Raw genomic sequence first — 66,074 nt, 5'->3', positions numbered from 1 at the left:
GGGTTGCTTCACAAGCGGTGAAGCAGGTCTGCAGGTGTCTTGTCTTTCCCCCTCTCTGTCTTCCTGTCCTATCCAACAACAACGACAGCAATAATAACAATGACGATAAACAAGGGCGACAAAAGGGAAAAAAATGAAGTTAAAAAAAAAGAAAATACTTAAGTTGTAGCCCAAGTTAAGCTCAAAAGTCTTTTCAGTGTTAGCTTGATAGTTACAATAGGGTCTCTTAGGTGTTGAAATACTGCACACAATCTTATCAGCCAGGTACTATAACATTGAAAGGATTGTATCTCAGAAATGTAAGGCTGGATTAATACATGTAAATCACCCAATGTGATCTACCGCATAAATAGAGGCAAGCCTTAAATATGTCTTTAAGATTGGGGCACACCTTATGTGGGAGCTACATACTTCCTGGTGAAAAAGATAAATTAAGAGGAAAAGTCAGACTGTGAAAAGTTCACTTAGAATACACACAAGTTAGGGTGGGGGTAGGTAGCATAATGGTTATGCAAAGAGACTCGTTCCACCGGCAGGCAGGCCACTTTCACTGTGGGCAACTTGCACGTCCGAGGCAACGCAAGGGAGCCCTCTGCTCTCAAATGCCTCGCTGGGCTCCCCCAGGACTCGAGACAGCCCTGTGGGCTTACAGTGACCTTCCCCTCCCCCCCAGTGCTCTGTGCCCTCTCTGCAACTTGCTTCTTGTTCCCTTGTTTGCTCGGTCCCCCCTGGCTCTTTGCCCTCCCTGGACCCCTGGCGCCCCTTCCTGCAGCTCCTGCCCTGGCTTCTTCCTGTCTGGCCAAAAGCTCCCTGCCGTGGCACCATCTCTGCCACCCTGTGGCCCCTGCTGCAACCTGCCTCCCCTGCTCCACGGTGTCGGAGATGGAGATGCAGTTGGCACTGCACAGGGCGGGGGTGGGGAGAGGCCAGAGCTGTGACTGTGCCTTTCGTGACGGGGTCTTCCCACCTCCTGATGGGCACAGGCTGAGGGAACCCTGGCACACGGGGGAGGCATGGCGGGTTGAGATTAAGCACCTAGGAGGCTGTGTATGAGTGACAGGCTGTGCACAAGGGTGTGGGGCTGGTGGCGTCCCTTCCTGGGCTGCTTCCCTGCCTCCCTTAGTGAATTCACCCAAGCTGCGGCTTTCAACAAGTCCAGGTGAACTGCTACCTCCCAAAGCTCCGCCTCCAACGCAGACCTCTTTCTGGAAGTCTCCTGTGGCCAGCTGCCACGAGGACACCTCTGCTTGGCAGCGCCTCTACCCAGTGTTCACGTAGCAGCGAGGCAGCTTGATCGAAGCTACAGGCACCGGAGAAAAACACCTTCAATGTGAGTGTGTTATAGCTTATGCTTTGAGATGCTGCGGGTTCAAATTAAGGATTGTGTCTGAGGACAGTGTGGAACATTAGAGCAAAAGCATGGTTTAAAAAATTTATTGGGGGTCGGGTGGTTGCGCAGAGGGTTAAACGCACATGGCACGAAGCGCAAGGACAAACGTAAGGATCCTGGTTCAAGCTCCCCGGCTCCCCAGCTGCAAGGGAGTCGCCTCACAGGCGGTGAAGCAGGTCTGCAGGTGTCTGTCTTTCTCTCCTCCTCTCTGTCTTCCCCTCCTCTCTCCATTTCTCTCTGTCCTAGCCAACAACAACAACAACAATAATAATAACCACAACAGTGATAAAACAACAAGGACAACAAAAGGGAAAATAAATATTTTTTAAAGATCATTTATTCTTTTGGGTAAGGACAGAGAGGAACTGAGAAAGGGGGATAGAGAGGTAGGGAGAGACACGCCAGCGTCATTGTTTCACTGCTTGTGAAGTATCCCCCCTGCAGGGGAGGACCGGGGGACTTGAACCCAGGCCCTTGTACACTGTAGTATTTGTGCTTAACCAGGTGTGCTACCACCAAGCCCCTCAAAGCATCTTTGTACTGGGGGGCACTGCTCTGTGACACCGTGCCAGTGTCAAGGTCCACACTGCGGCTGTACTTCTGCAAGAGGCCCCCTGTGTCACCACCACTGGTCTCTGCTGTCCAGTCAGTACCATCCGCTCCAGCTGATAGGTTGCCCACTTCAGGCCCCTGTCCTCTATTTATTTATTTCCGTGTGACTATTTTGTAATAATAGAAAGTTGGAAATACTACATGCTAGCAGACAGTATGATACACAATCTTGGCAGGAGGGGAGAGTCAGAGGGAAAGTACGGCTGAGGTCACTGGTTAGACTAAGAGACTTTCAATGGACTGCTGAATAGACTGGACTTGCTGCTTCAGCTGTGAGCCTTCTCTGATGGTGACAGAACAAGCAATGGCAGGCCTGGAGACCCCACAGGCTTGTGCTAGAGCCCGCTTGGAGTGCGCAAATGCATAGGGCGCGTTCTTGTCTTCACACAGCAGGGGGAGGTGCAGGACTATTTCCAGGGGCTCAGCATCTGCAGCCGTCACAATGAACTCAGAGATGCCTCTGTGGAGAGTTTTAGTGGCCTCACTGGCTGTTGTAAATTAATTTAAAAATTGGTTTTGCGGGGGTCGGGGCTGCTGCTTGCGGCGTGTAGAAGGATTCTCAGCAGGGAGCTGGGAACTGGTTTAAACAATACACAGTTTATTAGGGTGAAACAGGTAAAAGGCAAAATAAGCACTTGTCATCAAGGGTTAAGAGTACGCTAGGTCCACAAAGTCTAAATATGGTTATCAAAGTTTAGTCCCATAAGATAAGTATCAGCTCTGGTAAAGGTTGCTCATGGCTGTAGAGGGGTCTAAAAGTGTACCGGCTAGCAGAGTCACACGTGTTCAGTTCCCAGGAGAAGTAGACATGGCAGATGGATGCCTGGAGCACCTCCACCGAGGTGCTTCTGACCAGGAGAAGCCGCAGCCAGAGAGCCCGAGAGTTCCGGCTGCTGTCCTTTAAAGTCTATTCAGCCTACCCACAATGCTTTGCACACCGGCACAGTCTGGATTCACCTACAGTCCACCACGCGCCTGCGCAGATCACTGCACACTCTGTCAGCCTTCTGTCGCCAAGGCTGATGCCACCACCGTGTCGGGGCATAGAGCGTCACCACATGTTAACAGTGTGAAAGGACTAAGGTTCAAGCCCCTGGTCCCCACCTGCAGGGGGAAAGCTTTGTGAGTTGTGAAGCAGTGCTTCAAGTGCCTCTCTTTCTCTCTCCCTATCTCCTTCTACCCTTTGAATTTCTGGCTGCCTTTCTTCGATAAATAAAGATAATAAAAGAAAAAAAAATCCACAGGAACATGGCTTCCAGACAGCAGGGGTACCTTGATCTGGAGTGACAGAAGGAACATGTGCTCCAGGCCGTGAAGGGGAGGTTGCCGAGCCTCTTACCAGGCAGGACAGGTGCCTTGCCACATGCGAGGCCCACATCTGAGCCCCGGCGCCTCATGGAAGGTGCTGTGGTGCTGGAGGAAGTGCCAGTGCTGTGTTATCTCTCCCTGTATCTCTTCTTTCTTTTTCTTTTTTTTCCCCCCAGAGTACAGCTCAGCTCTAGCTCCTGGTGGTGCTGGGGATTGAACCTGGGACTTGGGAGCCTCAAGCATGAAATTCTTTTTGCGAACCATTATGCGGTCTTCCCAGCCCTCTGGGGCTTTGTGCTTGCAGAAACCCATAGCTATTGGTGGACTGTTGAATTTCACATAGGGACAGGGAGGGAGACACCACAGCACCTGCCATTCATGGTGTGCCTGTGTGGTGCTGGGAGCCGCAGCCCAGGTCCTTGCTAGTGAAGCGTGCGCTCTCCAGCATGAGCTGTCACCCACCCCTCTCTTGTCTCTGTCTGTATCTGAATGAAAAAGTAGTGGTGAGAGTGCGCATGTGTGACCCCCCATCCTCGCCCCCACTGCGGAGAAACACTGTGCGTAGCTTTAAGCCAAGAAGCTTGACGGCTTACAGGAGGTAGACAAGTTCCTTGGAAGACAAACTGCTAAAACTTGATACAAAGAGCAGAGGGGCACATCGGGGTCCTTTGTGTGCTTGGCAGAGTGCGAGCTGGCAAGACCTTCCCACAGAGAGGGCCGGCTCAGGCACACACGGGGTGACTTCGCGGCACAGCCCTGACGAGTAGGATGGGGCTGGGAACAGGAAGCTGACAAGGGTGCCGCCATGGAGGCTGCACACCAGTCCCCCTGCGGCGCCAGGACATGCTCCTACGAGGAAGATTTGCAGGTGAAAGCGATCAATGTAGCCACAGGGTAGTGCGCTCTGGGTCAAGTATGGCTCATCTTAGAAGTTCTGGGGGAGTCGGGCTGTAGCGCAGCGGGTTAAGCGCAGGTGGTGCAAAGCACAAGGACTGGCATAAGGATCCCGGTTCGAACCCCGGCTCCCCACCTGCAGGGGAGTCGCTTCACAGGCGGTGAAGCAGGTCTGCAGGTGTCTGTCTTTCTCTCCTCCTCTCTGCCTTCCCCTCCTCTCTCCATTTCTCTCTGTCCTAGCCAACAACAACAACAACAATAATAACTACTACAATAAAACAAGGGCAACAAAAGGGAATAAATAAATATTAAAAAAAATTTAAAAAAAAGTTCTGGGTGGGGTGGGCCATCATCTTCCTCGAATGGCCCACGTGCTTCTCCGGCACATGTCTTCTCATTTTCCTGATTAAAAGTTAAAAAACATCTGGAAAAATAACTATGAGGAATACTTAGATAAAGTGAGGGGGAAAGGGCTTTACCAGTGGAATAGAAGTCACTCATTCGAGTCTTAGAAATACAAAAAATAAAATAAAAGAAGCTACAGAACATATACTCAATGGGGTACTCCTCAGCAACTAAATACAACTACAGTGTGTCCTCTGGGACAGACTGGATGGAACCAGTGGTGGTGATGCTTAGCAAAGGAAGGAAGGAAGTGGAGGACAGGTACCAGGTGATTTCACTCATGTGGAATATAGAAATTGAAACACATAAATTTGAAAAAGATATACATACACAGAGTCAATTCATCTAAGAACTCGCTCGGGAGAATTATGGTGGTCATCGTTGGGGCTGTATGTGTGCTGGAGAACTATATCCCTCTCATCACATAATCTTGTAAATAACTGATAAAATATTTAACAAAGGGAATTCTGGGTGGGTCCCGGTGAGTCATCCATGTGACACCACCATGTCTGGTAAAAGAGATCAAGGAGCTTCCCTGCAGCTGGCAGCGGGGAGGGGGCACTCCTGCCTGCGTGCCAGCCTGGATGACCCCTGCAGAATGACCGGTTCTGCTTTCCGCTGCCACCCTTCCTCATGGTGACCCAGACCAGCACTGAGAGACACTCGAAGTCCTGAGCTTGAGGGGAGCTGCCAGACAGACCGACTCTGCCTCTTCCCACCCAGAATACCAGGTGCGTGGCATGAACTGTGTCATCTGAGGACCCCCAGCTGTTTCAGGGACACCCCAAAGTTTCCAAGCTCCTGCCCACACTCCCCATCCCTGTGCCTTCTAGACAGCAGAAGAACTTCTGGGGCTGGGAGTTAAGTCCACATAGCCGAGCACTCAGCACTCAGTACTCAGCACTCAGCAGGCAAGGCAGGAGGAGGCAGGCTGCAGAGATGGCGCCAGCTCAACGATAGTCTCAGGAGCGGGGTGGGGGCACTGTGGGAAGGGCTCTAGAGAGGCTCTCTTCTGCAGTCAGGGCAAAGGCTGCAGGAAGGGGTGGATTCTCCAGATGCAAACACGGCCAGGCAAGATGTCAGGGAACAAGGGAAGCCAGGAAGTACGAGACCGCCAAAGGACACAGAGCTCCCCAGGACCTGACACCAAAGAAAAGAGCTCTCCAGAGGGGTGAAGTGCTGTCTCCCGGGAGCTCAGGAAGGTTCAGGATGGGGAAGGACATCGACAATGAAGCAGAACCGGTGGTCTTAGCAGAGAGCTCATCTAGGAGAGCACTCCCCAGAGGAAAGAGCAGAGGCAGCCCCCGGGGCAGGAAGAGGGTTTCGTAAGTGGTGGAGTGGTGCTGTGGTATCTCTCCTTTCCCCCTTCTCTGTTCTTCTTGCCCTATCTGTCTTGATCCAAAAAATGAGGAGTCCAGGGGCTGGGTGGTGGTGCCCCTGGTTGAGCCCATATGTTACAATGCTCAAGGACCCGGGTTCAAGCCTCCGGTCCCCACCTGCAGGGAGAAAGCTTTGTGATTGGTGAAGCAGGGCTGCGGGTGTCTCTCTGTCTCTCTCTCTCTATCTCCTCCTTCTCTCTGGATTTCTGTCTCTCTTTATCAAATAAATGAAGGTAATAAAAGAAATTTTAATAAGAAAATGAAGAGCCTGCCAGAAGCAGTGAAGCCCTGCAGGCAGAAAGGGGAGGGGATTAAACAGAATCAGAAAAAAAATACTTGGACAAAAGAGATGTCACAGGGAAATAGACATGATAAAAAGGAGCACATCGGGAGTCGGGAAGTAGCGCAGCGGGTTAAGTGCTGGTGGCTCGAAGCGCAAGGGCCGGTAAGGATCCTGGTTCGAGCCCCCGGCTCCCCACCTGCAGTAAAACAGATCTGCAGGTGTCTCTCTTTCTCTCCCCCTCTCTGTCTTCCATTCCTCTCTCCATTTCTGTCCTGTCCAACAACAACGACATCAATAACAACAATAACTACAATGACACTCAAAAACAAGGGCAATAAAAGGGGAAAGAAAGAAAGAAGCACATCAGTCCTGCAGCTGAAACACACAATGAGTGACATGAACTCAAGGCAGAGTGTCAGCAGTGCTGGGAGACAAGGCGGCTGTGTGAATGTCGGTGCACAATCCCGAGGCCCCAGGTTCAATCCCTACCACCACCACCAGTCGCCGGAGCTGAGTGGTGCTCTGCCCCCTTCTCTCGCACACTCACAATAAGTAAAGACACGTTAAAAAGAGCATCCGCAGCAATTTGAGCAAAGAGAAGTGAATGAATGAAAGTGAGGATGTCCTACACAAAACCTAGGTTAGGGGTCATTAATACCTAGGAGTTGAAGGGGGACAAAGAGCAGGATGCCAGTTCTAGGAAGGAACATTGGAAGACTGCCCTCTGGTCTCCTGGGCTCTGCAGCTTACATCCCTCCCCCCAAGCCCCTGGGCAATGTAGTTTACAGGCTCCCCAATCCAGTAGAGGTTCTCTGAGAGAAACTACAATCAAACTGTCTAAACTGAAAGATAATGAGTGTTTTTAAAGCAGCACATGGGAAAGTTTGTCACATACTGTATAACCCCTGTGGTAATCAGAGGATTCCCCAAGCAAAAGCCCTCCAGGTCAGGAGGGAGCAGGAACCCCCTGTGGTAATCAGTGGATCCCAGAGCAGGAACCTTGAAGGCCAGGAGGGAGCAGCAATCCCCTGTGGTAATCAGTGGATCCCTGAGCAGGAACCCTGCAGCCCTGGAGGGAACAGGAACCCCCTGTGGTAATCAGTGGATCCCAGAGCAGGAACCCTGCGGGCCAGGAGGGAACAGGAACCCCCTGTGGTAATCAGTGGATCCCAGAGCAGGAACCTTGAAGGCCAGGAGGGAGCAGCAATCCCCTGTGGTAATCAGTGGATCCCAGAGCAGGAACCCTGCGGGCCAGGAGGGAGCAGGAACCCCCTGTGGTAATCAGTGGATCCCAGAGCAGGAACCTTGAAGGCCAGGAGGGAGCAGCAATCCCCTGTGGTAATCAGTGGATCCCAGAGCAGGAACCCTGCGGGCCAGGAGGGAGCAGGAACCCCCTGTGGTAATCAGTGGATCCCAGAGCAGGAACCTTGAAGGCCAGGAGGGAGCAGCAATCCCCTGTGGTAATCAGTGGATCCCAGAGCAGGAACCCTGCGGGCCAGGAGGGAGCAGGAACCCCCTGTGGTAATCAGTGGATCCCAGAGCAGGAACCCTGCGGGCCAGGAGGGAGTGGCACAGCATATTTCCATCGATGAAGGGAAGACACTACCAACCAAGATGCCCTGACTGGCAAAGCCGCCTTTCAGAAATGAGGGATGGCAAGAGAATCTCCTAGACAAGCAAAAGCAGAGGGAGCTCAGCACCAGCAAATCCCACAAGAGCCATTCGTGCCAGACTGCTGACCGGCTCTTATGTCAGACAGCCAGAGCACTGCTCAGCTCTGACTGACTCTGACACTGGGGACCGAGCTGCTACCAGCCCTGGTGCTAACCGGAACTCTTTAGCTGAAACACAAATATTTTTTCAAAATTTTATTTATTTATTTGCCTCTAGGGTTACTTCTGGGGCTCAGTGCCTGCACCACGAATCCACTGCTCCTGGAGACTTTTTTTCCCCTTTTGTTGCTCTTGTTGTGTGATCGTTGTTGTTGCTATTGGATAGGCCAGAGAGAAATGGAGAGAGGAGGGGAAGACAGAGAGCAGGAGAGAAAGACAGACACCTGAAGATCTGCTTCACTGCTTGTGAAGCGACCCTCCTATAGGTGGGGAGCCAGGAGCTCGACCCAGGATCCTTACACCATTCTCGGCGCTTGGCACCATGTGTGCTTTGTTGGTATGCATGAGACCCCTTCTGTTTCATTTGGTTTAAATCCCCCCTGCTTAACACTATTCTATTTACATAACCACTTCATTCTATTTATATAACCGCTGTTAACAAGCACCTCCCTCCAGGGCATTGGTTCAATCCCCACTGTTTCATGATATGTTTTTGCTCCACCCCCCCTCCTTGTCACACCCTGATCCTCTCCTTGTCACACTCTGATTGTCACCAGTCACTTTTCTCTCCACCCTCTCTATGTCACACCCTGTTTCCACCCTACTTGGCAAGTATATATAAAGACAGCATTGTGAGTTTTAGAGTACTTTACCTTGAGTTTAGCTTAGCTCGTCTTAGATTGTGCTGCGTCCTGCATGAATAAAGAGATACTGCCTACAGCTCAACTATGAGTCCCTGGTCGTCTGTTACCTGCCCGTGAAGCCAGCCCGGCGAAAACAACCTAACCCGTCGAAAACAACAGTGCTTAACCTGCTGTGCTACTGCCTGACCCCCTAAAGATATTTATTTTTGGATAGAGACAGAGAAAAATTGAGAGGAAGGGGGATATAGAGAGGGAGAGAGTCAGAGAGACACCTGCAGCCCTACTTTACCACTTATAAAGCTTTCCCCCTGCAGGTGGGGACCAGGGGCTTGAACCCGGGTCCTTGTGCACTATAATGTGTGCGCTTAACCAGGTGCGCCATCACCTGGCCCCCAAAGATGTTTTTTAGCACAGTGCAAACATACCAGTAAAGGCCCAACTGGACTACTAAGCTACGAGAATGGGCCAGCCACTTAACTGCAAAGGACACGTTCTGGACAACTCCACACAGCACATTGTGGACAGATAAGCCATCTAAAGAGATGCGCATCACGGCACCAAGATCACTGCATTCTAGGGCGAGTCATCTGAAAGACTGTCCTGCCGTTTGCGGGAAGAGTCTTTTTTGCCCTTTCACTACCTGTTGGACCAGCCACTACAGCAAAACCCCCACTGTGGTCCTGGAGGCGTCTGTGTGAGCAGAGCTGCAGACTGCGGAGACTGCTGGTGGGGTCTGGGGCTTGGAAGTTCCATGTTCCTGGGGTTGCCGGAATAGCCGCAGTCCTCATCAACAAACCCTGTAAGGTTTTGAGTTTCCATCTCGGAGTAGCATTGATCACTGTGGGCATTCTAACTGTCATGCTAACACTGTAGCGACTCGATGAGACTCACAGAGAACCAGGTCAGTAGGACTGAGCGGCGGAAGTTCCCAACACAGCATGGAACCTTCACAGCCTGATGACGCGGCCTTCCGAGACTGGCTAGAAGGGTTTACCCCTATGTCTTCGGGCTGATGACACTTGGTTCTAAGTCTCGTGAGCACTGATTTTTACACACAAATAAGCTCTAGCTTTGTGGTCTGGGAGGTGGCAGATAAATCATTGTACTCTCAAGCATGAGGTCCTGAGTTCAGTCCCTGGCAGAGTGATGTCTAGTTCCTTCTTTCTCTCCTCCCATCTTTTTCATTAATAAATAAAATATTTTTTAAAAACCAAATAAACTCTAGCTTCTAAAAAAGAATCAATTCACTCTGGCATGTGCTATGTTGGGGGTTGAACTTGGGCCTCACAAAGCAAGTCCTGTGCTCTCCCTACTGAGTGTCCCTCCAGCGGCTCAGCTCTTTGCGAACGGTCTGGGAGGCCACGTATAATGGTTTCCCTTGCTGGCCCCTACCAGCTGCTGCCAGGTTCCGACTGTCAGGGACAAAAGAAGAGCAGCATAGTTCCATGGTGACCTGGGACTCTGCCCACCTGCCACTGTGGGGCCTCAGCAGCCTGCGGGCTGGCATGGACTTAGAGTGGGCTGGGGCAGGGCATGTCCGTGCTGCCAGTGAATGGCATTGGCCTCCCAGTGTGACTCGAGACCTGTTGAGGTCCTGGAGCAAGAAAGTAGCCCTGAGCCAAGGGCCAGGGGCTCCAGGCCTCCTCCACAATGGCACAAGACATGTCCTCCTAGGCTACACCTGCTTGATGGCGCTAGGCAGACAGTGATCTCAGGGGTTCACCACTGCAAGTTAAAGAAGGCAGTTGGGCTTAGGGGGCCGTGCAAGGAGCTGAGATCAGGGCGGGGCTCACTTCACCGGAAAGCTGGAGTACAACGTGGTCATCTTTGTTTTCACAGAGGGCACAGGCCTGAGGGGACCCTCCCTTTCCTGTGCAGACATCCCGGCAGGCACCGGTACCCCACCCTGCCACTGCTCGAGTGGAAGTGCTTCTCATCCAGGGTGGTTTCAACTGCCTCCCAAGGGCCTGCAGCCTCTGGCAGCACCCCCCCCCCCATTCTGTTTGGTCAGCATAGAGTCTCTGCCCTCAGCGATGCCTTCACTGGTGCCCGGAACGCTGCCTGGGCGCCTGGAAATGGGCGGTGATCCCGGCAACAGCCTTTCCTCTTCTGTGATTAAGGACAACCCACTCTGTCCCCTTGGGGTCCCTCCAGAGGAGAGGACAGCCTTCCCTGTGCTTCTGCCCTGGCTGTCAGACTTGGAACGGTGACACTTGGAGGATCTGCTAGCACACAGCACGTTGGCAGAAAGGGACAACTTCTGGGTGACAGATCTGTGCCTGTAGCTGACCTGTTTCTAGAAGGGGCTGCATGGATTTGACTGAGAAATTATGAGGTCCTTCCACTGGTGGTGGGAAAGCAACGAAGACAATCCAGAGAGAGCAGTGCGTCACCAGGTATGAGCAACAAATGCCGTATCCCCAAAGGGCAGTGCCTCTAGAGGCTCAGCAGTCGCTGGCCGCTTCCCTTGCCCCCGGCCATGTGTGCAGTCATCAGCTCTGCGCTGGCAGCTGGAGAGCACTTCAGAAGCAGATGTGGGCACGTGCTTGCATACAGCAGCATGAGCTGAGGACAGAGGAAGACCAGGGGAAATCTATGTGAAAACATGATCGTCCACTTTAAGGAAGCCACAGACAGAGAGCCAGCCATGTCCACACTTGGCAGAAGGGAAGAAGCAGCAGAGATCAAAGAAGAGCAGCCCAGAAGTAGCTCGGCTGAAGTTGTGGTCTAGATACACAATGGAACACTACTCAGCTATTAAAAATGGTGACTTCACCGTTTTCAGCCAATCTCAGATGGAGCTTGAAGAAATCATGTGAAGTGACATAAGTCAGAAACAGAAGGATGAATATGGGATGATCTCACTCTCAGGCAGAAGTTGAAAAACAAGATCAGCAGAGAAAACACTAAGCAGAACCTGGACTGGAGTTGGTGTGTTGCACCAAAGTAAAAGACTCTGGGGGGTGGGGGTGGGGGGGAGTACAGGTCCTGGAACAGGATGGCAGAGGACCTGGTGGGGGTTGTATTGTTATGTGGGAAACTGGGTAATGTTCTGCATGTACAAACTACTGTATGTACAAACTACTGTATTTACTATCGACTGTAAAACATTAATCCTCCAATAAAGAAATAAAAGAAAAGAAGAAGGAGGAGGAGGAGGAGGAGAAGGAGGAGAAGGGGAAGGAGAAGGAGGAGGAGAAGGAGAAGGAGAAGGAGGGGAAGGGGAAGAAGAAGGAGGAGGAGGAGGAGGAGGGGAAGGGGAAGAAGAAGGAGGAGGAGGAGGAGAAGAAGAAGGAGAAGGAGAAGGAGGGGAAGGGGAAGAAGAAGAAGAAGAAGAAGAAGAAGAAGAAGAAGGAGGAGGAGGAGGAGGAGGAGGAGGAGGAGGAGGAGGAGAAAAAGAAGAAGGAGAAGGAGAAGGAGGAGGAGGAGGAGGAGGAGAAGAAGAAGAAGGAGAAGTAGTAGTAGTAGTAGTAGTAGTAGTAGTAGTAGTAGTAGTAGTAGTAGTAGTAGTAGTAGTAGTAGTAGTAGTAGTAGTAGCTCGGCTGGAGGAGTGCAAGACTTGTGGACTGGAAGCTCCTGGTTCCGTTCCCAGAATGTCACATGCCGCAGTGGCGTACTGCTTCCCTCCCTCCCCCACCCAAACCTTCTCATAATCATTTGAGTGATAAAATAATTTTGCAGAATGGAGCAGAAGTTCACTCTGAAGATGCCAACAACATGACCACCTCACGCTGTCTGGGTTCCAGGCTGCTGCAGGGCCGCAGAGGCCCTCTCATGAGGTAGCGTGGGTTTGCTTCTCGGAGCGCCTGTACACTCGCCCATATCAGAACTCAGTCCTCCGGAATGCTGTCAGGGTGAAATGGCAGTGCAGCTGTGGTGGATACTCAGTGGATGCTTGTAGTTCTGGGGTCCTGGATTTGATCCCTGGCACCGGGTGTGCTAGAGTGGAACTGGTTTTCTGTCATTCAATAAGTGATCTTTCAAAAAAGCATAGCGAGTCCACCAAGGAAATGATCTGGATGAGTTTCAGATACTTGGCTGAGCAGGGCGCAGGAGAGCGGGTGGAGCTTGGGAAGCTCTGAAAGAAAACAGCACAGCGCACGAGAGTCAGTGCCCCACAACCGTCCCGAGACCCCTCAGAAAGGCAGGCTGTGTTGCTACAGAAACTGTCGTGCGAATTCTAAAAAGTGTGTGGAGATATAAAAAGAAGCAAGCACGGAAGTCGGGAGGTAGCGCAGCGGGTTAAGCACACGTAGTGCGAAGGGCAAGGATCTGAGGAAGGACCCCGGTTTGAGGCCCTGACTACCTACCTGCAGGGGGGTCACTTCACAAGTGGTGAAGCAGGTCTGCAGGTGTCTGTCTTTTTCGCCCCCTCTCTGTCTTCCCTCCCTCTTTCCATTTCTCTCTGTTCTATCCGGCAACAACAACATCAGTAACAACAACAATAATAACCACAACAAGGGCAACAAAAAAGGAAATATATATATATTTATTAATATATATATATATATATATACACACTCTGACACATGGACCAGTCTCTTTTGCAAGACCCTTTGTTCTCTGAGGGATCAGGGACAAAGCGAATCGCCCTTCATTACCTCCAAGCTCTGGTGCTGGTGGGGGCAGAGGGCAGAGGGCAAAGGGAGGAGCGTCTCAGGGAGTAACTGTGGAGGCATCTGGGGTCTCAGAGAAAAGACAGAGCTGACGAGAAGCATGTGGATAAGCACTTTCTTAAATCACTCAAAGGCTCTGTACAGTTGGATAAAGCATTAAACTCTCACACACGGGGTCCAAACTTTGAGTTGTGCTCTGATTCACTCTCTCCCTTCCTCTTCCTGTCTCTCATCAGGAAACAAAACAAAACCAAACAAAAACACAAACAAATAAAAAAATCACTTGCCATGGTCCGGGAGGTGGTGCAGTGGATAAGGTATTGGACTGTCAAGTATGAGGTCCTGAGTTCAATCCCCGGCAGCACAGGTACCAGAGTGATGTCTGGTTCTTCTCTCTCTCCTATCATTTCTCATGAATCAATGAATAAAATCTTTAAAAAAAATCACTTGGTAGTGCTGGGAAGACAGCTCCCTTGGGTAGTGAGCTTGCTTTGTCATGGGTGTGGCTCAGATTCGAGCCCGGCTCCCGGTGCATTGAAGGCAGCTTCAGTGTGGTTGTGCCTGTCTCTCTGTCTCTCTACCTGAAAAAGTCAGCCCAGAGTGGTGAAGCCCCAGTGATGACAGACAAATAAACACATAAATAACGCTCAGCAGTAGCATAAGAGACGACCAGAGGGAGAGGCGGTATACCACGTGGGCTTCTGGGTTGCAGATGGCCTGTGCAGGTGGCCGAAGCAGGAGTAAGGGGTACATCAAGGACTGCACATCTGAGCTCAGGGAAACCACTACTAACGTGGTTGGAAGTGTGTAGTTTAACCACGTTTAAAACAATATTTTGTTTATTTATTTGGGTGGAGACAGAGAGAAATTGAGAGGGGAGTGGGGAGATAGGGAGGGAGAGAGACAGAGACACACCTGCAGACCTGTTTCACCACTTGTGAAGCTTTCCCCTGCAGGTGGGGGCCGGGGGCTTGAACCGTGGCATGTGCACTCAACCTGGTGTGCCACCACCTGGCCCTGTTTTAGGCACATTCCAAAACCACAGAAATATGAATCACGAAGCCAAATAGAATGGAATCATAGTTTCTGTTAGGACCCAGGTAGATGGAAGAGAATGTTGCTCTAAGTCACCAACCCTTCCCCCAAACCAGATAGTGGTTGATTTGAGTTCCCGGAAGTGTGGAGGCTTCACAGCCTGGGTTGAGCTGAATGGAAGTGTGACCGGCTTCAGTGTGGGTGGGGGCTAGGGAGCTCTGTTCCTAGGGGCAGCGTGAGGAAACATAGGGTAATAGTCAGAACTGGGGGAGTTGGCGGGCTGGGCCAGGAAGCAGTGGTGTACCGGAAGTAGCAAGGAGAAGAGGCGTTGCGATGGGCAGGGCCACACTGCAGGGGCAGCTGAGAACACGGAACTGGGATGGGCGCTGAGTCTCGCTTCCCAGTGAGATCAGCACTGACTTTCAGTGGTCTGGGCGGGTGGTCCAGGGAATCCAGGTGGCTTTTGTTTCCTTCCAGAGGTGGCCTGCCTCGCCCACCCTTGAGAGCAGAGCCGTGGATGCAGCTTCTGCTTCCGAGCTGGAAGGAACCTGGTGACGTGGGAGGGCCGGGTGAGTTGGGAGCACTCTGGCTGTCCCCTGCAGGAGTGCTTTGCCAGCAGCGGGCAGCAAGGGCCCCCTTGCAGTGGCTGAGGACACCCTCTACCAAGGCCCGCTATGCTGGGATCCAAGGAAAGACACTGCGCTGAAGGGTGTTGTGGCTTAGGGGAAGGCTGGTGGCATGTTTGTGACAAAGGAACGGAATCTGCTTTGGTCTTAGGTGTGAAGAGAACCAATGTCTCGAAGACCTTCCTATTGTGCCAGCAAGAGCCCTCTACCCTTGAAGACTGGCTCACAGCCTTGAGGACATCTCTCAGGCCTCAGGGCTGAAAAATGCGAGCCTTGGATGCAGCTGTCACAGAGGTTCCTTCCGGCTGGAACTTTCCATTTAAGTTCCATTTCTGACATACATGGAGGAATTGTCACTGTGGTGAGAGTGGGACTCAGGCTGAGAAGGGCAGACCTGGGCAAGGCTGTGCCCACACAGGGCTGTAGTGTGGTCTCTTGCCCAGGTCTGCCCCTCCAGGCTGCATATAGCGACCATGCCCACTGCTCTTGGTCACATGGCTGCATGGCACCCAGGCGGTGGGCGAGGCAGAAGTGTCTGCGGCAGGTGCACAGTGACTCGGGGTCTGTACAGGGTGACCCTTCATCAGCGTGAGCTGTCTGTCGGGCCCCTGACCTGGAATCGGAGACAACACCTGTCTGAACCACGGGGCCCCACGGGACAGCCTCCTGTCAGCAAGGCTGCTCCCCAGGCTCAGAGACATCTCTGCGTGGGCCTCCCTTGCATCATCTTGCCCTGAAGCGCTTCTCTTAATTGATTCCACTGCTCCTTTCCTCTCTAAGGAGAAGCCACAAGGGAAGTGGCTCCCTGGGTGGGCAGGAGGGGTGAAGTACCCCTTCTCCTGCCGCATTCTGGAAGCTCGTCGCCTCTGTCCATGGGGCTGCTTCCGGGGCAGTGGGGTGGCCAGGACCGCCTGGGACCACTGCCAGCAGAGGTGAGTCTCTGGAAGGCCAGCCTGGCTCACCTGTGAGGAGGGTGTCAAAGCAATGGCTAGAGATTAGTATTGAATGGGACAGCGAATGCGGACACACACACATGCAAGCACAGGGCATACGTGGCTCAGGCCAGGGGTGCAGACAGAAGGCCCGTGTTCTCGCAACTCCCTGGCATTGCCCTGTGCAAATTCTACTTGTCCTTTCTTCCTGGCAGTGTTCAGCAAGTGTTCTGGCACACGTAGCTCTGTGTGGTTGTGCAACAAGGATGGTGGAGATGTGCTGTGCTCTCTCTTCCTTTCACCCCCCTCACCCTGTCCTGATACCACAGACAACAGGTCTTGGGGGAATAGTTGAGGAGACTTCACAAACTGTTCACCAGCTGAGCCGTGCTCCTGCTCAGCAGTGGTGAGACTCTGTCCAGTTATGCTAGTGCCTTCCATCAGCTGGGGGGTAGGGTGGGGAAACGGAGAGCATCCCTAGCAACCCTCAACCACTTACTACACCTGTTCAGTCAGTCCCTGGGCTCTAGCTTTCAGTCTGTCACTCTCTCTGAAGATGATCCTGCTGCAGTCACACTGCCATTTTATTGTACTCTTGACACAGAGAGAAACTGAAATGGAAGGGGGGATAGAGAGGGAGAGACACTTGCAGCACTGCTTCACCACTTGTGAAGCTTCGCTCTCTTGCAGATGGGGGCTGAGGGATTGAACGCAGGTACTTGCATGTGGTAACGTGTGCTCAACCAGGTGTACCACCACCTGGCCCCCAACACACTTCCATTTTTTAAGAGGATTTTTACTGAAAAGACCATGAATGTCAGCCAGTCCACTGAAGGTCTGCGGACGCCGAGTGACACATTGTTGGCAGAGCACCCGAGAGCACTGACACCCTTAAGCCTTCCTTTCCAGGGCAGGCTAGAATTCCTGCAAACACTGCCACAGGACAAGCCTGGACAGAGACTCTGGCAGCAGCTGGCACGTAAGGAGAACATAAATCTGAAGATCAGGGCAGAGGGAGATAGCATAATGGTTATGTAAACAGACCCTCGTGCCTGAGGCCTTGAAGTTCCAGGTTCAAGCCCCCACAACACCATAAGCCAGAACTGAACAGTGCTCTGATAAAAAACAAACAAATGAAGACTGAATTGTCTAGGGCCTTGAACTTTCATTGTTTACGTACAAAGTGAGGACCTTTGGAATGAGGACTATGGTGGTTAGAACTGCAGCCCCCCCACCCCCCAGACAAGGACCCAGTCCTTTTTAAAGAAAAATTAATTAATTAATTAATTGCATAGAGACAGTTGAAAATGAAAAAGGAAGGGGGAGATAGAAAGGGAGAGAGAAAGCCCTGCTTCACCATTCACAAAGCTTTCCCCCTGCAGGTGGGGACTGGGGCCTCTAACCTGGGCCTTTGTGTGTTGTAACATATGTGCTTAACCAAGTGAACCACCACCCAGCCCCCCAGTCCTTCTTCATTTTATTTTATTTTATTTTAAAATAATTTTTTTTCCTCCAGGGTTATTGCTGGGCTCGGTGCCTGCACCATGAATCCACCGCTCCTGGAGGCCATTTTCCCCCCTTTTTGTTGCCCTAGTTGTTGCAGCCTCATTGCGGTTATTATTGCCGTTGTTGACGTTGCTTTGTTGTTGGATAGGACAGAGAGAAATGGAGAGAGGAGGGGAATACAGAGAGAGAGGGGGAGAGAAAGACAGACACCTGCAGACCTGCTTCACCGCCCGTGAAGTGACTCCCCTGCAGGTAGGGAGCTGGGGGCTCGAACCGGGATCCTTACACCGGTCCCTGCGCTTTGTGCCACGTGCGCTTAACCCACTGCGCCACCGCCCGACCCCCGATAATTTGTTTTTTTTTTTTTTTTTAATTTATTCTTGAGAAAGATAGGAGAGAAAGAACCAGACATCACTCTGATACATGTGCTGCCAGGGATTGAACTCAGGACCTCATGCTTGATAGTTCAATGGTTTATCTGCTATGCCACCTCCCGGACCACCTTCACTCCTTTTTTGTTGTTGTTTTAAGCAGGGCACTGCTCTGGTTTATGGCAGTGCTGGAGATAGAACTTGGGATGTTGGAGCCTCAGGCAGGAAGGTCTGTTGTATAAGCTGCTATGGTCTCTCCCTGGCACCCCAGTAGTTAATTTTTAAAATTTTTATTTATAAAATGGAAATATTGACAAGACCATAGGATAAGAGGGATACAATTCCACACAGTTCCCACCATTAGAACTCCACATCTAATCCCTTTACTTGATAGTTTTCCTATTCTTTATCCCTCTGGGAGTATGGACCTAGCTAGGATCGTTATGGGGTGCAGAAAGTAGGAGGTCTGGCTTCTGTAGTTGCTTCCCCACTGAACATGGGCGTTGACAGGTGGATCCATACTCTCTGCCTGTCTCTCTCTTTCCCTGGTGGGGTAGGGATCTGGGGAGGTGGGGTTCCAGGACATATTGGTGGGGTTATCTACCCAGTGAAGTCAGGATGGCATCATGATAGCATCTGGAACATGGTGGCTGAAAAAAAGTCAAGATACAAAGCAGAATAAATTGTTGACTAAGCCAGTACTTATTAATGAGAAGTTACTTCAAACTGGAATCTTGAGGCTGTAGCGGAGTGGTGAATTAGACGGCCTTAAAGCCAATGGCTAGCGTCCTTGTAAGGAGAGGGGCACACAGAGACCCAGAGACACTCAGAAAGAGGACCTTCTGTAATAAGGCAAAGCAGGTTGCGGACAGCTGAGGACTGCTGGTTGGCGCTGCTGGAAGTGGAAGAGGCAGGAAGGTTCTCCTGGAAGCTCTTCTAGCCTCAGAGCTCTAAGAGAGTGGATGTGCTTCTATATGAATGTGGTAATTACTGGGGCACCCACCAGAAACTCACACAGTCAAATGCCTTAGAGGCAAAAACATTCTGCTAAAATGAAGCTTTTGATTACTTTCCTGCTTTCTTGAGGTTTGCCTTGCTCTTCTTTTCTAAGCTCCTAGAAGAGCTCTTAGCTCCCTGCTGTTGCCCCTTTCTCTTTCTCTCTCCCTGTAAAGATCTTTTATTAATTCTGATTTTACTTTTTAAAAGTTTTAAAATTTATTTTAAAAAGGAAACATTAACAAAACCATAGGATAAGAGAGGTACAACTCCACACAATCTCCACCACCAGAACTCCGGATCCCATCCCTTCCCCTGATAGCTTTCCCACTCTCTATCCCTCTGGGAGCATGGACCCAGGGTCATTGTGGGATGCAGAAGGTGGGAGGTCTGGCTTCTGGAATTGCTTCCCCGCTGAACATGGGCGTTGACTGGTCGATCCATACTCCCAGCCTGCCTCTCTCTTTCCCTAGTGGGGCAGGGTTCTAGGGAGGTGGAGCTCCAGGACACACTGGTGGGGTTGTCTGTCCAGGGAAGTCTGGTCGGCATCCTCCTAGCATCTGGAACCTGGTGGCTGAAAAGAGAGTTAACATACAAAGCCAAACAAATTGTTGAGCAATCATGGACCCAAAGGACGGAATAGTGCAGATAAAGTGTTGGAGGGTACTCACTGCAGACTATTGTGTACTTTTGCTTTCAGGTATATATTTTGCCCTAGTTTATGGATACATGTGAACATATGCTCTATCTCAGGGGACCTGGTCTATATCTAGGTTTGGGGACTTTGTTAGGAAGTGAACCACCTGAAATGGAATTAGAGAATACTATGAAAGGAAAGGTCTCACTTGAGTAATGAAGCTGAGGGGTTGTCATTCCACACCTGAAGTCTCTGGACACAGTCTGAAGTGAAGCATGCTGGGGTGGCACTCGTTGTGTTGATTAGGTTGTGATCGGTGGATGCAATATTATTTCGTAAGAATTGAGAGAAGCATGCAGGAAAGTGAGCCCCGCCCTAGAGGTTCCAGGACTGGGGGAAATATAGGCTTTATAGTGGAAATGTGAGGTTCCTGCTGTCTTAGGGTTCAAGAGGACAATAGATAGTTATTGTTATAATCACATTATTTGGTAATTGGGTTAACTTTGAGAAATCCCTTCGTTAGGATTTGCTGTATCATACCCAACATCACTATAATTTATGTCCTTTGACATAAATTATTTGTATATAGCTGTGCCACCGGTTGCTTCTGATCTACCTGGTCTAGGCTTTTGAGAGAGTCAACATATCAAAGACTCAGCCTATGTATTAAAAAGACTCAGTCTGTGCTTTAAAATGTTTGAGGCTTACAATCAATTTTCCCCCTCTCACATTAATTAAATAGTGATTTATACAAATACAAATCAATAGGAGTGTACATAAACACCATTCCCACCACCAAAAGACTGTGTTCCATCCCACTCACCCCCTGCCGCCCCGGGAAGCTGAATATCCACCCTCACCCCAGGGTTTTTACTTTGGTGTCCTGCACAGTCCTTTTCTTTATAATATGCACACTAACTTTCTAAATCGTCTCTGAGTTTTCCTACATGCATCCCTACATGCAAGGTGTAGTAATGCTTTTTCAATTTTCATTCATTTTGGAAGGTTTTAAAAAAATATTATTTATTTAGTTTTAGATATAGACAGAGAAATCGAGGGGGAGTGGGGGGGGGAGAGAGAGAGATAGATAGATAGATAGAGAGAGAGAGAGAGAGAGAGATGGAGACCTGCAGTCCTGTTTCTCCAATTGTGATGCTTCCCCGCTGCAGGTGGGGACATGGGACTTGGACCCAGGTCCTTGCACATAGGAACCAGGTGGTCCACAACCTGACATCTGGAATATTTGCTAACATATCTCTTTATGACTTCTTTGACTTATTTGTTAGTTCAAAGAGTGCTGTTTAATTTCGAACAATTTAGAAATTTCCTTTAGAACTAACAAAACAGCAGAGTGATTAAGCAAACAGACTCCGGTGTATTAGGCTGTGATGACCCAGGTTCAGTCCCCAGCCTCACCACAGGCCAGAGCTGTTTAAAAGAGTGGTGTTGTGCTCGCTTCGGCAGCACATATACTAAAAAAAACAACAAAAAAAAAAAACAACAAAAAAAAACAGTGAGGTGTTTCTGGGGTTTTGGCAGGTGACCTTGCTTAGTATGGCATCTTCACGAACTTCTACTATACTCTGCAGAGACAGGCTCTCTTTCCACTTGTTTGAACCTTCTTCCCCTTTAGACCAAGCTTTGTAGTTTAGTTTCCATTTCCTTCTTTCAACTTGTTCCCAGGTTTTTAGTTCATATTTGAATCTATTGTGAATATGGTAGTTTTATTTTCAGATACTATGCCATTAGTGTATAAAATGTAAATGCTTTTTGTATGCTGATTATGTAGCTTTATTGCATTTGTGGATTAGTTACAGCAGTATTTTTTATATTTATTTATTTATTTATTCCCTTTTGTTGCCCATGTTGTTTTTATTGTTGTAGTTATTGTTGTTGTTACTGATGTTGTTTGTTGTTGGATAGGACAGAGAGAAATGGAGAGAGGAGGGGAAGACAGAGAGGGGGAGAGAAAGACATCTGCAGACCTGCTTCACCACTTGTGAAGTGACTCCCCTGCAGGTGGGGGCCCGGGGGCTCGAACCGGGATCCTTATGCCTGTTCGCCATGTGCACTTAACCTGCTGCACTACCACCTGACTCCCAGCAGTATTTATTTTTTAAAATTTCTTTATTGGGGGATTAATGCTTTACATTTGACAGTAAATACAATAGTTTGTACATGCATAGCATTTCTCAGTTTTCCACATAACAATACAACCCCCACTAGGTCCTCTGTCATCCTTTTCCAGGACCTCTACTCTCCCCCCACCCACCCCAGAGCCTTTTACTTTGGAGCAATACACCAACTCCAGTCCAGGTTCTACTTGTGTTTTCTCTTCTGATTTTGTTTTTCAACTTCTGCCTGAGAGTGAGATCATCCCATAGTCATCCTTCTGTTTCTGACTTATTTCACTTCACATAATTTCTTCAAGCTCCATCCAAGATGAGCCGAAAATGGTGAAATCACCATTTTTAATAACTGAGTAGTATTCCATTGTGTATATAGACCACAACTTGCTCAACCACTATCTGTTGTTGGACACCTGGGTTGCTTCCAGGCTTTGGCTATTATAAATTGTGCTGTTATGAACATAGGTGAACACAAATATTTTTGGATTGTTGTATTGGGTTCCTTAGGATCTATCCCCAGGAGAGGAATTGCAGGGCCATAGGGCAGGTCCATTTCTAGCCTTCTGAGAGTTCTCCAGACTGTTCTCCACAGAGGCTGGACCAATTGACATTCCCACCATCAGTATAGGAGGGTTCCTTTGACCCCACACCCTCTCCAGCATTTGCTGCTGTTCCCTTTTCTGATGTATGACATTCTCACAGGAGTAAAGTTGTATCTCATTTTTGTAGTTTATTTGCATTTCTCTGACAATCAAAGACTTGGACCATTTTTTCATGTGTTTCTTGGCCTTTTGCATCTCTTCTGTGGTGAATATTCTGTCCATGTCCTCTCCCCATTTTTGGATGGGGTTATTTGTTTTCTTGTTGCTGAGTTTGGTAAGCTCTTTGTATATTTTGGTTATTAAACACTTGACTGATATTTGGCATGTAACGATCTTCTCCCATTCCTCTTTTTTTTCTTTCTTCTTTTTTTCCTCCAGGGTTATTGCTGGGCCCGGTGCCTGCACCATGAATCCACGGCTCCTGGAGGCCATTCCCCCCCCCCCCTTTGTTGCCCTTGCTGTTGTAACCTCGTTGTGGTTATTATCATTACCATCGTTGATGCCATTCATTGTTAGACAGGACAGAGAGAAATGGAGAGATGAGGGGAAGACAGAGAGGGGGAGAGAAAGATAGGCACCTGCAGACCTGCTTCACCACTCATGAAGCAACCCCCCCCCCCACAGGTGGGGAGCCGGGGGCTCGAACTGGGATCCTTACGCTGGTCCTTGTGCTTTGCGCCACCGCCTGACCCCCATCTTCTCCCATTCTGTGAGGGGTCTCTTCTTTTGGATATTGGTTTCTTTTGCTGTGCAGAAACTTTTATTTTTTTATTTTTATTTTAATTTATTTCTTTATTGGGGAATTAATGTTTTACATTCAACAGTAAATACAATAGTTTGTACATGCATAACATTCCCCAGTTTCCCATTTAACAATACAACCCCCACTATGTCATTTATAATCCTTCATGGACCTGTATTCTCCCCACCCACCCACCCCAGAGTCTTTTACTTGGGTGCAATATGCCAATTCCATTTCAGGTTCTACTTGTGTTTTCTTTTCTGATCTTGTTTTTCAACTTCTGCCTGAGAGTGAGGTCATCCCATATTCATCCTCCTGTTTCTGACTTATTTCACTTAACATGATTTTTTCAAGGTCCATCCAAGATCGACTGAAAATGATGAAGTCACCATTTTTTACAGCTGAGTAGTATTCCATTGTGTATATATACCACAACTTGCTCAGCCACTCATCTGTTGTTGGACACCTGGGTTGCTTCCAGGTTTGGGCTATTACAAATTGTGCTGCCAAGAACATATGTGTCCACAGATCTTTTGGGATGGATGTGTTGGGTTCCTTAGGATCTATCCCCAGGAGAGGAATTGCAGGGTCATAGGGTAGGTCCATTTCTAGCCTTCTGAGAGTTCTCCAGACTGTTCTCCACAGAGGTTGGACCCATTGACATTCCCACCAGCAGTGTAGGAGGGTTCCTTTGACCCCACACCCTCTCCATCATTTGCTGCTGTTACCTTTTCTGATGTATGACATTCTCACAGGAGTGAAGCAGTATCTCATTGTTGTCTTTATTTGCATTTATCTGACAATGAGAGACTTGGAGCATTTTTTCATGTGTTTCTCAACCTTTTGGATCTCTTCTGTGGTGAATATTCTGTCCAAGTCCTCCCCCCATTTTTGGATGGGGTTATTTGTTGTCTTGTTGTTGAGTCTGGCAAGCTCTTTATATATGTTGGTTATTAAACTCTTGTCTGATGTATGGCATGTAAAGATCTTCTCCCATTCTGTGAGGGGTCTCTTGGTTTGGGTAGTGGTTTCTTTTGCTGTGAAGAAGCTTTTTAATTTGATGTAGTCCCATAGGTTTATACTTGCCTTAGTCTTCCTTGTAATTGGGTTCGTTTCATTGAAAATGTCTTTAAAATTTATGCGGAAAAAAGTTCTGCCAATATTTTCCTCAAAGTATCTGATAGTTTCTGGTCTAACATCCAAGTCCTTGATCCACTTGGAATTTACTTTTGTATTCGGTGGAATACAGTGATTCAGTTTCATTCTTCTGCATGTTTCAACCCATTGTTTCCAACACCATTTGTTGAAGAGACTCTGCTTTCCCCATGTAATAGTCTGAGCCCCTTTGTCAAAGATTAGATATCCATAGGTGTGGGGCCTTATTTCTGGGCTCTCAATACAATTTGAGATCTGAGAGTCTGATGACTTCAGTTCTGTTCTTTCTTCTCAAGATTGTTTTGGCAATTCTAGGTCTTTTCTGGTTCCAGATAAACATTTATAGCATTTGCTCTATTCTTCTAAAAATGTGGTTGGGATCTTGATGGGGATAGCATTAAATTTATATATGGCTCTGAGTAGTATATGGATTTTAATTTTTTATTTTCCCTCTTGTTGCCCTTGTTTTTTATTGCTGTTGTTGTTATTATTGTTGTTGTTGATGATTTCATCGTTGTTAGGACAGAGAGAAATGGAGAGAGGAGGGAAGACAGAGAAGGGGAGAGAAAGATAGACACCTGCAGACCTGCTTCACCGCCTGTGAAACGACTCCCCTGCAGGTGAAGAGCCGGGGGCTTGAACCAGGATCCTTACGCTGGTCTTTGAGCTTTGCGCCACGTGCGCTTAACCTGCTGCACTACCGCCTGACTCCCAGGTGGATCTTATTTTTATTATCACCACTCATTGTGAAGGGAGGGGGATAGACAGGGCGACACCAGCAGACCTGCTTCACTGCTCATGAATCATCTCTCCTGCAGGTGGGGAGCAGGGGCTTGAACCAGGGTCCTTGTACATGATAATGTGTGCGCTCAACTGCCCAGCCCCCTGGTCTTTCAGTCTTTTAACATGATATCATTCTGCATTTATATATATTTTCTTTAATATCTCTCATCAATCATCTGTAGTTTTCATTCTAAAGATTTTTCACAGTTTGTAAAATTCACTGCATATTTTGGCGTAGTACCATGAATGGAAATGATGATCACAACCATATCATCTCTGAACAAGGATCACTCTGCCCCCTTCCCCCGGCTTCTGTGTGGTCTGTGTGCTTCCTTCCTGGCTGTTGCACTGCGAGGCCTAGCAGGATAGCATGGACTGCATGGTGAATCTCCGTGCCCCGTCCGCGAATTCAGAGGGGCATCCCCCTCACCGTTCAGTGCCATGCTCGCTTTAGCACTAGATCCCCTTACTGGATGAGGAAAGTTTTCTTCGAGTCCTAGTTCTCTCTCTGTGGGTTTTTTAATCAGGATGACTGTTAAATATTATCAAATGATTTTCTGAACTCCCTGAAATGTTCATGTTTTCTTTCCTCTTATTTCCATGACAAGTGACACGGGCTGCTTTTTTACAACATAAAACTGGGGGGGCCAAAAGATGGTGTACCTGGTTAAGTGCATGTATCACCATTCTCAAAGACTCCAGTTCAAGTCCCTGCTGCCCACATGCAGGGGCGGGAGGCAGGGGCACTTCGTGAGCAGTGAAGTAGGTGTCTCTCTGTCTCTCTACCCTCTCCTCTCAATTTCTCTCTGTGCTATTCAATAAAATAGAAAGTGGGAAAAAGGAAAAAAAATGGCCATTGGGAGCAATGGCTTTGCAGTGCTGGCACTAAGCCCCAGTGGTAACCCTGGTGGTGAGAGGATAGATAGATAGATAGATAGATAGATAGATAGATAGATAGATAGACAGATAGATAGACAGACAGACAGACAGATAAGAAACTGATCTATTGTTCTGGGAATGAATCCTACTTGGAGATGACGTCTCACCCTCTGTGCGCACACAGGTTTCTGTGCTTGCTTCCGTGCAGCCAGGGAATGGGACAGTAGTGTCGCAGTTTCTTCTGGAAGGGCTGGCTGACACAGAGGAGCTGAGGCTTGTGCTCTTCGCCATCTTTCTGGGTGTCTACATAGTGGCTGTAGTAGGGAACCTGGGCATCACCAGCCTCATCGTACTAGACTCTCGGCTCCACACGCCCATGTACTTCTTCTTGGCCAACCTGTCGCTGCTCGACACGGCCTACATTTCCAACACGGTGCCCCAGGTGTTGGCACACCTGCTGGCACCCATTCGGACCATTCCGTACTGGGCCTGCCTCACCCAGATATTCTTTCTGCATTTCCTGGCGCCCTGGGAGTGCTTCCTGCTCACTGCCATGGCCTACGACCGCTACGCTGCCATCTGCCAGCCGCTGCACTACCTCGTCATCATGGGCCTCCGGACACGCGTGGGGCTGGCATCCCTGTCCTGCCTGCTCGCCCTGGTCAATGCCCTCACACACACCATTCTGGCAGCTCTGCTCAAGTTCTGTGGGCCCCACCTCATTACCCACTTCTTCTGTGATCTCCCCCCACTGCTCAAGCTCTCCTGCTCCAGCACACGCGCCAATGAGCTCGCCCTGTTCTTCTTCAGCTTCCTGGTGGCGCTGGCGCCCTGCACCCTGGTGTTCATCTCTTACGTGCACGTTGTGGCCGCCGTGCTCCGGATCCGCTCGGCAGAGGGCCGGAGGAGAGCCTTCTCCACCTGTGGTGCCCACCTCACCATGGTCTGCATCTTCTACCTCACCTCGGTCCTCTGCTACATCCTGCCCAGCTCCGCCTACTCTGGCTTGCGAGACCGCGTGCTCTCGGTGCTCTACGTGGTGCTCACGCCCATGCTCAACCCCATCATCTACAGCATGCGGAACAAGGAGGTGAAGCGGGCGTTGGGGAAGGCTCTGGGGAAGGGGGGCACCTAGTGGGGCGGCCACTTCTCACTGGAGTCTACCCCTGAAGCAAATATGTTCTATGTCGTTTCTGTCAAAATGTAGGTAATAAAATAGGAAAAGAAAACCATCATGCTCAGCACAAGTCTTCCTAGCAGAGCGTTGTGTTTTATTTTCTTTACCAGAGCCCTGCTCAGCTCTGGCTTATGGTGGTGCGGGGGATTGAACCTGGGACTTTGGAGTCTCAGGCATGAGAGTCTGTTTGCAGAACCATTATGCTGCCTACTCCTGTCCATCAGTAGTTTTTTTCTAATTAAAATTTTATTTTTATTAATTCATTTATTTAATTTTATAGGACAGAGAAATTGAGAAGTGAGAGGGATAGAGAGGAAGCAAGAAAGACACCTGTAGTACTGCTTCACTGTCCATGAAGCTTCCCCCTGCAAGTGGGGACCAGGGGCTTGAACCCGAGTCCTTGGTAATGTGTGTGTTCAACCAGGTAGCCACTGCCCAGCCCCTCCCAGTTAATTCCTAATGTGCTTCTCAGTTGCTATCTGCCACATGAGTTTGTGTCTCTCTGTCGTCAAGCATCTCCGCCTCCTTCAGGCACAGCCCCTGGGCATGGCTCACATGGCATAGGAAGGGCTGTCAAGACTTCTAGACTTCACATGGGTGGGGCGAGGGCTTCTGTGTATTGTTTGACATGACTGGGGTTTCACTGCTCTGGGCTAAAAGAGAGACAGAGACAGAGGAAGAGAAGGAGAGACACACAACAGTGATGCTTCTTCCCTCACTGTGGGGGGGTTAGACTTGAACCTGGGCCGCATATATGGCAGAGCAGGTGCCTTCTCAGGTGAGCTACTGCTATCCCGCCGGATGAGGGACCCTGTCAAGGCAGGAAAGCAAGGCCATGAATGGGCTAGTAAGGGGGCGGGGGTGGGGGTGAGGCCTTTTCCTTTTGGCCTGATGTGCTGAGAGGAAGCTTGGGCTGGAGCTCAGGCCTGCAGGCCCCTGACATGCAGTTCCCGCCAGGCCGCTAGGAGGAGCCGGGAGATGGAGATCGTGTATTAGAGCGTTGAACCGTGTGCTCCTGAAATGCGGGGCTGCAGATTTCCTTCCCTGACGATCTTGCCAGTGGTGAGCTGCTCTTCTGGTGGTGGCCATGTCCCCACAGGGTTACACGGTGGGAAAACCTGCATTCACAGGAACAGAGCCTCCCTCCCTTCTTCTCTCCTTTCTTCCTTCCTTCCTTTGCCAGGCCCTTGCTGCTTTTTCATTCAGACACACGCGCGCGTACACGCACACACGGAGGGAATGAGGAAGAGACACTGCAGTAGTGGAGCTTTCTCCAGTGCTGCAGCACTGTCCATGTGGTACCAAGGTTTGAACCTGGACTCCACTAATGGTAGGTTCACCTTTCCTGGTGAGTTCTCTCTCTGACCCTACATCTGTCCCCTACTCGAGATCCACAACTGAATTCCTCTCTTAGTGCCAGCTCGCACTGCTTTTCTTCTGCCTCCTGATACTACATGATTCCCCACATCTGTCCCCAGCAGGCATAGTGACCATCTTAATATTAATTATGACACGATTGTCATATTGTCATAATTAATATTCTAGAAGGTTATTTCCTGTCAGCATATGCAACAGTATCTCTGACATGTTCCCAAGGTGGCTCCTATGGGAGCCAGGTGGGTTGAGCCCATACGTGACCATGTAAGAGGACCCAGGTTCCAGGTCCCGCTCCCTGACGGCAGGGAGGACGCTTCATGAGCAGTGAAGCAGGTCTGCAGGTGTTTCTCTCTATCTATCTATCTATCTATCTATCTCCCCCTCTCTTCTCAACTTCTCTGTCTTATCCAATAAAAATAGAAAGAGGAAATAGTGGAAGAGCAGCCTCACACTCAGTGGTCACACGTCCTGGCGTCTACATGGCCAGCAGGGCCCCCAGCCCAGCTGTCTGCATAGCCACCCTAGTGGCCTGACTGCCAACTCCCTGACCTCCTCCCGTCCTGGGGAGGGATGGGGGATCCGGCCCCACCCTCCCTGGAACCCCAAGCCTTCACCATCCCACTATTTCCAGTCTCTCCTTTCCCACCCTGAGTGTGGAGCCAGACTGACTGCCAGGCCAGCGTAGCCTGGGGTCCCCACCTGGGCCAGGAAGAGCGCCACAGCCACTCTGCAGGACCTCAGGATGTCCCCTGAGATCCATGCTTCCAGTCTATGGCCCGCACTCTCCAGACGGCCAAGTGCAGGCTGGAAAGGCCCGCACTGCAACTTGGGCTGTGCCGAGCAATAGCATCACATGGAGCAAGGGCCGAGACGTCATCACGCCTAAGGTGGGAGGCCGTCTTAGGGTGTGGAGGTGGGGGCACATGTGAGAGCCGGGGCCAGCTCCGCGGGCGCCAGTGTCTGGAGTCTGCCCAGCTTTCTTCCCTCAGCTCGGAGGGGGTTGGGGGGCTTCCTTCAGCCATGGGGAATAGCTGCCCGCCCCACCTTGCCCCAGACTGGCTGTGCTCTCTGGACAGCAGGGCTCTGCTGGCTGACAGGCAGCAGAGCAAGTTTTCAGTAGTTGTGGAGAACCTCTTATAATGAGTCCCAGAGAAGCTGAGCTGTAAGTAACTGCCACAGTCACAGGAGGGCCCCTCTGCGAGTTCTGCTAATTGGCACCTTCCCACAGAGGGCAATTACTGGCTGGGCTATGTGGAGGTTCTGAAGTAGGGCGCCTGGGGGCGGGGGAGCGCACCTTGGCCTTGTGCACCATTTGCCTCTGTGACTTTGAGTTGCCTCCAAAGAGCACCCCCATCCCTCCCGGCCCCCTCCCCACGCAGCAGAGCACTTATGCTGTCTGGGCACCCCAGAGCCACCTCCCGTGACCTTTCATCAGCAGTGCACAGGGAGAGCCCACCTTCCTGTCCTTTGCGGGGCCTACTGCACACCCCGCCACCCCCCCCCACACACACACTGCCTGCTGGCTCTGCCCTGCACCAGGTCGAAGAGGCCTCAACTGCAAGGGGCCAGAGGCTGTCAGCACACTGACAGGACAGAGTGCGACCGGGCCTGGGAGAGGCGCCAGCTGCTGGTGCTCCCCAACTCGACGGCCCCCAAAGGTCTCACTGTTCTTCCCTCAAGTCTTGGGATTCATGAAGCCCTGGTCCTGGGAGACCTCAGCGCACTATGCGTCCTCGATGTGCTTCGGGTCACTCGCCCACAGCCTGTCTGTTAAGGGCAGTGCAGTCACACGGGGGTGCACTTCTCAGCCTGTATCTTTGTGGCCGATGGGGCCTCGCTGTCCTCCAAGCCTCCCACTCTCCCCTGCCCTCCCACTGCCAATCCCCAAACAGGCACATCCTGCCTACCCTGCCCTATGCCCCATGGCATCCTCCAGACCTGGGCCCTTCCCTCGAGGCCCCCTTGGAGTGGGGGATCCCTCTCCTGTGATGGAAGTGGGTGCCGCAATCCTGGGGGCCAGGGAGACCCAACCTGACCCTGGGGTGGGGAAGGGCCTGGCCTGGTCCCTCGTGAGTCTCCACAGGCATCCCCGTGGCCCCTAGACAGGAACCAGGATGTGGGGGTGGGGCAGGTGGGCCACCCTGGCAGGGCCCCTGCCTTTGGTCTCTGCACGTTCTGCTCGCCCCATCCCAAAGCCCCTGCTTGGGCCGACCCCAGCCTGGAACGGGAAGGCCTCCTGCTTGGAGGGCCCCTCAGGCCCTTGAGGTGCTGCCTGGTGGCAGCTGTACATGATTTGGGGGGCGGCCGCCCCCACCCCCAAGCTGGCTCCCTGCACAAGTACAAGTATTTTCTGCAGACACCAGGGGCGGGCTCCCCAGGCCGGGCTCAGATCTGCCCCCAGCCCCCATCCCCCAGCCCCCAGCCCCCAGCCCTGGAGGAGACCCAGAAAGAGGCTTGGGTGTGGCTGCAGGCGGGGGTGTGCCCGGCCCAACCACTTCCCCTGCGGTCTCCCCACCAGAGCCAGCTCCCATCCGCCCTAGGCCCCAGGTCCCCAGCACTTAGCTGGTCTCAGGCTGGACTCAGGGTGCCCACCTGGGGTGTGTGTGGGGAGTTAGTGGGTGCCTAGGAAGGACCCAGGCTCCCTGCCTAAGGTGTGTGGTCCTGAACCGTGGAATCCCACCACTGGTGCCTTTGGGCTGCCCTACACTCATACACACACACTTACACTCATTCACACACACTCATACACATGTACACACATTCACAGTCACACACTCACAGTCAGTCACACACACACACACACACACACACACACACACACACACACACACATACACATTCGCACATGCGTGCGTGCTCAGGGCCAAGCCTGCCTCTTGCCCCGACCCCCAGCCTGGCTCTCAGGAAGTGGGGTGGGTGGGGCTCACACCCTCCACCCATAGTCCTTGCCCAATGCCCCCACTTCCCCTGCCCCACGCCCCCAGCCCTCCAAGCCGGCAGTGCTATTTCCCAACCGCCCCACCATGGCCTGGCCTTCCTCTCGTCTGCCCAGCCCCCCCTCCCCTCCACTCCCCTCACTGGGGGCCGAGGCCTGGGTGCCCGCCCTCTCCAGAGGCCTCTGCCTAAGGGGGAGGCGAGCCCCACCTCTGGGCCCCCCAGCAGGGTCTCTTCATGGCGCTGCGTTGTCACCACCTGTCTACAGGTCCCCCCCTCCAGACGTCCCCATCTGTCTGCTCCCTTCCTGCCCCCACAGGGACCCTGGGCAGAGAGGGCTCACCTATTGTGGCCTTTCCCTCCTCTGGGACCCCTGTATCCCCTCTGCCTGGGAATCACTGCACCCTAAGACTGGGAGTGTGCGCATGTGTGTGGACATGTGTGCCCACAAATGAAGGGCCCTTCGCTTTCGCCCTTACTGACTGTAAGCCGAGGTGGCCTGGATGCCATGACTGAAGTCCTGCCACTGAGTTCACCAAGGTGCTGGCTTCAGGGCATTGTCCCTGGGTGAGGCTGGAGAGTCAGGTGGCCATTGAACTTTCAGTCAAGTCAGAGGGTGCTGGCACAGTTTTATTGACAAGTCACACAGTCCCCAAAGGCTTGGACAGCCAAGTGCCCTCAACCAGCTGCTCGGCACCTCGTTGGGGGGTGGAAGGAGCAGGGCAGGATTGGGGTGCCACCAGTGGGGACTACACTGCACTAAGCAGGTCCTCTAAAGGAGTGCCAGACCAGGCTCAGACCTCCAAGCTGAGCTCTTCCTCATGGCGATGTGTCCTTGTCCCTGGTGAGGGTCACCTGGATCCCAGTGGGATGGTGTTGGCCTGTGCATTGGCCGTCGGGGCCTGAGCAGCTTTGAGACCCGGGCAGAGTCTGTGGCGCATCTCCCCACCCCCTCACCCTGCTCCTCACTCCTCCCTGCTCCTCAGTGGCTTCTCCCAGTGTCTACAGTGAGCCAAGCAATGCACATGTGCAGCCCTGGCAGGCAGGCTGCCCCACCGGCAACGCCCCCTTGTGGTGGTGACTCTTGTTGCAGGTGAGCTGGCAAGAAGGGAGAGGCAGGCCTCCGTCCAGAGGACCAGCTGGCCACCACAGCAGATCTATAGGGCAGCAGCCAATGGACATAGCGGGCCGGCTGTGTTACAGTGCCTCCAAGGGCCCCCCTTCCCTGAACAGCTAGCGGTGACTTCCCCCTCCTTCCTTCCTTCTTTCCTTTCTTCCTACCTTCCTTCCTGAGGATGAATCACTCTGGACCCTGGCATTGAAATGAGTTGTCTTTAGAACAGTGAAGCGTGTTGCCTCGGAGACTGCTCTGTGCCTGCCACCTGCAAGGTGCTCCCTTGTGCATGCACCCACCCATGTGAGGACACTTCTCCTCTCAGCTCTGTGGTGGGGAAATGCACTCGGGCGCGCACACGCATACGCACACACACACACACACACACACACGTGAGGTTCAGTGGAGAGGTGGGGTGAGTGGTGAGCCACATGCACCCTGCGTTTCCTCACGTCGTCCCAGCCTAGCAGGACTCAGAAGGTCTCGCTCTCTGCCCACTGCATATTCCTGTGGAGAAGCCGACTGCTCAGGGGCAGGAACCCCCATGGCTGGTAATTGGAAGAGGTGTTAGACGACAGCCTGGAGGCCATTTTCTGGGGCAAAAGATTAGCTGTCTGGGATGTCCCTACAGCCTCATTGTTTGGTCCAGGTTGTCACAGGCCCTCCTTCCTCATAGAGTCTCTGAATCTTAGTGACAGTTGACATTGTCTAGCAAGGGACAGCAACCCCCCCCAACACACACACACACACACACACACACACTGCCTCACCCCAGAGCATGGGAAGGGGATGGCGAGGCTCCAGGGAGGGGGCAGTAGGGCACGGTGAGTTCTGTGAGCCCCACCACTCTTTACTTGCCCTTGGGCCTGTGTGAGTGGTCTTGGCCCCTCAGGAGCCTCCTGAGGGCACCCTTGACTTCCTTGTTCCGGAGACTGTAGATCATGGGGTAGAGCATAGGGGTCACGTTGGTGTAGATGAGGGACACGATCTTGTCCTGCTCAGGGGTGTAGCAGGACTTGGGGCGGATGTAGATGAAGATGGCGCAGCCGTAGTGCAGCAGCGACACGAGCAGGTGGCCGGCACAGGTGGAGAAGGCCTTGCTGCGGCCCTCGGCCGAGTGGATGCGCAGCACGGCGGCCACGATGTGAGCGTAGGAGAGCAGAATAAGCAGGAAGGGCAGGAGCAGGATGAGCAGGCACACGAGGAAGACGGCCACCTCGTTGGCACGCGTGTCAGAGCAGGCCAGGAAGAGCACGGCAGGGATGTCGCAGAAGAAATGGTTGATCTCGCGCGAGCCGCAGAAGGGCAACAGGAAGATGAGCGTCGTGAGTGTGAGCGAGAGTGTGAAGCCGCTGACGCATGCCAGCGCCAGCAGCTGCAGGCACAGCGCCCTGGTGACTATGAGCGGGTAGCGCAGGGGCTGGCAGATGGCCACGAAGCGGTCGTAGGCCATGACGGCCAGCAGGAAGCACTCGGCGCCACCCAGTGCGATGAACAGGTGCATCTGCAGGGCACAGCCCAGGAGGGGTATGTGCTGGGGCGGCCACAGGAAGTGGGCTAGCATGTTGGGCACGATAACGAGGATGTAGCCGATCTCAATGGCAGACAGGTTGCGCAGGAAGAAGTACATGGGCGTCTGCAGGCAGGAGTCCACCAGTGTGATGAGCACGATGCTCGAGTGGCCCGCTAGGGTGACGAGGTGCATGAGCAGGAAGAGCCCGAAGAACAAGAACTGCAGCTCAGCCAGGTCCCCAAAGCCCAGGATGAGGAACTCAGAGCTGAGGCTGCTGTTCAGCCAGGCCACCATCCTCTGCTCCCGCCTCTGCAGCTCGCCTGCACGGGCACAGAGCTCCTCTAGCAGTTCACTGCGCGTGGTGTGTGCGCGTGCGCGTGGGGGGGGGCTGCTTGTGCCCACCGCTGCCCTTTCTCCACCGCCCTGGCTGTCTGAGCTCTGCCCGCCCTCGCTGACAAGGCAGCGCCGCCGGCTGCCAACTCCAGGCCTGTGGGGTTAGACGAAGTGATGGTGAGGGCAAGGGCCCCATGCACCCGGATTGCCAGGCTGCAACTGGAACCCCTCGGAAGGGCTGTCTCAGACGGGGTGGGGCTGGGGACCATGGCATTTGCCGAGGTGATTATCCACACACTGGCTTTGGGCATAGCCAGAACTGCCCCCACTGGGGGCTGTGCACAGAAGCGGTGACCCTGGCTGCAGACAGCGTGATGCCTGGGCCTGTGTCCACAGCTTCCAGAGCGTGAGGCCGGGACATGCACCTCACTCCCCTGCAGCACACGGGGAACACTCCCCTGCATGAGGGGACCGGCCTTCCATTGAGGAGCTACCCCTGGGTGCTCAGTGAGACGACTGGGCATTCTGAGGCAGTGCAGAGGGGCAGGGGCTGGCGGGGGGTTCGTGGGGAGCGCTGTTGGTGACCTGGGCTTATGCTGTGGGAGGGCATGGGAAGGCAGGGGCTTCCCGGGCATGGGGTGATACCAGCATCTCCCTGCCCCACCTTGCGCCTCTGCCTTCTTCCCGAGTCCTGACAGCTGAGACTCTAGAATGCACATTTGCCACGCCCGGAGCACAGGAGTGAAGCCCCCACCCCCAGCAGCGGGAACTTGCCTTTAAGACTGCGGGTGGGGGTGCAGTCGACCTGGAGTCACTCCTGATGGCCGCTTAGCCCCTGCTCCCAGCCTCCTGGCCACTGAGTTCCCATGTGAGTGCAGCTTCCGGGCGTAGAATGGACACCTGCTGCCAGAGCTGACAGGTCACTGGAGGACAGTCGGCCCCCACCAACTCCCCCCTGCCCACGTGCCTGGACCCTGTCCCTCCTCACCTGTCTCCCCTTCCCAAGGTCACAGAGGCCCTGCGGGGTGACCTCCCGCAGCCCGAGGGGCTGACAGCTGGGCTCCAGTGCGCCACACTGAGTCCCGTCCACTCTTTGTCTCCATCATCAAGCTACATAAACAAGGGGGCTGCTGTGTTAGGTGGCTCTAAGCCTTGAAAATGCAGACAGTGCCCTAATGAGAAGAGATGTCTGTGAGACTCCAGCTGAAGTAGCAGGAAGCCAGCCAGCCACCCAGGCCACTCAGTGAAGGGTGGCCATGGCCTTCCCGGCAGGGTCCTGTGACTCTGAGCACAGCTCACACGCAGGCGGGCACAGAGAGCGTCTACACCTCTACACACACATAGGAACTCACCTCACGCGTGTGTGCACATGCACAGGGAGAGGCTCCGATGGGGCCTATCGGCCAGCTGCCCTCACGGCCCCCAGGTCTCAGTGGCCTGCATCAGGGTTTGTAGGGTTCTGTTCTTTGTGGCTGCTGCAGCCTGAGGCGTGACCTGCTCGATTCTGGGAAAAATATCTCCAGTGACAGTCACAGAGCTAGTCCATGGGTAGGACTGACCACCCTCTAGGACTCGTCATACCCCGTCCAAAGCATGCCCTCCCCACGTGTGTGCCAGGTGCTCCTACAGAGAAGAGGTAGAAAGAGGGGCCACTCAGCTTGGGGAGGGGGGCTGGTGACTGCAGTCTGCAGTGGGTGGCTCAGCCTCTCAGAGCCCAAGGTCAGGTGCAAGTGCTGGCCGCCCCCCCGGGGGCATCCCTGGGAAGCATTGCCTGGTGGTGGGATGCTATCATCCTTGCGAGAGTGGTGTGTCCTGAGGCTGCTACTAAGTAGCCAAGAAGACAGGACTGGCAGGTCCTGGGGGGTGAGGCTGTCTCTGCACACTGCGCCCCCCTGGGGAGCGCCTTCCCAGGGTCACAGAGCCGCAGCCAGGCTCAAGTCCAATTACTCACCCTGTCGCTGCAGCTCTTGTGCTCCCCAGTGTCAGCGGCCTGGGCCTGGGCCTGGCGGGCAGAGAGGTGACAGCCGTGCCTAGGAGGAGGGTCAGCTGGGTTCTGGGCCCGAGGCGGCCGCCTTCATGCCCTGGGTCAAGACTTCGCAGTTCTCAGGATGGATATGAGGGTGGGGGCTCCAGGCGTCTAGCTGCCGTGAAGAATAAGCCCAGAAGTGAACTGGGTGGGGACCAGGTACGGACGCTGTAGAGAGCTGCATCCCAGATGCTCCCCAGGCAGTCATCTGCAGGGTCCCAAGATGACCCGTGCTTGGGTACGCTTCCCTTCTGGACTCTAAGCCCCACTCCCCGGGCCAGCCCGCCTGCCAGTGGGGTGCACATCCGAGGTGGTGCCACATCCTGAGGCTCAGATCTCCTCACTGCCAGGCCTACGAAGCTTTCCTGGCAGCTCCCTCCCCAGATGTTCGATGGCGCGGGCCTTGACCTGGGGGTGGGTGGGGTGAGCTGTGGCTGCCTCCAGCCATGCCTGGGAGTTCTGGGACTCCTGCTCACTTGCTGCCTATGGGTGCTGCCCTGGGATCAGGGGTTTGCTCCCACTGTTTCTCTCTCCCCTGGAATGACCTTACTCCCGTTTCAGGAGCCAACATGGATTGCTGGACAGTGCCGGCTCGAGGCACAGCATCAGAGCCCTCAGCATGCTCCTGGAACACAAGTGGAACAGGATTTGTGGGCACAGGTCGGGGAAAGGCCTGGTGTTGGTCCATAGCAGCCTTGACAGGGCTTTCTGTCAGGGGTCGTCCTCTTGTCCCTCCAAGCCCATGTGTGTTTGTCTTTCTTTCTTTCATTTTTTTTTTTTTTTTGCCTCTGGGGTTATTGCTGGGGCTCGGTGTCTGAATCATGAATCCACTGCTCCTGGAGGCCGTTTTTTTTTCCCTTTTGTTGCCCTTGGTGTTGTAGCCTTGCTGTGGTTATTATTGTTGGTGGTGGTGTCGTGCGCTGTTGGATAGGACAGACAGAAATGGAGAGAGGAGGGGAAGACGGGGGGGGGGGGGAGCAAAAGACAGACACCTGCAGACCTGCTTCACCACCTGTGAAGCGACTCTCCTGCAGTGGGGAACCGGGGGCTCAAACTGGGATCCTTACGCCGGTCCTTGCGCATGTGTTTCTAAAGGTCTTTTTATTTAAGTGCATGAGGGCAGGCCAGAGCATCACTCTGGCACATGCAGCAAAGGACATGGAAGGCGGAGAGCAGCCCAGAGTGTCCTCGGGGACCTGGGAAGCCCAGCACAAAGACGTACAGGTGTGACCCTGTGCAGCCACGTCGCCTCAGATTGGGTGTGACAACTCAGTAGGTGAAACTGAGCCCACCAACTACCAGAGAGGGGCCCTGGCAATTAGAGCCCCAAGTGCCCCTGCCCTTCCCAAGTGCCCCTGCCCTCCCCTCCCATCTCTTCCCTTCCCACCAGCCTCTCCAAGCCCAGCCTGGGAGGGAGCTGGCTTTTGAAGGTATGAGTCTGCCCTCTCCTCAGGTAGCCAGCACCTGAGTAAACTGTCTTTCTCTCCCCATCCTTGTCTCTGCACTGTTGACTCTCAGGCCATGGGACCAACTGCACCCTGTGTCTCCTTCATCACATGGTCCCCTTCCAGGCCTGCTCTTTGTGCAAGGCCACCAGCCCTTGGTCAGGCCACAGTGGCAGACCCTCTTTCCATCTCAGCTTAGCATGCAGCCTCCGAGCGCACGGGGACTTGGGGGCATGTGCATCACTGCCTCATGCAGCTCACTGTCAGTAGTGCTCCTGGCACGTGCAGGCCCTCACTGGCTGTCCCCATCAGGAAGCAAGGCCTGCTCTGCCATCGCTTGGCTCCAGCCTCACTGTCTCACCAGTTCTGCCTTAGGACCTCTCAGCTGGCCTGCGGGTCCTCACAGTCAGCTGCCTTCTGTCCCTTCTCTTCCTGCCCCAGAGACTGGGGTGCAGCTCTAAAGGGGGCTCTCCATCCCAGGATTCAGGCAAGCAGCCACTGCACAGCCTAGGCTCCACAGGTGCAGAGGACAGAAATCACTCAGCTGGCCCAGGAAGCCAGCAGTTGGGGGGGCGTGGTACCCCAGAAACACAGGGCAGGTGAGCTATAGTCAGGCCTCAGGACCCAGTTAGCCCCTGCGGCCTCTCCTCTCCACCCAGGAGGGGCCCATGTGGGAGGTTTCCCAGCCCCCACCCCCAGCAAGAAGGGCTCACATGTATGCCCCCCATCAACAGGGACCTCCGTCTGTCCAGTGCTTTGCTGTCCTGTCCCTACTGTGTCACTCAGCAGTGAGAGCCACCTCAGTGTCAGCACGCCTTCACACCATGTGCCATCGCAGGCCACCACAAGAAGGGAGTGTTAACAACTATATGCCACCAAGCTAGAGAACCTGGAAGAAATGGACGATCTCCAAGACACCTACCAACTTCCAAAACTAGGTAAAGAGGAAGTGGATAACATGAACAGGCCCATCACAGCCAATGAAATTGCAACAGTTATCAAAAACCTCCCCAAAAATAAAAGTCCTGGACCAGATGGTTTTACAAATGAATTCCACAAGACCTTCAAAGAAGAAATAATACCTCTACTTTTAAAAGCCTTCCAGAAGATTGAAGGCACTGGAATACTCCCTTCCAGCTTCTGTGAAGCCAACATCACTCTGATACCAAAAGCAGACAGGGACACAACCAGAAAAGAAAACTACAGACCAGTATCTCTGATGAACATAGATGCGAAAATATTAAACAAAATTCTAGCCAACCGGATACAGCAGTATATCAAAAAGATTGTTCATCATGACCAAGTGGGGTTTATCCCAGGCATGCAAGGTTGGTTTAATATACGTAAATCAATCAACATGATCCACCACATCAACAAAAGCAAGACCAAAAACCACATGGTCATATCAATAGATGCAGAGAAAACCTTTGACAAAATACAACATCCCTTTATGATCAAAACACTACAAAAATGGGAGTAGATGAAAAATTCCTGAAGATAGTAGAGTCTATATATAGCAAACCTACAGCCAGTATCATACTCAGTGGTGAAAAACTGGAAACATTTCCCCTCAGATCAGGTACTAGACAGGGCTGCCCACTATCACCATTACTATTCAGCATAGTGTTGGAAGTTCTTACCATAGCAATCAGGCAGGAGCAAGGAATTAAAGGGATACAGATTGGAAGAGAAGAAGTCAAACTCTCCCTATTTGCAGATGACATGATAGTATACACAGAAAAACCTAAGGAATCCAGCAAGAAGCTTTTGGATATCATCAGGCAATACAGTAAGGTGTCGGGCTACAAAATCAACATTCAAAAGTCAGTGGCATTCGTCTATGCAAACACTAAGTTAGAAGAAGTTGAAATCCAGAAAGCAATTCCTTTTACTATAGCAACAAAAACAATAAAATATCTAGGAGTAAACCTAACCAAAGAAGTGAAAGACTTGTATACAGAAAAATATGAGTCACTACTCAAGGAAATTGAAAAAGACACAAAGAAGTGGAAAGATATTCCATGTTCATGGGTTGGAAGAATTAACATCATCAAAATGAATATACTACCCAGAGCCATCTACAAATTTAATGCTATCCCCATCAAGATCCCAATAGAACAAATGCTAAAATGTTTATCTGGAACCAGAAAAGACCTAGAATTGCCAAAACAATCTTGAGAAAAAAGAACAGAACCTGAGGCATCACACTCCCAGATCTCAAACTGTATTATAGGGCCATTGTCATCAAAACTGCTTGGTACTGGAACATGAATAGACATACTGACCAGTGGAATAGAATTGAGAGCCCAGAAGTGAGCCCTCACACCTATGGACATCTAATCTTTGACAAAGGTGCCCAGACTATTCAATGGGAGAAAGCAGTCTCTCTTCAACAAATGGTGTTGGAAACAATGGGTTGAAACATGCAAAAGAATGAAACTGAACCACTGTTATTTCACCAAATACAAAAGTAAATTCCAAGTGGATCAAGGACTTGGACGTTAGACCACAAACTATCAGATACTTAGAGGAAAATATTGGCAAAACTCTTTTCCGCATAAATTTTAAAGACATCTTCAATGAAACAAATCCAGTTACAAAGAAGACTAAGACAAGCATAAACCTATGGAACTACATTAAATTAAAAAGCTTCTGCACAGCTAAAGAAACTACTATGCAAACCAAGAGACCCCTTACAGAATGGGAGAAGATCTTTACATGCCATACATCAGACAAGAGGCTAATAACCAGAATATATAAAGAACTAGCAAATCTCAACAATAAGACAACAAATAACCCCATCCAAAAATGGGGAGAGGACATGGACAGAATATTCACCACAGAAGAGACCTAAAAGGCCAAGAAACACATGAAAAAATGCTCCAAGTCTCTGATTTTCAGAGAAATGAGATAAGACAACAATGAGATACCACTTCACTCCTGTGAGAATGTCATACACCAGAAAAGGTAACAGTAGCAAATGATGGAGAGTCTGTGGGGTCAAAGGAACCCTCCTGCACTGCTGGTGGGAATGTCAATGGGCCCAACCTCTGTGGAGAACAGTCTGGAGAACTCTCCGAAGGCTAGAAATGGACCTACCCTATGACCCTGCAATTCCTCTCCTGGGGATAGATCCTAAGGAACCCAACACACCCATCCAAAAAGATCTGTGTACACATATGTTCTTGGCAGCACAATTTGTAATAGCCCAAACCTGGAAGCAACCCAGGTGTCCAACAACAGATGAGTGGCTGAGCAAGTTGTGGTATATATACACAATGGAATACTACTCAGCTGTAAAAAATGGTGACTTCACCGTTTTCAGTCGATCTTGGATGGACCTTGAAAAAATCATGTTGAGTGAAATAAGTCAGAAACAGAAGGATGAATATGGGATGATCTCACTCTCAGGCAGAAGTTGAAAAACAAGATCCGAAGAGAAATCACAAGTAGAACCAGAACTGGAATTGGCGTATTGCACCAAACTAAAAGACTCTGGGGTGGGTGGGGAAAATACAGATCCAAGACAGATGACAGAGGACCTAGTAGGGGTCGTATTCTTATAAGGAAAACTGGGAAATGTTATACATGTACAAACTACTGTATTTACTGTCAAATGTAAAACATGAATTCCCCAATAAAGAAATTTAAAAAAAAATAAGGGAGTGTTACGGCCCAGTGAAGCAGCCTGCAAAGGAGGAAGTGGTCTTCACCCCAGCTTCCTCTGCCCAGTTCTTAATTCTAGGGGAACACTTAATGAGGGTTCGTCTGCTACCACCTGGCGGAACAAGTCCAGAACTTAGTGAAGGAAATGTAATAGTTGCTGACTTGATGAGGAAAGAGAGCAGAGGGTGCTAATGCAACACCTGGACACTGAAGGGTGCACAGACTGGCATCAGGGCTTGGAGGCAGGGCGGATGTGGTACAGGTGTGAGCATGAGTGCCAGCCTGTCTGCAGGGCACGGGGCCAGGCTGACAGACAGTCCTAGCCCAACAGGGAGAAATGGCTTGGGCTGGCCTTTCATTCCGTGGCTGCTGCCCACAGTCCTTCAAAGACTCTTGTGCAATGTGCATTTTTTAAAAATTTCTTTATTGGGGGATTGCAATGTGCATTGTTGACAGCTGCACTTGACATGATTCCGCTCCACTCAGGCAGGTGCAGGCTGTGCTGAGCAAGGGCTGCTGACCTGCTGGCCAGAGCACTGTTTCAACGCTTTTGACATATTAAGAGTGAGCTAGGCATCTTGCTCCACGTTTGTGTTCCTTTGTTTGTTGCCCCACTTACACTCACCCTATTTTCACATTTTTAAATTCTTTTATTTATAAAAAGGAAACACTGACAACACCATAGGATGAGAGGGGTACAACTCCACACAGTTCCTACCATCAGAACTCCGTATCCCATCCCCTCCCCTGACAGCTTTCCTATTCTTTATCCTTCTGGGAGTATGGACTTAGGGTCATTGTGGGATGCAGAAGGTGGAAGGTCTGGCTTCTGTAATTGCTTCCCCGCTGAACATGGACGTTGACAGGTCGATCCATACTCCCAGTCTGCCTCTCTCTTTCCCTAGTGGGGCAGGGCTCTGGGGAAGCGGGGCTCCAAGACACATTGGTGGGGTTGTCTGTCCCAGGAAGTCAGGATGGCATCATGGTAGCATCTGGAACCTGGTGGCTGAAAAGAGAGTTAACATTTAAAGCCAAACAAGTTGTTGACTAATTATGAACCCAAAGGCTGGAATAGTGCAGATGAAGAGTTAGGGGGTCTCCGTTTTGTAGATAGCTTGTAGGGCTATTTTAGTTATATTCCAAAGGGCCTGTGACTATACTAGTTTTTTTTTTTCCCTGAGCCTGAAATCTGATATGCAGGTGGATCCAAGTTATTGTCTGGGAAGATGATGTCATGGCTGGAGAAAGGACCTGAAAGCTGGATCAGGGAAGAGAGTAGCTCCCAAATATGAGAAAGGTGTATAAACATCGTTGACTGTAATCCCCATCGATTTGATGTGATCTGGGGCCCATATTAAGCTTAGGAGCCTATGTCACATCCCTGTAGGTCTGAGCTCACCTTCTATATCTGACTGAGATCACATTCTGTGGTCATGAATAGGAACGTTCCAAGCTGCCCCAATATCAGGACCCATCTTCCTCAGGTGGAGCATAGAGTAGGTTGTCCAGCCTCCCTTTGGAATATTCTGTACCGTTGTTGATCCAAGTTGAGGACAAGGTCTTATGGGGGAATTTTTACTATTACTATTATTTATTTATTTATTTATTCATGTATTTATTTATTTATTTTACCAGAGCACTGCTCTGCTCTGGCTTATACTGGTGTGGGGATTGAATTTGGGACTTTGGAGCCTCAGGCATAAGAGTCTCTTTGCATAACTGCTGTGCTCCTCCACCCTACATCAACATTTTTTTTTAAAGATCTTTGTTACAAAAGAAGGTAAAGATGAGGGAGTTGGGTGTAGTGCAGCAGGTTAAGCACACATGGCTCAATGCGCAAGGACCAGCAGAAGGATCCCGGTTCGAACTCCCGGCTCCCCACCTGCAGGGGAGTCCCTTCACAGGCGGTGAAGCAGGTCTGCATGTGTCTAGCTTTCTCTCCCCCTCTCTGCCTTCCCCTTTCTCCGTTTCTCTCTGTCCTATCCAACAACAACAACATCAATAACAACAACAATAATAACTACTACTACAACAACAAAAAGACAGCGAGGGCAACAAAAGGGAAAATTAAAAAAAAAGTAAAGATGGATCCGCCACATGATCCAGTAATCCTCTGCTTTTCTCGCCAAAGAATGTGGGAACATGACCATGGAAATCCTGTCTAGTGCAGTGCTGTTTACAAAAGGCTAAAATATGAAAGCAGCTGATTGGGTAGAGAACAGGTGGTGTCTGTGTACAGTGGAATTCTTAGCTATAAAAGAGAGAAGATTTGGCAGTTTGCAAGAAAAAAGGAAGAACTCAAGGGCATCTCGAGGCATGAAGTGAGTTAGAGAGGGAAGCACAGATGTCGGATGCGATCACTTTTGTGCTCAGCTTGCAGGAATCAAATACACAAGTGGACATTGGCAAAAACAATTGGGTTTGCAGTGCCTGGGCAAACAGCTCAGCTCAACTGTGGGAGGCTCCAACTCACCTGCCTGAGTCTCCTGCTGGGATCCCCATTGTCGCGTGTGCTGGAGCAACAGACGCTCTGGCTTCACCCTCTCTCATAGGAGCCTTTCTCTCCCACAAGTGAAATAGGTAATAAACCAAACTCACTCCACCAAACTCCCAATGTACAGATGGAGCCCTTTCAAGCTGACAAGTGGAGCTTCCAGCTGCCTCTTGCTGGAACATACACTTTGGACAACTCAGAAGCCAAACAAATCAACCTGGGTGCTTTCCTGGTAGTTTCAGAGTTTTGCTTTTCTACATTTATCCTTCAATTCACCTTTGATTAATTTTGATGTAAGAGCTGAAGCAGTTACCAGGATCTGGGGCTCCAATGTGTTCCCAGATAGAAAGGAAATGAATTACTTCAGTACTCCATCAGTGATGAGAGAAGAGTGGAGTGGCAGGCACACGGTGTACTCTTGAGATGAGACTCAGCCATTTGCTGCACATGGGGACCGCTCCCTTCCTTTCCTTATTGGCTGTGTGTGCATACAGCTGTGGCAGTCTAAACATCTGAAGGGTGTACACGAACATCTGAAGGTCATACATAACGAATCACCTATCTGCCTTTACGGAAGCTGCTCTGCATCAGCCTTGTTATCTTCAGTTCTGGTAACTATGCCAGATTCCCTTTTACTCTGCGAATTCTGACCATACCCCAATGATGTAGGCAGAGTCCAGGGGTATCTCGGAAGGCCTTTGACCTATTGTGTTTACCTACCCTAATACTAGCCAAACACCCCCCCCCTCGCCGGAGGCTTCAGACAGAACCACAGAGAAAGCAATGAACTTCTGACATGTCTGGTTAGTAATTAGAGAAACAGGTCACATAAAGAATCAGGTGTTATGAGCCTCAGGGTCCCCAACAGGCAGAGTGCTTTGTGTGTGTGTGTGTGTGTGTGTGTGTGTGTGTGTGTGTCTGCACAAAATGGGTAGCCAGCTGTCCAAAGTACTACTTGTTGAAAGTTGCCTTCAGCGTTTACCAAGTTTCTCCTTTATCATAGACTAGATTTTCATACTTATTTAACAAATTCATTTTGGGATTTTTATTTTTATTTTTTACCAGAGCACTGCTCAACTCTGGCCTATGGTGGTGCTGGGGATTGAACCTGGACCTTTGCTGTCTCAGGCACGAACCACTATGCTATCTCCCCAGTGAAATTTTGGGACTTCTTTTTAAAAATTAATTATTTATTCCCTTTTGTTGCCCTTGTTATATTGTTGTTGTAGTTATTATTGTTGTCGTCGTTGTTGGCTAGGACAGAGAGAAATGGAGAGAGGAGGGGAAGACAGAGGGGGAGAGAAAGGCAGACACCTGCAGACCTGCTTCACTGCCTATGAAACAACTTCCCTGCAGGTGGGGAGCCGGGGGCTCGAACCGGGATCCTGAAGCTGGTCCTTACATTTTGCGCCACGTGCGCTTAACCCGCTGCGCTACCGCCCGACTCCCAATTTTGGGACTCTTGATTCCGCTTCAGCAACCAGTGTGTTTCTCCCTCAGCACCGCGCTGTCTTCCCCGTGACATGTGCTCGGTGTCCAGTCAGCTCTGCCTAGGGTTGCCCTTGCCTTCTTTTTCTTCCTATTTTTCTCCATTCGGGGCCCAGGGTCACTCAGGTGATCCTTTCTTTATTGTGGTCTTTGATAGGGTTTCCATGGGGCTGCTCCTTGTTGAGTTTTTAAATAGAGAGAGAGAGAGAGAGAGAGGAAGAGATAGGTAGGTGGATAGATTTATGGATATGTAGATATATAGATAGGTGATAGGTAGGTAGATAGGATAGGTAGATAATGCCTCCTTAGCATTGAAGCTTCCTCCAGTGCATTGGAGGCCAGACCTGAGAGTTTGTCAAGCACACGGAAAAACAGCACAGTGCCCAAGTATCTTTCTTTCTTTCTTTGATTTTATTTATTTATTAATGAGAAAGATAAGAGGAGAGAAAGAACCAGACATCACTCTGGTACGTGTGCTGCCGGGGATCAAATTCATGACCTCAGGCTTCAAAGTCTAGTGCTTTATCCACTGTGCCACCTTCCGGACCACCCCCCAAGTATCTTTCTTTGGATTTCTGGATAAAAAGCCAGCATAGAATTCTGCGTATAGGGAGTCGGGCAGTAGCACAGCGGGTTAAGCGCACTTGGTGCAAAGCACAAGGACCGGCGTAAGGATCCTGGCTGGAGCCCCCAGCTCCCCACCTGCAGGGGAGTCGCTTCACAGGTCGTGAAGCACGTCTGCAAGTGTCTATCTTTCTCTCCCCCTCTCTGTCTTCCCTTCCTCTCTCCATTTCTCTCTGTCCTGTCTAACAACAACACATCAATAACAACGATAACTACAACAACAATGAAAAAATAACAAGAGCAACAAAAGGGAAAATAAATAAATATTTAAAAAATATAAAAAAGAATTCTGTGTACCTAAGTCTACCTTGATGTCTCTTAACAATATTTAATGGCTCTTTTTAGTGTGCTTAAAAAGGCATTTTTAGAGAGTTGGGCAGTAGCGCAGCGGGTTAAGCGCAGTGAAACAGGTCTGCAGGTGTCTGTCTTTCTCTCCCCCTGTCTGTCTTCCCCTCCTTTCTCCATTTCTCTCTGTCCTATCCAACAAGTACAACGTCAATAACAACAATAATAGTAACTACAACAATAAAACAACAAAGGCAACAAAAGGGAGTAAACAAATACATATTTATAAAAGGCATTTTTATAAAAAGACTCCATAAAGTACCTAATGAAATAGTTTCTACTTAGACCTAGACACCCTCCTCACCTACTTCCTGTTTCACTCCCCTCACTCACTCCGAAGCTCACCTTGTCAGACAAAGTAAGGACTATAAAAGCTGGACAAGGACAAGAGACTGGCACACTTCAATGATGACTCTTTAGTCACTACCAGGCCACCCCAGCACCTGCGGCCCTAGTCAGGGAGCCCCGGGGTTCCCACACAGACATGATGGGCCTAGACCTCTAACAGATCCCTCTCTCCACTGTCACTGCTCATCTCCATCTGGAACAACATCATGGACCCCTTTGGGGGCCCCTACGGGACCTTGCCCTCAATGTGGATCAACAATGGTAGGGACTGTTCCATTCTCTGAGGGGAGGTTGGATAACACACTCTACCTACCACCCGAGGAAGATGGATCCTGAAATGAGTGCAGCCTGGAATGTTCCTAGCCGTGACCACAGAATGTGAGCTCAGGCCTACAGGGATGCAGAGGTCACACAGGCTCCTGTGCTGACTCTGGGCCCCACATCAAATCAAATTGATGGGGTTTACGGTTAACAATATTTATACACTTTCCCCATATTTGGGAGCTACTCTCTTCCCTGATCCAGCTTTCTAGTCCTTTTGCCAACTATGACACCATCTCCTCAGACAACAACTTGGGTCCACCTGCATTTTAGATGCCCGGCTCAGGCAAAAACTAGTAAATCCATGGGCCCCTTGGAATATATCTAAAATAGACCTACTAGCTTTTTCCAAAATGGAGACCCCCAGATCTTCATCTGCCCTATTCTCGCCTTTAAGTTCAGGATTAGTCAACAAATTGTTCTGCTGTATATCTTAATGCTTTTTCAACCACCAGGTTCCAGATGCTACCATGATGCCAACTTCCCTGGGCAGATGACCTCACCAATGTGTCCTGGAACCAACCTAACCTCCCTATACCCCTGATCCACTAGGGAAAGAGAGAGACAGACTGGGAGTGTGGATCGATCTGCCAATGCTTATGTTCAGTGGGGAAGAAATTACCAAAGTCAGACCTTCCACCGTAGGCACCCCACAACGATCCTGGGTCCCTGCTCTCAGAGGGATAAAGAATATGAAAGCTTTCAAGGGAGGGGATGGGATATGGAGTTCTGGTGGTGGAAACTGTGTGACATTGTACCCCTCTTATCCTATGGTCTTGTCAATATTTCCATCTTATAAATATATATATATATATATATTTTTTTTTTTAAAAAAGGGCTTGTTTACTCAGTGCTAGGGTCTCGAGCGTTTACAATATCAAATAGGCACCTCTCTGTGTCAATTTTCAGAGGTACAGTGAGACCACAGCACTTAGCCACTCTCTGTGGAGTTCTCACGGTGTTGTGCATGGTGCTTCCGTGTGATGCTGGGAGTGCAGCTAGGTAGGGCTCATCAGGGTACCCTGCACCATCTTCCTGGCCTCTCTGTACGTTTAAAGAGTATTACTTTAGCAAATGTTGATTTTCTGCCTGCCACACTGCAGTCACAGACACGTCATTTCTCTTCTTTCCCTCTTGACTGCGGAGCTGGGGTCTCTCATACTCATAGTTCCACTGCATTCAGATGGGAAGAGACGGAGAGAGGGAGAGGCACCAAAGCAAAGCGCCCCATTGACATAGCACCAGCTCCCGTGTGGCCCTGGGCCAAGGGCAGGGCAGGGCCAGTGCCTTACCCAGCAAGCTAGCCCACTGGCCTCCTTTCCTCCTCCTCAGATACTCACTCTCCTCAAAGGTAGCCCCGCAAGGAACACCGAGGTACTGTGTGCTGGGCAATGAGGTTCTGATGTCAACTGTTTCTTCCTCCCTTTCTTTTAAAATTTGTATTTATTTATTTTAGATAGAGACAGAGAAATTGAGAGGGAAGTGGGAGAGAGAGAGGGAGGGAGAGAGGGGGAGAAAAAGACATATGCATTGGGGACTGAGGGCGTGAACCCAGGTTTTGAGCAATGTAATGTGTACTCTACCAAGTTTGTCACCGACCTGCCCCTTTAAATGATTATTTCTTAGTGTTTTGAGTGGCTTAAGGGATCAGTGTGGGCTGGGAGATAGCTCACCCAGAGGAGCACGTTCTGTGCTGGCACCAGTGCTCCAGGCTCTCACCTTGACACCACGTGAGAGCTTTGTGGGCAGCTGTCAGGAAGCTCCATGAATGGTGCAGTGGTTCTATGGTGTCTGTCCTCACTCTCCTTCGAATGTCTTTCTCCCTCTCTTCTCTATCCATCTCTCCTCTATCTAAAAGAAAAAAAAAAAAGAAATCACTGGGCTGGGGAGGCTGCTACGTGGTGGCTTTGCACATGTACAAGGCCCTGGGTCCATTCTCTGGCGCTGCTAAAAAAAAAAGATAGAACAATGAAAGAAAAGAAGAAAGCAGGCCTGCTTGCTCCACCAGGACCACATCACAGCCGTGGCTGCCCACAGAGGCTACTCTGCAATCCCATTGGCACACGCCTCTAATTGTCTCCCCTGAGATGCGGTGTGTTTCTGAAGTCTCTCTGTGCTCAATAAGGCCAGCAGAGGTGACCTTGGGCCAGCTGTCTCCGCCCCAGCCCACCTGAAGAGTGGACTGTGCATGGCTCCACGTATGTCCCTTCTAGAGGGAGTGGTCTGGCTGCAGAGGTGCTGACCTGTCACGGGTATGGGGAGAGGGCAGTGGCAGGCGGTGAAAAACTCAGGCGTACAGTCCATCAAGTCCTTGGAAAGAATGTACCTGAGGGATGTCCTCAGTGCCTGTCCCAGGTGGACCTCAGAATCTGGGGACCAACTAAACGGGAAGTGTTGATGGCAGCGGAAGAAGAGCGCCTGCGCCCCTGGGAAGGGAGGAGCGCACTCACATCTGCCCAGTTCACTGTCTGCGGGCTGCTGGCTTCCCAGACAGACACAGGCAGCTGGTCCCAAGAATGGGGCAAGGGAGGGGTGCAGGGGCAACTCAGGGTCTGTGATCAGAGGTGGTTCTTGGGGGGCTGTGCTGACACCGCACTGCATCCCATTCTGGGCCTACTGGGGGGGATCGCTCAGAGTCCTGTGCTCTCCACCTTTGCTGGACTGGAAACCAGCTCCTCAGGTAACAGAAGTTGCCACGCTGCCCCATACCTGCGACACTGGGCAGACAGGTTAGGACCCGCCCTGATCCTGGGTGCTCCTGCTGCAGTCTCCTGGGAGTGTGTCGCTGTCACTCCACGGCACTATCCCAAGTGCTGGGAGGCGTGAGTGCCCTTAAGAGCAGTGCAGACTCTGGAAGAAGGAACACGGGGCTCTTCTGGCGGCTCCATCCCATGGCCTCGCTCTCTACGTGGAGCCCCTCACTCACGGTGTGCTGGGGACCATTTCCTGTGCCACCACAGTGGCTCCTGAGTGACAAGGCAGTGGTCACATCTAACGAGAAGGGGAAACTGGCAGAGGGCCAGTGGCCGGCTCCCCTGCCTGGCAGGCCTTTCCTTTGCCAGCAGACCGTGGCTGTGGGTCTGCCGATGGCTGGAGGCGGCTCACTCTAGAATGGCGCTCGGTGACATGGCTGCTGTCCACCAGCACGCTCTTCCTTGCCAAGCCCCTGACTCTGCTGCTTTCCTTCCCTGCCTGTAGCTGAAGCTGAGGCCATGAACTACCAGGAAGTCGGGAACCACTCCAGGGTGACAGAGTTCATTCTCTTGGGGCTGTCTGAGCACCCCATGTCCCAGAGTGTCCTATTCTGGCTGCTGCTGCTGCTCTACATCGTGACAGTGGCAGGGAACAGCACAATCATCGTCCTGGTGGGAGTCAGCCCCCAGCTCCACACCCCGATGTATTTCTTCCTCAGCAACCTGTCTCTGCTAGACCTGCTCTTCTCCACCAGCGCTGTGCCCCTGATCATGGCCAACTGCCTGCGGAACTTCCCCTCCATCTCCTACAGTGCCTGCTTTGCGCAGCTCGCCATCCGCGCCTTCCTGGCACTGGCCCAGTGCTTTCTGCTTGCCGTCATGGCCTATGACCGCTTCGTGGCCATCTCAGACCCCCTGAGGTACAGCCTGATCATGTCCCCTCGGGTGTGTCTTTCGCTGGCCTTGCTGGCATGGGGGACAGCCTTCCTGCTCACGCTCCTCCCCGTCCTGCTCTTCCCCATCAGCTTCTGCGGGCACAGTGCTATCAACCACTTCTCCTGTGAAGCCCAGGCCATCTTTAAGCTTCTCTGCTCCAACACTCTGCTTGTTGAGGCCATGATGCTTGTGTGTGCCGTGGTCTCCATGCCGCTGCCTCTGCTCTTCATCCTCATCTCTTATCTTTGCATCCTCAGGGCTGTGCTGAGAATCAGGCAGACTGAAGCCAGGCTGAAAGCTTTTTCCACTTGTGGCTCTCACCTGCTGGTGGTCACAATCTATTTTGGGACACTCATATACATTTACATCAGACCCCAGACCAAAAGGTCCCAAGATGGGGACAAAATCGTCTCTATATTTTATGCAGCAGTGACCCCGATGCTGAATCCTCTCATCTACACCCTGAGAAATAAGGATGTGAAGGTGGCTCTCAGGAGGGTCAGCTGTGGACCCACATTCTGAGGCCTAGACCACATGCCGGCGGCCAGCGTGGAGGGGGCTCACCTCAGGGCACAGCGTCCTGGCCAGTTTGCTTATGCCGAGAGTCATCTTCTGAAATGGGGAAGGACTCACATGCCATGTGAGCGGCAGAAGGACTTGCACAGGAAGAGGGAATTGTACGGAGCCTGACACAGCCATGCGGCACTCATGCTTCGGATACAAACCAATGGCCAGGACGTTCCATGGTTCTATGAAGGAAATGTACATATTCACAGGTAGAGACAGGACAGAGACTTCCCTCTGTTGATTGCATGAAGGCAAATGAAAGTCTCTCAGAGCGTCCAGTGCTGCTGAGAGTTTGGGGACAGTACCCCTGGGCCGTGTGAACTGGCCAGCTCTTTTGGAGAGTGACTCCAGTAGCTCAGAAAAGCAAATGGTGGGGAGGTGACACTCAGCTGTAAGTGTGACCTTGCCCCAGTGTGCCCTGCTATGAAAATAGGCATGCTGGGACAGAGGTCACCCTCCACACTCCCATGTGCTGTGCCCAGGCGCAACCGCCCCCAACGTCCTTCCTGACAGTGGGATGACCTTGGGGAGGGGAAGGGGGTTTTTCTCAAAGCGGCCCCCACCTCTATGGGAGAGCCTGCTGGCCATCTGTGGGGGACTTGGCAGCCCCTGGTGGCGGCGCTCTCGAGTTAGGCTGGGAGGCCCTCTACAGAGCTTTTTTTTCATAGCTTGAGTCACATCCTGTGGCTTTGGGGACATAGAGAAGACCCACTGTTGTGGACTGAATGTTCTCGAAATCCCTAGCCCTCAATGAGACGGGTGTGAAGGTGGAGTTTGGGGAGGTCATGAGGGGTTCAGTGTCATCAGTGTCCCCATGCTCTCCCTACCTCTCTTTGGCCCCACTGCCTTGTGCTAGGCAAGGAAATAGGGCTGCCGGCAAGTGGGGGGAGGAGAGCGCGGGAAGAATGAGTGCCCTGCCCGTGTCCAAGCCAGCTGTCAAATGTCACCACGAAGCCACAATGCACCTGTGCCACAGAAAAAGCTTTGTTTGTGAGGAATGCCTCTGGAAGCACTGTTCGGACTTGAGGGACTCAGCGAGAGAGCCACATCTGTGATGCCGGGGTGCTGCCAGGACCTCAGGCAGGAGATCCAGGCATGCCACCTACTAGCCCCTTCCCTGGCCGCCAGGCCATGCACTTTTCATGACAACTGTGACTCCCAGAGGATATACGGTGGGGTGGAGAGGCCTCTAAGGCACGCTGTGCAGCAATCAGGTGAGGACCGAGACTGGCTGCCCTGTGGGTGCAAAACCACAATCGTTGTCCTTTCTGACACACTTTGGCAGAAATCACTTTGGAAGGATGCAGAAGCCTTGGCTGGCGGCCTGAGGAGGAGGACTGGAGGCAGGGGAAGGGCAGCCTTCGCTCCTCATATACCTTTGTGTGCTGCCGGAAGTTTACCCCTTGACATGCCTCCCGATCATTCGTTTTCAAAAAGGGAAAATGGCGGAAGCACACTTGCTTTGAAGGATAACAAAGAGGGCCGGGCGGTGGCACGGCCTGGCTGAGCGCACACGTTACAGGGCACAAGGACCCAGGTTTGAGCCCCTGGTCCCCACCTGCACGGGGAAACCTTTGCAAGTGGTGAAGCAGTGCTGCAGGTGTCTCTCTCTCTCTCCCTCTCTATGTCCCCTCACATCTTGATTTCTGACGGTCTCTATCCAACATATAAATAATGAAAATTTAAAACAGAAATAAAGAAGAACAAAGAGCGAAGGAGCTGTGTGAACAGATGCTGGAGGCAGCAGCACATGGGACCAAAGGCCAGGTGCAAGGATACACCCTGGGGACAGTCACACAGGCCTACAGGTGACAGAAGGGAGGGAGGTGAAGAGGTGAGGGAAAGCAGGGCAGCAACTGGGATGTAGGAAGATGGAAAGTCAGTCCCTTTTGATGAGACGGGTGGCACAATCCCAAGGATGGGAGAGCCCCTGAGTATGTGGAAATAGACCCTTTGGGTGTGGTGGCACAGGTGGTTAAGTGCACATGTGTGCATATTTCGCCATGTGTAAAGGCCCAGGTTCAAGCCTCTGGTCCCCATCTGTAGAGGGGAAGTTTCATGGATGGTGAAGCAGTGCTATAGGTCTCTCTCTCTCTCTCTCTCTCTCTCTCCTCCCCTTTCATCTGTTCCTCTTTTTCAAATAAACAAATAAATAACCCTTGAGTGACTCTCCTTAAGGGAGGCAAGGAGGGAGAGGGATGGAAATGTGGGAGGCTTCGCACTGTCAGGCTTTTTGGAGGGCATTGTGGTGTCCTCCACTTTCCTTTCAATACAGATGACAATGGATTACCCACAGTCGGCATGCAAGAAACAGGCAGGGGCGTGGGGGAAGGCAGGCCAGCCAGCTGGGGCTGGGAGCCTCTTGAGAGGGGAAATGTGATATCCAAGGCTTCAGAGAAACCTGGGATCGGGGCGCCAGGCAGGCTGAGGAGCAGCTAGTTCAGGAGCAACGCCGGTGTCGGCATGCCAACCCTCACTGCCCTGTGCGCAGACCAGCCTCTGCCCTGCGAACGCAACCTTCGCACGCGCAGGCAGCATAGACCGGCCTAGACACGCGAGGAGCTCGACGCCCCTTAGCCATCGCCCCCACCGGAAGTGACGCTGCAGAGCCTGGAGCCCACAGCCTGCGCCCCTCCCCCCAGCGCGCGCTCGGCCCTTATTGGCGGAGCGCACAAAGGGCGGCCACGTCGCACTCGCTGATTGGTGCGCTCTGGGCTACGGCGCCCAGCCGTTGGTCGCCAAGGTTCCCACCGCGCAGAAGGTGCTAGCCGCCGGCGGCGGAGGGTGGTGGCTGCGCCGCAGCGCCCTGAGAGAGTCGTAGTGATGAGTTCCCCCGAGGATGAGGAGGACCATAAGGTGTTTCCCCGTCAGAGGACTTTGCCCAGGGCCCAGGGGGGGCGGCGGGGCGGTGGGGGGAGGCCCCCCCACCGTGGGGGTGGGGGGGCAAGGAGGCCGAGGTTCGGGCTGGTGGGCTCCACAGGCTAGGGGAATCCCGAGGCCGCCGGACCTTATCCCGTGGGCCTCCAGGAACAAACACTGCCTGATCTTTTACAGTCGGACCAAGATGTGTGCGGCCCACACTCGGAGGAGTTCCCTGATGTGCAGCTCATAAAAGTGGGCTTCTTCCCCAAGGGAAAGAGCCACTTCCCCGGAGAGAGGTTCCAAAGGAACGTATTTAGCAGCGCTGGGGCATCCCTGCCCCCTGGATCCCAAGTATCCACCGCGACCATGCTGAGGCAGTTTTCTAGAGAGTTAGACATCTCTTCTCCCACCAAGTCACCGTCGAAGAAAACGCCCAGCATGGTCGCAGGGAAGAAAGGGGGCAGGTCTGGCCATCAGCCCCGAGCTGCTGCAAGGAGGAAGGGAACATCTCAGGACAAAAAGCCTTCAGGCCCGTGTTCATCAAAAACAACCATGGAACCACACCCACAGACCTATGTCCTGAGCGAGCCCCTACCATCGGCTGCCTTTCCTCCTATTTCTGGTCTTCCAGCATTTGGGGGTGCAGAGAAGTATCCCAAAGCCCCCTCAGGAACCAAACCGTCCAAGCACGGCAGCCCTAGAAGAAAATCTGTACACATAAGCAGAGAGCTGGAGCTGGCGGCCCAAGAAAACAACAGCCCCAGTAAAGAGCTAACTCCAAAGGGCCAAGTGAGTGAGTCCCTACTCTGCTCATCCTCACATGGCCCTCCATCCTCTGGGGTGTTACCTCTATGCCAAGTCAGGGCCATTGAACAGGGTCCAATGCGGAAGAAATGCCAATGGCTGCAGTTGGTGTCTTCCTCCAAGAGGGGTGGCCACAAGGGGGTTGGGAGGGAGAGAGGCGGGTAGGCAGCAGGGGTGGGGTGGGGTGGGGGATGGTTGGCAGCCCTGTGCACAGAGTAATCTCTAGCCAGGCTGCTCCAGATTCCCTCCCCATCTGTGTATGTGCATGCACGGAGCTGTCAGCCAGATCGTGTGTTTCAGCTTTACGTACCTGGACCCGGGCCATCTTCTATGCCCCTGCCTCTGCCCCTGCCCCTGCCCCGCAGAAGGCACAGTGGAGGGCACAGCTATCCGGAGCGCAAGACCATGCCTTGCCAACAGGAAAGAGAATCATCACTGGCTCTGCTTAGGACCCTGGAAAGCCCCAGGCCTGGGTTGTCTGCCCCTGTAGGTGAGCCAACTGGGCCAGCTTCGCAGACAGGCATGGAGGGAAGACTGAGGTCACCCCCCTGCACACCCTTCTCTGCCAGGCCTGGCATTCAAGAGCTGTGTTCTCTCTCAGGTTGCCCACGGCCAATTCATGCATCACTGGAAAAGCTGCAGCTCTCCCCAGCAGCCCCATTCTGCCCTCAGGTACTGCGCCTGGCGGGCCAGTGGGTCGAAGGAGCAACACTTTCCCTGCCACGGTGGTCCCGTTGCAGTCTGGTCACTGGGTGCTGGGATGTGGGGCGGGGCTGAGGGGACGGGAGGGGAGGGGAGGAAGGTGTGCTGTGTGCTGACAGCTCTCTCCCATCGGCTCAGTGTGTGGTGCTGCAGAAGGAAATCGCAAGCCTGAAAGACCAGCTTGGTATGTTCTCGCCACTGGGAGGCAACACCTGGGGTCCACACGCTCCGCTCTCACTCTTGCTCTCTGGGGGGTGCAGCCGCCCTGGGGACAGGACAAGGGTCTCTGCGTGGCTCACATTCAATGTCCGGTGGCTTTCTCTTTGCAGCGAGTATGCAGAGTCTCATCGACAAGTTCCAAGTCCTTCAGAGTGAGTGGAACACATTCATGCGGATCCTGAAGTCCGGGGGCCGGGGGCCAGCCCCTGAAGGGGCTCCTCACTGATGCTGCTCTTTCACAGCTGGAACACAGGGCCCATTTGTGAACCCTGGAACTCCCCTACAGTCCCCCTATTCTCATCAGATGACCCCACTCCTTCCGGGGGTGTTGACTCCTGGATCTCACTCATTGTCCCAATAAAACGCCTCTCAGATGCTGTGTCTGTCTTCTCTCTGTGGAGTTTGGGTGGGCCAGAGTGGGCTGGTCTGGTGTGCATGTCACTCCCTGCCCTCACTGCAGCCCTCGGCAGCGGGCCAGAGTCCCCGCAGAGGGCTGTGGAGCAAGCTGGGGGACTGGGCCAACTTGGGGGAACTGTCCATAGGCAGTTTGACATGGAGGGCTTAGTGTCACATCCCAGCCACAAGGCACATGCATCTGAGCGACGTCTCACTCTGTACCAAGGGCTCCAGAGTAGCAGGACCCTGGGCGCCTCTCATGGCCTAAGTCCAGAGAGAGAAGGAATCGCAGCAAAGCACCAAGAAGCTTCGAGGCATCAGACCAGGAGAATGGGCAGATTGGTGGCTTGACATCCACTCCTGACAAAGCTGACAGGAAGCCATCCCTGGGGGCTTAGCCCTGAGTCTGTTGACTTATCCTGTCTTTTTTTCTTCTTAATATTACAATAGGTTTTTAATTAATTAATTAATTAATTAATTATTACTAGAGACAGAGAAATTGAGAGGGGAGGGGGGAGCAGAGGGAAAGAGAGACATCTGCAGCCCTACTTCATCACTTGTGAAGCTTCCCCCCTGCATGTGGGGACGAGCTTGAACCTGGGTCCTTGAACACTAATGTTTCTGCTTAACGAGGTGTGCCGCTGCCTGGCCCCCAAGCCTGTCCTTCTCCTCCTCCTCCTCCTCCTCCTCCTCCTCCTCCTCCTCCCCCTCCTCCTTCTCCTTCTCCTCCTTCTCCTTCTCCTCCTCCTCCTCCTCCTCCTTCTTCTCCTCCTTCTCCTCCTTCTCCTTCTCCTCCTCCTCCTCCCCCTCCTCCTCCTCCTTCTTCTTCTCCTTCTCCTCCTTCTCCTCCTCTTCCCCCTCCTCCTTCTTCTTCTCCTTCTCCTCCTTCTCCTCCTCCTCCTCCCCCTCCTCCTTCTTCTTCTCCTTCTCCTCCTTCTCCTCCTCCTCCTCCTTCTTCTTCTCCTTCTCCTCCTCCTCCCCCTCCTCCTTCTTCTTCTCCTTCTCCTCCTTCTCCTTCTCCTCCTCCTCCTCCTTCCCCTCCTCCTTCTTCTTCTCCTTCTCCTCCTTCTCCTCCTCCTCCTCCCCCTCCTCCTCCTTCTTCTCCTTCTCCTCCTCCTCCCCCTCCTCCTTCTTCTTCTCCTTCTCCTCCTTCTCCTTCTCCTCCTCCTCTTCCTCCCCCTCCTCCTTCTTCTTCTCCTTCTCCTCCTTCTCCTTCTCCTCCTCCTCCTCCTCCTCCCCCTCCTCCTTCTTCTTCTCCTTCTCCTTCTCCTCCTCCTCCTCTCCCTCCTCCTTCTTCTTCTCCTTCTCCTCCTTCTCCTCCTCCCCCTCCTCCTTCTTCTTCTCCTTCTCCTCCTTCTCCTTCTCCTCCTCCTCCTCCTCCCCCTCCTCCTCCTTCTTCTCCTTCTCCTCCTTCTCCTTCTCCTCCTCCTCCTCCCCCTCCTCCTTCTTCTTCTCCTTCTCCTTATCCTTCTCCTCCTCCTCCTCCTCCTCCCCCTCCTCCTCCTCCTTCTCCTCCTTCTCCTCCTCCTCCTCCTCCTCCCCCTCCTCCTTCTTCTTCTCCTTCTCCTCCTTCTCCTCCTCCTCTTCCTCCCCCTCCTCCTTCTTCTTCTCCTTCTCCTCCTTCTCCTTCTCCTCCTCCTCCTCCCCCTCCTCCTTCTTCTTCTCCTTCTCCTTCTCCTCCTCCTCCTCTCCCTCCTCCTTCTTCTTCTCCTTCTCCTCCTTCTCCTCCTCCCCCTCCTCCTTCTTCTTCTCCTTCTCCTCCTTCTCCTTCTCCTCCTCCTCCTCCTCCCCCTCCTCCTCCTTCTTCTCCTTCTCCTCCTTCTCCTTCTCCTCCTCCTCCTCCCCCTCCTCCTTCTTCTTCTCCTTCTCCTTATCTTTCTCCTCCTCCTCCTCCTCCTCCCCCTCCTCCTCCTCCTTCTCCTCCTTCTCCTTCTCCTCCTCCTCCTCCTCCCCCTCCTCCTTCTTCTTCTCCTTCTCCTCCTTCTCCTTCTCCTCCTCCTCCCCCTCCTCCTTCTTCTTCTCCTTCTCCTCCTTCTCCTTCTCCTCCTCCTCCTCCTCCTCCCCCTCCTCCTTCTTCTTCTCCTTCTCCTCCTTATCCTTCTCCTCCTCCTCCTCCCCCTCCTCCTTCTTCTCCTTCTCCTCCTTCTCCTTCTCCTCCTCCTCCTCCCCCTCCTCCTTCTTCTTCTCCTTCTCCTCCTTATCCTTCTCCTCCTCCTCCTCCTCCCCCTCCTCCTTCTTCTCCTTCTCCTCCTTCTCCTTCTCCTCCTCCTCCTCCCCCTCCTCCTTCTTCTTCTTCTTCTCCTTCTCCTCCTTCTCCTCCTCCTCCTCCTCCCCCTCCTCCTTCTTCTCCTTCTCCTCCTTCTCCTTCTCCTCCTCCTCCTCCCCCTCCTCCTTCTTCTTCTCCTTCTCCTCCTTCTCCTTCTCCTCCTCCTCCTCCTCCTCCCCCTCCTCCTCCTTCTTCTCCTTCTCCTCCTTCTCCTTCTCCTCCTCCTCCCCCTCCTCCTTCTTCTTCTCTTTCTCCTCTTTCTCCTTCTCCTCCTCCTCCTCCTCCTCCCCCTCCTCCTTCTTCTCCTTCTCCTCCTTATCCTTCTCCTCCTCCTCCCCCTCCTCCTTCTTCTCCTTCTCCTCCTTCTCCTTCTCCTCCTCCTCCTCCTCCTCCCCCTCCTCCTCCTTCTTCTCCTTCTCCTCCTTCTCCTCCTCCTCCTCCTCCTCCCCCTCCTCCTTCTCCTTTTTCTTCTTCTTCGTCTTTGTCGTCTTCTGCTTCTTCTGTTTCTGTTTCTCCTTATTCTCCTCCTTCTTTCTTCTCCTCCCTTCTTTCTTCTCCTCTCTTCTTTTTCTCCTCCTCCTCCTCCTCTTCCTCCTCCTCCTTCTTCTTTTTCCCTGTCTTGGTCATATTTTCCCTCTTTTTCTCCCTCCTCTTTTTTTTTTTTTTTTGTATTTGATAAGATAGAAGCTGAGAATGAAATGGAAGATAGGTAGGCAGGCAGGTAGGTATATACACACACCACACTGCTTTATTGCATGTGAAGCTTCTCTGCAGATGGAGGTGGGGCTTGAACCCAAGGCCCTGAGGCATGGGAACATATGCGTTTGGTATGCGTGGCCCCTACAGTTCTTTCTTATCCTGGAATGTTTGAGGTTAAAAACACTTCTCTTTCAGTTTCTCTAAATACACTTTTTCTCCTTTCTTTTTTTTGTTCATAAAATGGAGATATTGGCAAGACAATAGAATAAGAAGGGTACAATTCCACACAATTCCGACCACCAGAGCTCCGTATCCTATCGTCCCAACCTTGAAAGCTTTCCTAGTCTTTATCCCTCTGGGAGTATGGACCCAGGATCATTATGGGGTGCAGAAGGGGTTGGTTCCAGGACATATTGGTGGGGTCATCTGCAAGTCATATTGGTGGGGGCATCATGGTAAGATCTGGAACCTGGTGACTGAGAAAACATTAAGATATAAATCAGGGAGTTGGGTGGTAGTGCAGCAGGTTAAGCGCATGTGGTGCAAAGCCCAAGGACTGGCATAAGGATCCCGGTTTGAGACCCCAGCTCCCCACCTACAGGGAACTTGCTTCACCGGCGGTGAAGCAGGTCTGCAGGTGTTTATCTTTCTCTCCCCCTCTCTGTCATCCCCTCCTCTCTCCATTTATCTCTGTCCTATCCAACAATGACGGCATCAATAACAACAACAATCATAGCTACAACAACAATAAAAAAACACGCACAACAAAAGGGAAAATAAATATTAAAAATTTTTAAAAAGATATAAAGCAGAACAAATTGTTGACTAATCCTGAACCTAAAGGCGAGAATATAGCAGATGAAGATCTGGGGGTCTCCATTTTGGAAAAAGCTAGTAGGTCTATTTTAGATATATTCCAAGGGGCCCATGGATTTACTAGTTTTTGCCTGAGCCGGGCATCTAAAATGCAGGTGGACCCAAGTTGTTGTCTGAGGAGATGGTGTCATAGTTGGCAAAAGGACTAGAAAGCTGGATCAGGGAAGAGAGTAGCTCCCAAATATGGGGAAAGTGTATAAATATTGTTAACCGTAAACCCCATCAATTTGATTTGATGTGGGGCCCAGAGTCAGCACAGGAGCCTGTGTGACCTCTGCATCCCTGTAGGCCTGAGCTCACATTCTGTGGTCACGGCTAGGAACATTCCAGGCTGCACTCATTTCAGGATCCATCTTCCTCGGGTGGTAGGTAGAGTGTGTTATCCAACCTCCCCTCAGAGAATGGAACAGTCCCTACCACTGTTGATCCACATTGAGGGCAAGGTCCCGTAGGGGCCCCCAAAGGGGTCCATGATGTTCCAGATGGAGATGAGCAGTGACAGTGGAGAGAGGGATCTGTTAGAGGTCTAGGCCCATCATGTCTGTGTGGGAACCCCGGGGCTCCCTGACTAGGGCCGCAGGTGCTGGGGTGGCCTGGTAGTGACTAAAGAGTCATCATTGAAGTGTGCCAGTCTCTTGTCCTTGTCCAGCTTTTGTAGTCCTTACTTTGTCTGACAAGGTGAGCTTTGGAGTGAGTGAGGGGAGTGAAACAGGAAGTAGGTGAGGAGGGTGTCTAGGTCTAAGTAGAAACTATTTCATTAGGTACTTTGTGGTGTCTTTTTAGGCCCCTCCACTTGCTTGCTGCCTTTATTGACTCACTGCAGACTGTTGTTCCATATTGGTATCCTCCTTCTTTCTTGTTCCTCTAGTTCTCCTCCTCCTCCCTTCCTCCTTTGCTCCTCCTTCTCTTTCTTAACACTGCTCAGCTCGTGGTGGTGCTGGTGACTGAACCTAGGACTTTGGAGCCTCAGCCACGAAGTCTTGTTGCATAAGCACTGTGCTACCTCTCTGTCCCCCTTCCTCTTCTCTTTGAATAAGGAAACTCAGATGTCCATGCATTGAATCCTGGACTTGAGTGAACTCTGCCCAAGGGGTACGAGCGTAGGTAATGTGGTCAGTTACTGGCTTATGTGTTTTAGAGAGGAAACTGATTTCTGACTTTCTAGCTCCTGTGTGCTCTATCTGTCCCACAACAGCTGGGGCTGTATTAGAACGAGAGAGAAATCACATGCTAGGTTCCCCGAGTGATGTCGCTCAGCAGAGCTTCCCACCGGCCAGGGAGCCCTTCCTGCTGAGGTCTCTTGAGAAATCGACTTCCACGTATGGCACTGTAGGGTCCCTGTTAGCGCAGCCAGAGTCCCAGGACCTGGCCAAGGTGTGCCTTCTCGAGTCTTCTTGACTTCTTCTTTCAGTAGTGGGAGCTTCCTCCTGGGACTCAAGAACTGAGATGGGAAGCACACGGCGACACTTCCCATTTTAACGGGCGCGGTTACATGCTTCTAGCATTCTTCCAGGGTTTGCAGCCTGGCTAGCTGCGACCTCCTCCCAGGAAATTCCTGTCACCCCTGAACGGTGCCCTATGTCTTCACAGTTGCACTGACATGCTTTCTAGTTTCTTTGAAGGTCCCAGTGTCTGGCTGGGAGTGGACTAGTGGCGTGTGGACTGTTGGCTCCGGGAAGAGAGTCTGCCTTGGCTGTGCTCGTACATTTCCCAAGAGAGTCAGTGAGGTGGTGCTCTCTGCCCTGTGACTGCTCAAGTCTCTCCTGGCCTGGCTTGCCGCTCAGGTGCTGACTGGGCTGCTGCTTCCTCCAGTTCTGGGAGCCAGTGCATCTGCCAGTCTTTAATGCTGAGTGCGCTGTGCAATAGGGGTACATGCCCCCCACCTCCCAGCCATGCGACTGTCAGCTCCATCCTAGCCTGCATCTCCTGCCTGAGCAGAGCTCCAGGATCTTCCCAGGGAGGGCTGGAAGCACCTCCCCGGCTCTCCCCCGTGCACACGCACTGACCCCGGCTTGTACATGCCCCTGCACACGTGTGTGACCTTTCATTCTCAGGAATATGCCAAGACACTCCAAAGCCCTTGTGGATGCCTCAGTCCCCAGCCTTTCTGGCCAAGACTTTTGTTTAGTCAGTAGTTTGTCTGGACTGTTTTTAATAGAGACGAAGAGAAGCAGAGGACAAGGAGATAGAGAGGGAAAGAGACAGAGAGACGCTAGCAGCATGATTTCACCACTCGTGAAGCTTCTCTCCTGCAGGTGGGGAGTGGGAGCTTGAACCCAGGTCCTTGTACATGGAAGGTAACGGGTGCACTCTGCTGGGTGCGCTGCCACCCGGCTACTTTTCCTGTTACCCACCACCTCAGGCGGTCAGTGTTGCACAGTTGCCAAGGTTCCTATCTGCCATCCTCTGGTGGCTGGTTCAAGGAAGAGCTGTTGGCACTGGGTGTTTTTAAATAAAGACAGCTTTTTATTGGTGTCACCCAGGGAGCCCCCAAAGGAGCAGACCAATGCCAAGTGTCTCAGAACCAGACCGTGTTGGCTCTCAGCCCTGTTGTGCCCCGTGTGGCTGGTCAGCCCCCACATCCAGCAGGAGAGCAGTGCTCCACTGTGGAGCTGGGGAGAAGACATGAGTGAACAGGTCAACTGGCATACAACTGCTCATTCTCATAGCCACTCAGCCAAGTGTGCTGGGTCACAGGGCCACCCTGACAGCTGCCTGATAGAGACGAGAGGTATGTGGAGAGTAGAGGGAGGCTGGAGAGCTTCTGCTTGGCCTCTTCACAATTGCGACACTGAGGCCATACAATGGGTGTGGGCGAAAGAGGAATACAAATGCCTGCCATGCAGGTATCCTCTGTGGCAGCTCACAGTCTTTTCAAGCCAGTGCCAACAACAAGAGTTTAGTTTCCCGTCTGCTTTGCTCAGTAGGATGAGAGTGACTTTCTGGGAGCCAAGTACATGTTTCTCCTTCCCAAGGGTACTCATGAGGCCTCTCTAACAAGCACTATGGGAATCCCATTCCCAAGGCCTGGCCCCAAGTGCTGGGACTTCCCTCTGCATCCCCCAGTGCCCTCCCCGCCTCCTCCTCCTCCGCCAGGCTCCAGGGAGTTCCAGGCACATTCTCAGGAAAGTCCCAGAGAGAGGTGGGCGAAGTCATCGCTGAGGCACTGCCCAGCTCTGGGGACTCGGGTCTCCAGGGTGACACAGACAGGCAGCTTTCTGGCTGCTTGGCTTGGAGACAGGTGCCAAGGTTCCATGGCCAGAGGTCGGGGTGCACTGGGAAGCTGCACGGCTTCTGAGCTGGGAACCAAGCTGCTCTCCAAGGCGGTGCGGCACTGCCAGCTGCACAGGCCAGAGGGAGGTAGGGAGCACAGACACTGCAAAGAGAACCCAGTGGTCAGGGCGATTTCACCCCTGCAAGTGGAGTGCAGGTCCAGGCTAGGAATGGACAGTCTTCAGGCATCTGGACCACAAAGACGAAGCAGGGTGCTGCGACACTGCTCTGCACCTCTAGACCGTTAGAGTGCACGTGCTGGGGGGGGGGGGGCGTGTGCACACTCACGTGCCTGTGCATGCGTGTTGCTCGGGAACACTGGTCTATGTCGGTGCCGACAGCTGACAGGTGAGTCATCAAGATGCCAAGCAGGGAACTGTGCGATCAGCCCGGGCACAACTGGGAGGGAAAGTGCACTGCTCTCTGTTGGGGGACAATGACAGTGGGGAGACTTGGGACACAGTGAAGCTGGGACACTGCCGAAGGGAAATTGTTGGGTGGGAAGGGTCTCTGGGAACAAGAGACCCGGCATGCATCACATGCACTGAGCTGGGAAGGGAGGAGAAGAGGGAGGGGGAGGAGGAGAGGAGGAAGGGAGGAGGAGGGGAGAGGATAGGCTGGTGGGCTTGGGGCAACACTAAGAATAAGCAGAGAGCCCTGGCAAGGAGCGGAGGAGAGAGGAGCAGCGGGCCAGGCCCTGCGGACACTGCAGAAATGGCTTTGGCCCGACCACCCTGCCAAGGCTGTGTCCCAGCCTCCCTCCTGCCTCGTCTACACACACACACACGCACACGCACACGCACACGCACATGCACAGCAGACCTGCGTGGTGTCCAAGGTGACCAGTCATCTCCTTCCTCCCGGTGCTCTTGCACTTCTGCAGGGGAGTGACTGGGCCCCACTGTGAGCCTCCCTCAGTGTCCAGTTCATTCTGCAGAGCCGCCCTCAAGCCTGTGCCCTGTGAGCCCCAAGCCGGTGTGTGTGCAGAGACCATTGTCTTCTTCCCAGCACAGACCACAGACCCACACACCCAATGCTATCTCAGTGAGGGACCTCTCCTGTGACATGACTGTCGACTAACGAGTTGGGGAAGTGGGCAGGGTCCTCTCTGAGTACAATTGCTCCTGCCCGCCCCTGCCGATGCTCTACTGGGTGAGGGCTCCTCCCCGATGCATCGATGCACATCATGGCCCCCTGGGCAGCCCTGAGCAACCCAGGCTCTCTGGACTGTCTCTTGTGCAAGGCCCTCCCCACTGTGAACTCTGGGGAAAGGCCATGGCCAGTCCCTGGCATTGTTCTTTGTCCTCTACTGGGCAGGTACCACTGTGGCACATGGCACTAGAACCCTCCTCTGTGTGTCTCCAGTTTGAGTCAGGGGGCCATGCCCATGGTGAGGCACATGCCCCACCGGTCAGCTAGCTTCCTAGATCCCGCCCCCATAGAACATTTCAGCCTAAAGTGGAGTGACATCCTGTGACTTCACATTGTCCATTGTCTTGTGACCTACTTCTCTCTGCTTGCAAACCCTTTCACCATCCACACAAGACAAAGCCTACAGAAGGCTCCCCGTTCCCTCCTCCCAGGGCTCTATGCATTAGTCTCTCTGACACTCCATGCAGTCAGACTATATGTGGCCTTTTCAGTCTAGTTTGCTTCACTCAGAATGATGCTGTTGGGCTTTTCATCTGTCCTTCACCTTCTATAAGAAGTTCTGTACAAAGCAGGGAGATAACTCTCCTTAATCAGCACATGGGAGCACAGGGGAGCTTGCAGGAGTGGTTGAGCAATACTGTGCTGTCTCTTTTTTCTCCCTCTAACAGGAGAGAGGTGGAGAGAGAGAGATATACAGAGAGAGAGAAAACAGCCATAGGAACTTTGGTAAGGCTTACACTCATTGTACACCACTTTGTGCGCCGTCTTAACAATGAGTCATCTACTCACGTGCACGGAAAGTCTCCCCAATTAGCTCTTCAACAAGTTTTTCACCCTATGGCTAAATTTATTCCAAGTTATCTTAATATTTTTAATGGATTTAAAAATATTATCTTTATTTTTTTATTTATTGGATAGAAATAGCCAGAAATTGAGAGGGAAGGGGGAGATAGAGAGGGAGAGACCCAAAGCCCTGCTTCACCATTCGTGGAGCTTTCCTCCTACAGGTCGGGACCAGGGGCTTGAACCTAAGCCCTTGTGCACTGCCAACATTCGTGTTTTGCCTGTCATAGGGATCAGGGTCTCAAACCCGGGTCCTTGTGCATTGTAACGTATGCAAGCAGGTGTGCCACCCCCAGCCCCCGTCTTAATATTTCTTTATTTTATTTTTAAATTTCGCTACTATTGGATTAATGTTTTACAGTTGACAGTAAATACAGCCATCTAATATTTCCATTGCTATTACAGGTAAGCAGGTTGACTGATTCGGTCATGACAGGGTACTGGTTTTTGTCAAACGTGTTTTTCTGCACCAACGTTTCTCATGGTCTCTTCTTCACGGCAACCCATTCTTGGTTTATGGATGAATGCTTTTTCAAATCTACAGGACTAAATTAATAGGATTGCACAGTTTTCACCTCTGATTCATAAGTTGTATTTACCTGGAGCCAATCCCCTCTTCTTCTCCCTCTGCCTCCTCTTTCCCCTCCCCCTCCCCCTCCCCGCTCCTCTTTCACCTTTCTTGCTCTTAAAAATACTGGTTGTGGGGCATTCTGGCATGGAGTGAAGCGGCGGCAGGTGCAGCTAGCGGTCCCGTGCGGAGCTGGGGTGCAGCTCGGTCCCCCCTCACACACACACACCCCTACCCCTGAGGTGCTAGCCTCTGCC

The 66,074-nt window shown here is 52.1% G+C and overlaps 3 protein-coding genes and 1 pseudogene across 3 annotated transcripts; all 4 read left to right on the top strand.

Annotated features, from left to right (window-relative positions):
• Positions 1 to 25,904: 25,904 nt before the first annotated feature.
• On the top strand, positions 25,905 to 26,925 carry LOC103127406 (olfactory receptor 3A3-like; the record flags this gene model as incomplete). The annotated part of the gene is made up of 1 exon (XM_016194873.2): positions 25,905 to 26,925. A coding segment is annotated over one exon (987 nt), but the record flags the coding sequence as incomplete, so codon positions are not given.
• A 23,248-nt stretch (positions 26,926 to 50,173) lies between these two features.
• Positions 50,174 to 51,112, top strand: LOC103127408 (olfactory receptor 13H1-like). The gene has a single exon (XM_007538312.1). It carries the CDS (start codon positions 50,174 to 50,176, stop codon positions 51,110 to 51,112), a length of 939 nt encoding a protein of 312 aa, XP_007538374.1.
• A 2,508-nt stretch (positions 51,113 to 53,620) lies between these two features.
• LOC132535908 (uncharacterized protein CXorf49 homolog) lies at positions 53,621 to 56,118 on the top strand. The gene is made up of 7 exons (XM_060183437.1): positions 53,621 to 53,684; positions 53,800 to 53,918; positions 54,185 to 54,808; positions 55,124 to 55,313; positions 55,425 to 55,495; positions 55,664 to 55,709; positions 55,855 to 56,118. The coding sequence occupies exons 1-7, from the start codon at positions 53,621 to 53,623 to the stop codon at positions 55,968 to 55,970; spliced, it is 1,230 nt and encodes a 409-aa protein (XP_060039420.1). The 3' UTR covers positions 55,971 to 56,118.
• An 8,517-nt stretch (positions 56,119 to 64,635) lies between these two features.
• The window catches only part of LOC132535907 (MARCKS-related protein-like), a 2,296-nt pseudogene continuing 857 nt past the window's right edge, over positions 64,636 to 66,074 (top strand).

Source organism: Erinaceus europaeus, chromosome X (genome assembly GCF_950295315.1).
Source record: "Erinaceus europaeus chromosome X, mEriEur2.1, whole genome shotgun sequence".
NCBI classification, from domain to species: domain Eukaryota; kingdom Metazoa; phylum Chordata; class Mammalia; order Eulipotyphla; family Erinaceidae; genus Erinaceus; species Erinaceus europaeus.
The sequence above is the reverse complement of the archived record's forward strand: the minus strand, read 5'-3'. Positions and strand labels throughout refer to the sequence as shown.

Excerpts from the sequence above, each read along its gene's own strand:
- LOC103127408 (XM_007538312.1), top strand. The coding sequence starts at position 50,174 with ATGAACTACCAGGAAGTCGGGAACCACTCCAGGGTGACAGAGTTCATT.
- LOC132535908 (XM_060183437.1), top strand. The coding sequence starts at position 53,621 with ATGCCAACCCTCACTGCCCTGTGCGCAGACCAGCCTCTGCCCTGCGAA. Across the intron at positions 54,809-55,123 it reads AGCTAACTCCAAAGGGCCAA|CTTTACGTACCTGGACCCGG; the intron begins GTGAGTGAGTCC and ends CGTGTGTTTCAG. Across the intron at positions 55,710-55,854 it reads AAGCCTGAAAGACCAGCTTG|CGAGTATGCAGAGTCTCATC; the intron begins GTATGTTCTCGC and ends TTCTCTTTGCAG.